The sequence below is a fragment of the Glycine soja genome, chromosome 7 (assembly GCF_004193775.1).
Source record: "Glycine soja cultivar W05 chromosome 7, ASM419377v2, whole genome shotgun sequence".
NCBI classification, from domain to species: Eukaryota; Viridiplantae; Streptophyta; class Magnoliopsida; order Fabales; family Fabaceae; genus Glycine; species Glycine soja.
In genome coordinates, this window is record NC_041008.1 from 39,098,569 (window position 1) to 39,170,657 (window position 72,089).

A 72,089-nucleotide genomic window follows, 5' to 3' on the forward strand; every position below is an offset into this window, starting at 1 on the left:
TTCGGGTTTGATTGGATTGAATCATGAGTTTGACTAAATTCAACTCAAAGTGACCCACATACATCCTTAATTTTGCATGAAGAAGTCTAAATCAGCAATATTCACTTTATTTAAATAATAAATCGTGATGTTTTTTTAATGATCTTGTAACTTCATAGTAAATACATTAGTTTTAAATTTTATCATTGCTTTAGTTCTCTCAATTACTAATTGTTTGTGGTGATTGGAGATAGTTTAACCAGCAGATTACTAAATAGAATAGTCATTTCTTAAATAAGTACAGGTCAAGGGTAATTTTAAATTTAGCATTTTAAAAATAAATGTCCAAAACCTAAACATTTTTGGAAAAAAGCACCTCATCTACACCCCGCTCACCATCCCTATCGCCTACTCTAAGAACCAGCAACCTCTGAGGGATCTTCCTCCTCTTCTGACTAGAGCATACAAATGATTCCTATAATAAAACAGGTGTAAGAGTAATGGTTCCCAAGTGTTGATGCCTCTCGATCTACTCCCATCGTGATGATTGTAGTCCTCAAATAAAACAGGTGTAAGAGTAAGTTCACAAATGAAAAGAAAAAGTCCAAGCCTTCCGTAAAAGTTCATAGATTTTAAGAATAAAACAACTCATCATTATATGTACTTAAATTGCCTTACATACAACCATTGTCAATGTTACAAATTTACTAGTCATAAAAAGAAATGATCTAGCGTAAATAATATACACATTTTGTTGATTTGAAAAGTATCTACATAGGTTCTTACAAGCAACCCCTATAGAAATGAATACGCGAGGTTCCACTAAGTAATCTTAAAAGAATAAAGACGAAGGTCCTAGTAAGCAACTCTAAATAATGTTTAAGACAGAGGTCCTACCAAGTACCAAGAAACCTTTATGGATATACAGGACTTAAATTCTCTATCCCATCTCCTTGATAGATGCATTTCACAACTACTTTTGTGATTAGTTAATGCATTTCTTTGTGCACCCAGCTTATTTCTTGTACACCCAGCTATTTTTCAATCATGGGTTTTGGGTTTACCTTTGTGCTGCTCCTCTTTTCTAGGGAATATATTCTTTCATGTTGAATGTTTACATGATTATATCATGAAAATAGACCTATCTCTTAAACTATATATAGGTAGGGTCCTATTAAAATTTATGTACATTTAAGAAAAGAGAGTTAAACACAATTTTAACATGAGAGGATCCACTTTCTACAAGTAGCTAAAATTCTGTATCTATGTGGCTTGACTTGAAGGTTGTATTTAGGTTTATGTTGAATCTAAGTTGGCTTGACTTGAAGGTTGTATTTAAGTTCTATTTCTACATTTGAGTGTTTTTCATACTTTTGTTTTTTGTTCTAATTAGACCTGCAGTACTTAGACCTTACATTAGACTTTGACTAAGCCGAGACCAATCAAATGAATCCATTTGAAGGAATAAATTAAGTTCTCCAACATTGTTTTTAATGCTTTTGTAATTTGGCAACTCATTATTTTATTGTGCATGTATTGGATTGAAAATTTGGTATATGTTCTATCTCCTTGTGACGAACACCGTAGTCTCAGCAAAATTTAAGAACGTATGTTGTGTTGAAGTTAATCCAAATATAGATACTTAGTTAGATTGTTTGTAAATGATAGTTAATATTCTGTTATTTCTATTGTAATTGTTTTGTGATACAAAAACACTATATAAGAGGTGCATATGTGTAAGTGTTTTGCTAAGCAATATGCATGTTTTCATTAACATATATCTTTCTCTTATAAACTCATGTGAGTATGTGTAAGGAGTTTTATCTACAACAAGGTGGTATCCAAAGCATGATTCAGAGACTTGTGCAAACTGCAACCATGGCTTCTGTTAATGGCAGTGGAAATTCCATACACTCTTTGCCAATTCTAAATGGTATGACTAGCGGGTTGTAAGAATGGAAGCCATTCTTGGCTTCCAAGAGATGCTCAAGGTTGTGAAGGAAGGAGTCTCTGCGAGAGAAAGATGAAGCTGCAGTTAAGAAGAAGGACTACAAAGCGAAGTTTCTTTTCCATCAATGTGTGGACCTTGTGGTTTTTGAAAAGATCTCAAAAGCCAAAATGGCTAAGGCGACTTAGGACATCTTGCAGAAAGCATACAGGAATGCTGAGAAGACCAAGAAAGTGAAGTTGCAGTCTCTCAAAAGATAGTATGAGCTAATGTCCATGCTTGATCAAGATTCCATTGAATATTATTTCAATAGAATGTAGTTGATAATGAATTCAATGAAAACTTGTGGTGAACTTATTTCTGAGCAGAAAATTATGGAGAAGATCTTGCTAAGACTAACCCCTCAATTTGATCACATAGTTGTTGCAATTGATGAGTCCAAAGATCTTGAGGAATTGAAAGTAGAAGAGCCACAAAATTCTCTCGAGGCGCATGAGCAAAGGCTCAATGAGAAGTCTAGTGTAAGAGAGTTGGATCAAGCTATGCAAGCTCAAACTTTCAAGAAAGGGGATGCTGATAACAGAGATTGGAAGAAAGGAAAAGGAAAAGGCAAAGGAAACTGGTCTTCCAATAAAGAAACAATCAAGGTTGAAGACAAGTCTGAATCATCAAATAAAAGAAGAGGAAGAACTTTCAACAATCAAAGAAGAAGGAAAGGGCAAGACAAAAAGAAAATTCAGTGCTTCAACTGTGAAAAATGAGGTCGCTATGCCTCTGAATGTTGGCATGGCAAAGGGAAGCAGACCAAGAACAGTGAAGAGAAGGCTAATGTGGCTCAAGATGAAGTTTCTGATGAGGATCTTGTTCTGTTGGTTGCAACCAGTGATGGAACTCCCCATTCAGAAGCTTGATATTTAGACATTGGATGTTCCAATCATATGACTGACCATAAAGAATGACTAAGTGATTTTGATGCAAGTAGAAGGTTAAAGATTAGGCTTGCAAATAGTAGAACCTTAGCAGGCGAAGGCATGGGAAACATAGTGATTCAGAGAAAATATGGCAAGGCAACACTAATTGAAAATGTGTTGTTTGTGCCTGGGATGAAGTGTAACTTGGGGAGTGTCAGACAACTTGTTGAGAAAGGATTCTCTATAATAATTAAGCATGATTTCTGGGAGTTGTTTGATACAAATCAGAAACCGGTGTTGAAATCTCCTCTTTCAAAGAATAGAACCTTTCAAGCCAACATAAGAGCAACTGAAGTGCATTGTTTGAAAGCTACTGAGATAAACTAAGAAAGCTGGCTATGGAATCTACGATTTGGTCAATTAAACTTCAAAAGATTGAATCAATTAGTAGCTAGTGATATGGTCATAGGACTCCCAAAATTACCCATTCCAGATAAAATTTGTGAAGTATGTCTTTTTGGTAAACAACCTAGAAATGCATATAGTTCTTATTTACCAATGACAACATCAAATGTGCTAAATGTGATACATTCTAATGTGTGTGCCCCTTTTGAAGTACCTTCTCTAGGTGGAAAAAAGTATTTTACCTCTTTTGTTGATGAGTACAGTAGAATGATGTGATTGTACTTGATTAAATCTAAGGATGAAGTACTTTCAAGTTTTAAAAAATTCAGAGTCATGATAGAGAAACAATGTCGGATAGCTATAAAGATTTTGTGAACAGATGGAGGAAAAGAGTATACTTCAAAGGCATTTAAGTTCTATTGTGAAAAACATGGTATTTTACATGAAGTAACAACACCATATACTCCCCAACACAATGAATTGGTTGAAAGAATAAATAGAACAATTCTTGAGATGGCAAGAAGCATGATGGAACATAAAGACCTTCCTCATTCATTTCAAGGTGAAGTTATAAGCACAACAACTTATCTACTTAATAGGTGTCTTACTAAAAGGCTGAAGAAAAAGGTCCTTAGTCTGGAAGGAAACCTATGGTAAGTCATTTGAGAATTTTTGGTTCCCTATGTTTCAAACATATACATGATGCAAAAAAGGAATAAATTGGAAGACAAAAGTGAGTCTATGATCCTAGTTGGTTATGATGTCATTAGAGCTTATAGGCTTTACAATCCAGTAAAGCAGAAAATTCAAGTTATTAGAGATGTGTTAATAAATTAAGTTGAATGATGAGATTGTAAAAATCAGAAGAACAACTTTAGACTAGTTATTCTAGCATTGGCTGAAGGTCAGAACGAGGATGGTGTAGAAGGCATAGTAACTGTAACTTCTCAGAATCAAAGGCCACAGAGGCAGAGGCAAATGGCAAGCAAATTTGTAAATTTTGAAGTAACCTCGGAAGGAGAACTAGTATAATTTGCTTTGTTAGTGATAAACCACTTTTTGAGTGGTATTTTGTGTGAGTTTTTGTGTCATTTTGCATGTATTTTCTTGACAGAACTCACGTTTGGACACTAGTTTTGTATTACAAAAGTAATGTCGTTCAATTGAGTGAAAAAATTGAAAATTACACAAATTTCTGAAGATTTAAAGATTCTGCACTTGATCATGGTTGTGGTACATTTACCACGACCATGGTAATCAACATAACCATATTCAGATGATAACGTCAAGGATCCAATAACGATCTTCATAAACTCACCACGGTTGTGGTCAACTGATGAGGTTCGGGGTCAACTCAGAAGACCATAGTCGATCCATAATGACCCAAGGCTTCAATGTCACTTCTAACCATGGCTGTGGTGAAATCAGAACGGCTATAGTGTGCCTTTTTGTGCAAATATCTTGAAGAAGCTATATATAGGTTTTTAGACTTTGTAAAAACAATTTTTAGTTTTATTCTTATCTTTTTACAAATTTAAAAGAACTTCGAGGATTTTTAAGAGCTGAAGAACGTGAACAACACCACTAGAATAGATTGTGATTATCATTCCTGCTTATTGATATGTGTTATGTTTATTTTATATAGGATTGTTAGTGTTGCTCTAATCATGAGCAGCTAGTCCCCCTAGTCCATAGGTTATGATGTAACTATCCAAAATATACTCATTTCCTTTGTTCTTAATGAAACTCCTCATTGTTTTATGTTAATTAATTCTCTTCTTTATTTTAATATTTATTTGAAACCAGTCATTCTAATACTCAATCGATTACATAGTAGCGATCATTTGCATGTAATTGGTTGATCTAGGTAGAGAATATTTTGCACTAAATTTTATGATAAAACTATTTGGGTAATCTCCGATAGATTAGTTAATCTTTAATTAATCATCCTTAGAATTGATTTTATCCTTTGACTTAAATTGATAGATTCATGATCATTGGGGTATTAATTTAAGGGAAAAAAACATCTTTTGACCTTGATCATAGGCTTTAGTTGATTTTGAGAATTAGTAATTAATTGGGGAAGAAATTTTATTAGGACTAGAATTGGAGGAAAATTGGTACTAGTAAGTCATAACCTCTGGTCACTCTTATTATTACTCAAACCTCTTTTTATATACATTTTTTTTCTTATAAAAACAAAAACCATAAAAATGTTTAAATCCTCTTTTTATTTATCTTTATTGTTAGTTTAATAAACTTAACTAATTGAAAATACAACTAGTCTTTTGGGTTTGATATTCGAACTTTTGAGTTCACTGTTACTATTGCGTAGGATATATTTGTCCTTGTGCGAGCCTTACATACTTTATGCATCATATAGCAAATGCAGAACCAATTGACAATATAGAAGCTTTGGAAGAACATGTCTGGAAGGCAACAATGTTGGAAGAACTAAAAGCCATTGAGAAGAATCATACATGGAAGTTGGTGAAATTGCCAGCAAAGAAGAAACCAATAGATGTTAAATGGGTGTTCAAGCTAAAATTGAACCCCAATGGCACTATTGCAAAACATAGGCCAAACTAGTGACTAGAGGGTTCCTACAGAAGCCTAGCATAGATTACTCATAAGTCTATGCACCAGTGGCCAGACTTGAAATAATAAGACTGGTTATGGCACTAGCAACTAGTAGTGAATAGCCATTATTTGATATGGATGTAAAATATGCATTTTTTAATTTCTTGAGGAAGTAGTGTGTGACACCTTCTGCCCCGATATACATATTTATATAATAACAGACATGAAAATATGGAATTAAATAAAATAAGATTTTATTTAATGAACATAAAAAAGTTCACGTGGGTAAAAAGTTCATATTCACTTTACTATTACAAATAAAACTTGTTAGAAATATTTTCGGCTTAAAACATCATGCATTTAAAACAAAAGTCCATGCTTCAATGTTAAATCCTATCAAAGTATTATGTTCCATCGTCTTGTAGCATGAGGTTCTCCATAGCTATGCACCTAACCATATGCTCCCAAGGACACAAGATTCAAGATTATCATAGGATCCAAACACAAACAACATATAGGGAGTAAGTTATCACATTCCTAACCAATAGAGAGAAACAAAACAACATAGATATACATATCATATAAATGAAATATAACTTACTTAAACACAACTCACATCATTCCACCACTTATCGCGTGATATCACATCTCAACACTACACGTCTCACACATTTTCACATCATTCACGTACTCAAGAATCAAACACAATATCACTCAACCAATCAATATCAATCAATACACAGGCGTTATGCAACAAATGTATTAAGACTTAATCATATATGTAATGTGGTACCATGTCAATGAAAAATCTCAACAGGAACCTAAGAGTACATGACAAGATAGTCCACACACTAGTAAGTTAGGTTACTCTCACTAGGTAAAATCATAGGGAGACCAGTCAGGGTCTGCTCCAACCATATGGGATCAACACAGGCTTCAAGGAACATTTAAACCGAGTGTATTTACTCCCAAGGCCTACACTCCGAAAAGTCTGTCAAGGGCTCTCCTTCCTGATTCAGGTCCAACCCAAAAAACATTTTACCACGTAAACTCTATCTATGAACTTTTTTTTTTGAATAAAAAAGAAAGTATATTAATTCAAAAAGCAGTTTGATACAAGGTGATCGAAACGATCCAACCAAACAAACAGAACCAAAGCAAAAACCTAACAGCCTACATCATTAGCTTTACACCATGACTTCTAAGAGTTGGATATTGCCAACTTCTTTACACTATGTTGTCAATGATATTCCTTTCTATAACCTATTTATCCACAACTGTGCCAAAGCACATGCTATTTCTATAGTGCCACACATTATAAATTGTCTCCGCTGTTGCCATTTTCAGCAGAGCACTTTTCCAACCTTTACCTTTGGTGTTCTCAATAATCCAAGCAAGCTCCATATCCCACTCCCTCGGATCATGTCTTCTACCCAGCCAATCCAAAATGTTCCCCCAAATTTCTCTAGTACCACTGCAGTTGAAGAAAAGATGATTTATAGACTCATCAGCACAGTTACAAATACTGCAATCACTACTTTGGATCATTCCAAATCTTCTTAATCTATCTTTAGTAGAGAGCTTTTTGTGACAAGCAAGCCACAAGCAAATGACAGCTCGCGGTCTAGCCTTGTTCCCACACATCACAGACCTCCACGACACTCTTTGGTGTTCCTCTGTCAGCCCATGATACATAGCACTCATAGGAAACTTCTGTCTACTGAGAGCTTGGTCCCAATGTTGTTGTATCTGACCCAGTTTATCTCTTTGATTCATAATGTTCTTAAGGATCCAAGAACTATTAGGCCTGACAAAAGCAGTAATAGCATCATTGCCCTTCAGATAATATGTATGAACCCACAGCACCCAAAGATTCTCAGAATTTCTGCAAATATTCCAAAGACATTTCATCAGACTAACAATGTTCCAAACCTGCAAATTAATAATGCCAACACCACCCTGGCTTTTATTCCTACACATTGTATCACAAGCTACTAGGCTTTTCTTGCTAATCTCTTGTTTACCTGTCCAAACAAAACTCCGACATATAGCATTAATCTATCTATGAACTTTACAAAACACACGACTCCTTAATTGTTCTCAAAATAATTTTATCTCGTCGCGCTTGTGATTAAAGTCGTCAGGTTCCCACAGTGGTTCCTATCACAATACTCGTCGCGTATTAACTTGTCGTCCTTAAAGGATCTTATAGTCATGTTATTGTATAGTTCATAACTCATAACTCAATGCACACAACATGTCAATACACATGTATATTACAATTCAATACATACTCAATTTATCACATACACTCAATCTTAATCACAATGGTATAATTCCAAAGCAACATGTTATCACACGTCATGAATCATATACACATCACACAGTATTAATATATACATGGCACACACATAGACTTTACCTATGAACTATGCAATACACACAACTACTCAATTATTTTCAAAATCATTTTAATTCGTCGCACCTCAAAGTGATTCAACTTGTCAGGTTTCCATAATGGATCTCATCACAATACTCGTCAGGCTTATAATTGTGTGATTGCACAGTTCATAGCTCATAACTCAATACATACAATATCTCAATACACGTGTATCTCACAATTTATTGCATATTCAATTTATCACTTACTCACATTTTCAATCACAATTTCATGATCCCAATATAATAATTTATCATGCTAATACAGTAAAATCTTGTCCAAAATACAAACAAATTATACAAAATATTTCTCAAAACATGGGAAGTAAAATCCATCAAACAATTTCACATAATCATATCAAAATCAAAGGAAGAATTACAATACAATAAATATCCCAAAATAGGTTCCAATTTAATCTTCTAAGGATCCTTACACATGTTCATTCTAATTTCAATTACGATAAACTCATCCCTTACTTCTAAGCGGGCTCACGTGTGTAGTTCGACGCTAATAACGGTGTCTCTAATGGCTCCCAAAGATTCCTCAAGTTTTTTCTTTGTTTGCTCTGTTAAGTTTTCGAAGGGTTAGAGAGAAGGAGAAGGGATTGGAGCCTCCAGTTCACTGTCTGTATGTGATGCAAATGTATCCCTCCATAGACATTAAGTTGCAAATCCCAACAGTGATGATGTGCGGAAATGTATTTCACACTTGGTATTCAAATTTCATGACAATCCAACGGTTAATGAGTCTGGGAAATTAGTTTTATTGGGACAGATTTGGATGCATGCAAGAAGAAAAAGAGCTCGGTGCAAGGGACATTTCTAGCACCACAAACATTATTTTTACAAATTGCAACGGTGAAGACATGAGAAATTGAGTTTCAAACCTGGTTTTCAAATTTAACAACGATCCAATGGTTAACGAGTCTGGGATCATTGTTTTATTGAGATATGTTTGAGTGTATGCGATAAAAATAGAGGATTTTGAGAAAGGGAGAAAAGAAAACAAATTTCAAAGAAATAGAGAGTGTAGAGACATATTGTAAATGTAACAAGAAACTCATTTACTCTATTTTTTAAATTTGAGGACATAGTATGTCTATTTATAACTATTATTTACTCTATTTTTATATTTTTTATTTTATAAAAAGAAACTTTATTTATTCTATATCAAATGAATAAATAAAATATTTTTTTTATTTTCCTTCAAACTATTATTTTAATTAATAAAATTATTTCTCCTTATTTATTTAATTAGAAAAACCTCATTATTTTTCTAAAATTCTATTTATTTTTAAATAAAACACCTTTTAATTTATTTTACGAAAATGGGGTGTTACATAGTGTATGTGACTCTATCTCCAGGCTTTGAAAAAAAGGAAGAGAAAATATGGTGTATAAATTGAATAAGGCCTTGTATTGTCTTAAACAAACTCCTAGGGCTTGGAATAGAAGGATAAACTCCTTTTTGGTACAACTTGGTTTCTGCAAATGCTCAGTAGATATGGAATCTATGTCAAGAAAGAAAAGGAATCAAGTGTGATATGGATTTCCATGTGTGTAAATGATTTATTGGTGGCTGAGAATGATCATAACGACATTGAATGTTTCAAGGCACTAATGGTGACTGAATTTTAAATGACAAATCTAAGTAGCTTGGCATATTTCCTTGGGTTAGAACTTGTGACTACTTCAAAGGGAATTATACTTCATCAACAAAGGTATGTTATCAAAGTGCTTAAAAGGTTTCACATGGCAGATTGCAATCTTGCTAATACTCCAGCAAAGGTGAATGTAAAATTGGGAATTGAAGAAGAAGAAGTGGATCCAACAATGTACATACAACTAGTTGGATCTTTGAGGTAGTTAGGTAACAATAGACCTAATCTTTCCTTTGTTGTTGGTCTAATCAGTAAGTTCATGAGTAGCCCAAAATAATTTTCAGGTATGCGAAGGGAACATTGGATTATGGTATATTGTTCCTAGAAAGATAGATCAGAAAACAATAAGTTTGTTGGGATATTTTGACTCTGATTGGTGTGGAGATAGAACAGATAGGAGGAGCACTACAAGATACTTGTTCAAGTTTCTAGGTGCACCAATTTCCTAATGCTCTAAGAAACAGCCTGCGGTGTCTTTGTCTTCCTGTGAGGCTGAGTATATAGCATGTTTATTTGCTAGTTGCCAAACTATATAATATGTTCAAGTTTCTAGGTGCACCAATTCATTGCTAAATGAAGTTAATTTTAAAGTGGAGAGAGCTATTAAATTGCTAGTTGATAAACAGTCAGCTATCAATTTGTCTAAAAATCTAGTCTCTCATGGAAGAAGTAAACATATTGAAACCAGATTCCATTTCCTAAGGGAGCAGGTAAATAATGGAAAGCTTGAAGTGACATTGTTAACCGTTTGGCAAGTGTACCAAATGTCCAAACACATTGTTATTTGCCTAAGATGTATTAATTGAGATTTTTCTCTATCAATTAGGTAAATTTTTCTTACCCACATATATTAGAATAATTTCCCCTGATGTCTCACGATGATAAATCTATCTTACCTATCTATCTCCCAAATTTCTTTGCAAAGATTCAATAGATAAAATGCATGAAGTTCTAATTCTATATGCTTGCTTTGATGCATGAACATAGTGCAATCACTCTATGTCTAGCAATGATTTTATTAAGACATCGCTTCCTTTTAGTTCTATTAGAAATTACCCTCTGTCGAGCGACTAATTCCTAAAATTGATGCATGCAAAACCTTTCTTGTATTTCTAGTAAGGATTACTCTCTGACGAGCACCTAACCCTCAAAGATGATGCAAGGATGAATGATACATGAAATTAAAGTAAGAAAGGATAATAGGAAAGAAAATTCATGTTTGCATTGATAGATATAAAGTATATAATACATCTTTTGACTTTTTAGGCCTTCGAGATCCTAACTAAGGATTTAGCCTCTCATAATTATAAGGGGTCTTATACTTGAAAAGGGGTTTAGAAACTGATGGAAGAGAAGGGATGAAAAAAGGGAATAGAAAATAATGGAGGAGAAGGAAGAATTCCCTAAGGGAGAGTTCTCAGGCTTTGGGTGTGTATTAGAGTGCTCTAAGACTCGGTGTGTCTTTTCTCCTTGGCTTGACTCTCTTTTTATAGTTGTTGGAGTAGACTTGGGTCTACGTACTCGCGCTAAGTCTGCACTGCTCTCTAAGCGCGGGTGCCTGTATTCACGCTTAGCGCGCATCCTCTCGCTTAGCACTAGTGTGTGTTTTTGCGCTTAGCGCACCTCTTTGCGCTTAGCGATGGTGCCTGTATTCGAGCGCTCAGCACGTGCTGCACACTAAGCGCATCTTGGGCTGGGCCTTTTTTTTTTCAAATTTTTACTATTTTCTTCATCTTTTAGACTGTTAATCCCTCCTTTTCATATCTGCAAGCCATGAATAGAAAAAACATCAATTCTTAATAATTTAAGGATGGATAACTGCTAAATAATCATTTTAAGGATATTTCCATTATATTTTTAATATAAAAATAGCTCATATTTAATAGTTATTAGACATATTGTTCAACAAAAACATAATTGGTTGATATACTAACTAAGGCAATTAGGTCTGATAGATTTGTAAAACTTAGAAGTGAGTTGGGAATTGCATCATGTGAATATTTGGATTAAAGGAAAGTGTTGAAGTTAATCCAAATATAGATAGTTAGTTAGATTGATTGTAAAGGATAGTTAATATTCTGTTATTTCTATTGTAACTGTTTTGTGATGCAAAGGCACTATATAAAAGATACATATGTATAAATGTTTTGGTAAGCAATATACAAGTTTTCATTAGTATATCCTTTTCTTCTAAACTCATGAGTGTGTGTAAGGAGTTTTATCTCCAACGTTCTTAAACATAATCTATGATTTTATGGTTTGTTTGGAATATCATTTCTCTATTTAAAAGTTGTTTAATTGCATTTGTATTAAACTAGGAGAGCAGTTGATTCTAAATAGTGAAACAATAATGAATTGAGCTTCTTTTGGAAGAAACTCAGCCACCAATATTTGAATTAGAGCTTATTTTAAGTTGAAGTTTAAAAGTTTGTCAATGTTGTTCCATTATTAGTGTTTGCTTTTTCCTAACTTCGATTTGGACCCCTTTTGACGAAAATTGTTTAGCACTTCCTTAATCCTAAAATTTCAATATCCAAATAGTATTGACTGTAGTGAATTTAGAAAAATTACTCTTTTGCACTCATTTAGAGTAGTATATCCACATAAAACAAGCATAAAAAGTTGAGTAAAAAAAAGACAGTGGGGAAAATTAAGAGAGAGGTAGAGAGACATAGATGAAAATGTGAAGAGTGTAGTGAAAGAGACTTAATCCTATAATAACTGCATTATCCCCTAGGAGAGAAAAAGACTTAAAGATAAGTGAGTGTCACCCGATAGATATGGCCAACTTATTAAGACTGTAACTATAAGAAAGTCTTGAGGGATGGTGAGAGGGGTGTGAAAAAATTGAGACTTGTGAACTAATACTTCACGAGAAGCCCTAAAGGCCAAAAGGAACCATATTATTTTTTTTGCCGCTATTATATTACTTTATTGTCTGCTTCACTTGCCAATTAATCAACATCTATGTAAGTATGCACACGATAGCCACGTTTGGAGCACAAACTTTTACAACTAACTCGAAGTTAAAGTTGGCAAGGTCACAAGTAGTACGAAGTAGTAGTTCATTGGGTATGCAATGTACTCTATAGAATGGTGCTCAAAGATCAGAATAATAAAGTACACTCAACTTCCTTTTTTATATATCATATTTTCATAGTCTCAAATAAAACAAAGTTACAACAAACAAACTTGTGAAAGTTAAAATGGATCATTTAAGAAAATCAGGCTGAATGAAAGAAAAATCATTTGTTAATTTTGACTAGAGGCAAGTGACAAATTTGCACCAAATGTTTATGTGTCACACCATCATATATGCTAGTTACTTGAACTTTTCTTACATTTGCTAATCTTAAGCAGGGCTTCAAGAAGTATAGGTATGCAAATGCCACGAGACATATCGACTTCTTTTACTTCAGAGGCATCATGAGAACAGGAACCATTTGCTAATGTTTTCTTCTTCTCCCTTTCTTCTAATCTTAATGTGTTTGGAAAGTACAAGCTTCCCTTCTCACCTGGTCTTAGTCCAATAAGATGGCCAAGGGATACACTGTTGTCTTGAAAGAAAGATGCTGTGGACTGGTTGTTCCAACACATAGAAAACAGTTAAAAAGACCATTTATTTCACATAGCCTCTGATTAGTAGTGCATTCAGGACCTTGAGTTAGTAGGGTCAATTTGCCTTTGTTTTTTTTAATGAATAATTTTTATTATTAACCAGAAAAATATAATTATGAGGTAGTTGATGGCTTGTGACATGCTCTGTATGTAGGGTCACCTATGTCTCTGAGGATCTATATGAAATAAATTAATTTGGGAAATTGATTGTTCTCACAATTTGAAGTCAACATTAAATTAATGCTAAAGAGTTTAGACCAATATTGTGGCAAGTTGATGGCTTGTGACACGCTCTCATCTTTAGTAAAACATGGAAAGAAATGTCAGCCACACATGGTTTGCACAGAATTCCTTTCCATAATAACAAGGATTCTATCAGTTATTGCTTAGAAATAAGTCGTTAGTATGTTCATTTGTGCAAACTTTGACCAGAAGTACTGTAACCTTAGATAGTTGGACTTGAACTAAGAACTTCTGTTCTTACTACTTACTAGATAACTTTCTCTTTGTTCCATAGTTATTTTCATTTAATGAAAAACTAAAATCTTTATATTTAATCAATAGTGAGAAAGTAGTGTGTTTGGATGAGAAAATTTAAAATTTTGAGAAATTTTTAATTCTAAGAATTTCAAATACTTCAATTGAAATTCTTTTATTTTCAAAATTGTGTGTTTGGATAAAAAAAAATTAAATTTGTGAGGGTAAAAGAAAATGAATACAAAGAGAAGAAAAGATATGGTTAGTGTGTTATGCTTCCCAAGAGAAGAATACTGGTGTGGTATGGGAAGTCGCAGGAAACCGGGACACGACGGCGACGGCGTACACCACCGCACTCGACCACAGTATTCAGTCAATGATGCAAGGCATGACTCAGATCCTTCGTGCCGGCGAGCACCTCCACTGCGTGATTGTTAGCGACGTCTGCTCCCCTGACTGGCGGGTGTAGTTCTATGTGTCCCTCTACACCCACACTTGATCGATCTTTCACAAGCTTAGACTATATTTCTTGAAGAAGAGAATCATCGGCGTGATGGAAGAGTCGCGCGCGAGTTCGAGAACGAGATTTCGGGAACTTTCAGGTGAAAGAGAGGATGGAGGTTATAAAGGAAATACACAAATGTTTTGAAAGATTCTTCTATCAAGAAGAAAATTTTAATTTCTCACATTTTAGAAGGAAATTGAAATTCTACATTTTTAGTTGTTTAAAATTCTATTTTAAAATTCCAAAAATTTAAATTTCATAAAAAAACATCCAAACAATGAATTTTAGATTATAGAAATTTAAATTATCTGATAAATTATTTTTTTCAGTTAAAATTCTCTATCAAAATGCGCTCTAAAAAATGTGAGTCAGGGAATTCAGATTACCTCAGTATCAAGGTTTGAGGATGAGAACGAGGAAAAACTGGTGGATGGAACGTGCATTGAGTGTGGCTCTACTGGGGCAGCTGGGAGTGATTCTGCATCTCTAAGTCTCATATTCAAGAAGCCAAGACCGAATGGCCATCCAATAGGCATCTCATCATTCTAAAAAATTATGGCAGGAAAAAAAAATAGCAACATTACAGATACAAATCAAGTTTAAAAGCAGTGCATGATTAAAGGTTACAAAGTAAGTACAATTTTAGCAACAGCCACTAGAGTTTCCAAAAGAGCAAGGTGGCAGAGAAAATTGTGATCAATAAATTGGCATTTCCTCCGGTAAAGTACTTGAAATCATACAATCAAAAGTTATGACGGCTGATTGAGCTTCTTCTTTATCAAATCTCTAGTTAATGAGCAGTATTCTCATTATGATGAAGAAAGAGTAAAGTTCAACTTAGAAAACAAGATAAAGGTTGTACTGAATTGGAGAAGTTGTGATATGTATGCTAGAACAACAGAAAGGAAGAGCAATATGGAAGTTGTATCATTGTCCAAGCTCAGCAGGTGTAAGCATCATGAAAATTTTTCACGAATTCTAAAATTTCATCCTCGTGGTGTTCATTCTTTGCTCCTTCAGTCTTGCTGATATCACAGATGTAAAAAAAGGGAAAAATTGATCCACAAACCAGGTAAAAGGGAAGATCATAAAATCTATTTTCAAATAACCAAGAAGCATGAATATCTGTCAAAAGAATCATCTACAAAGGTGAGGTTGGTAAGATATTGTGTCATTAGATTCTAGAACCCACATAATTTTTTCTGCCCCCCTTTTGGCTTCTAAGTCAGACAGTGAACTCTGTCACTGACCATCTATGAATCTTCAAGTCATATTTTACAAGGCTAATTATTTCTACAATAAGGTGCTATTTTTTACTATTTGGTAATTGTAAAAACTCTTCTACCAGTGTTGTGGCTAATTTCAAAAGCAAAATATATTGAATTATCAAGGTCAAGGGAAACAGAACTGACTGAGATAAACCAATGGTGATTAAAATGTCTTTAATTCACATTTAAGTACCAGTGGTGTCCACTAGAGCTTAAAAATCATGCTCATGCTCATGATTCAGTGTGTTTTGTATGGGCTCATTTCTCCAGAAATTTCCCAGATCTATTTCCCACCCTTGCCGTACATTTTTTAAAAAATATTTTGGTCCTTTCGATTTTGGATTTGGCCCACATCATGTGCCTTTGCTAGATTTCCATATCTTGTTACATACTATATCAAATGAAAAGAATAGTGTGTCAAAACCATCTAACTTAACATTCTAAGCTAAAGATTTAAAATTGAACCTACCCTTTTCCTGGCTTTAACTCTTGAAGTTGCCAGATTTATGAAATATTAATATTCCAGACAAGGGATCAGCATTTGTTACCCCATCTTCTGCAGTGTACCATTTTTCTACTTCTAGTAGATGACATGTTGGCTTTACAGTTCAAACCACATCCTTACAATTAAGTTCGGACAACAAACATTTGATGGGTTTTAATGAAATGTTAATTCGTATGCTCACAACTACTTACATTATGGTCCTAACTTGAGACACTATTGGGGTCTTTTCTTCATGTCAGTCCATCTGGAAAGTACAAATTTTACAGTGCACACATTGATCATAGACATTGTTTTCTTTTCATTATTCCAGTCCATCTGGAAAGGAAAATTTTACTCACACACACACACAAACTGCATTATGGTGTAGATTAATTTCAGCCACTAATTCCAGGAAAATAACTAGAGGCTCACATAAGAGCAGAAATTTAGTTCCTAGTTCCATCAAACATGACTTGCAAGATTAATTATTATAAGCTAAAAAAAGAACACAGACAATATATGTGCCTCACAAACTGATTCCTCTCTAATTCATGGAATCAAAAGACTGCTTACAATTCAGAATATAATTAAACAACCACACACACAAAGAAGAACCAGAGACAATAGAAATTCAGTATCAATTCCAATTTAAACATTTCACAGTCTAAAAGCATATTAAAATATAAACATTTCACAGTCCAATAAGCAAGAAACACACCCAGAAAGAAGTATTGTTCTTTTGCAGTGATATCAAATGGAAAAAATAAACAACTGAAAGAAAAGAATAGGAATGGGAAGAGAGATGCTGAATGGAAGAAGAAAATGAAGAAAAGAAGGTATATTTTGAATGGCTTAGTTCTAATTAGTGCAGAAGAAAAGCAAAAGGGTACTGAATTATTATTACCTCTGAAACCATGGTGTGTCTGTGGCCTCTACCGAGAAGTTGATGACAAAATGATGATCACGGAGAAAAAAAAAACCCTGAAATTTTGTATTGGAGAGATACTGAAGGAGAATTTACGTGTCTCCTAACTAGTGTAATAGTATCCTTCCTTAAACGTTAGACATTCAAGAATCCGGGTCCCACATCGCCTGTTGAACATTGTTTGCTTGAGTTGAAAATTAATTTTCCACACCAAAATTGTCATACCAATTAATTAATGATGTTTCAGGAATTGATCAGCAGCGGTATATACTTTGGTCAATGGATGAACTTCTTAAGGATTTACACAATTTTTTTTTTTCATCTGTGAAGTATTTATTATAGTGAAATCTTTCTCTCAAGTTCAATCACATTTTTTTCTTTCAGGAAGCTTGAATTTGAAATTTTATTTAAAAAAATTAAATTTAAAATTACTTGTATCAATAATTTATTGATACTTATATATTTTTGTTTTTTTTTTGTTAACGTATTATAAATAGGTATAAGATAGTATGAAAGTTTGAGTGAAAATTCTGAATTAAAGATATATATACGTTTTTTTTCCTTTCCGGATTTTGAGTATATAATGCCCAAAATAACTAATAATAGAGAAGGGGGAATCTAAACAAGGCATACATAATAAGAAAATAGTAAAATATTTTCATCTTGCAATCTGACAAATATAATCATATAATGATTGAAATTGGGGTTATTAACTAATTTGGTCCCTAGCATTTTAATCTAATTTTGGGATTGAGACCAAATTCATTATATGCATGAAAGCGACGAATTATATCTAATTTTGAGATAGAGACCAAATTGACTATGTGCATAGAAGTGAGAATTAGTTCATTATTAGTTGCAAAAGTCAAGAACCAAATTGTTCTCTTCCCCGTAATATCAAGAATTATATCGATTGATTTACAATGGTCATGAACGTTAATTTGTTTCTTTATAATTTATAATTTATAATTTTTTTATCGGAAAATATTAACAACTAATTTATTAGTTTTTGTTAATAAGAGAAATTGAATTCACAATTTTTTCTCTCTTCTTTCTTTCTTAACTACTTAGCAAATTTTTTATCTCTTTTTACAAGAAAGAGAATAATAATTTTATAAAATTAACCTTATATAATCATTAATTCATTTTTAGATTTTAGAGTTGACCATTAACATATAAGAGATGTAAATGAAAAAAGTCATTAATGTTACATTTAAAAGCTAAAATGATAATTATTTTGAGATAATTTTTTTTCTTACACAAGGATTATAATGAGACACAAGGAACATTTCTTTTTTATGGAAGTAACAACCAAATTCAAATATTCAATGCAACATTAATCATTGTTCATTAGTTAGGATTATTTATTTACTAGTATTTTTGTTTATGTATTACACATGATAAATCGTGTTGAAAGAATAATATTTACTTTGTGTGTTCTCATAATCTCCAACAAATATTAGTTATTGTGTTCAATAAGAACTACTTCTTACTAATATTATGATCAACAAAAAAAAGAAAAATGTTAGAAATGCATCCTTCCAAATATACTCTATCATATTAGTCAAAAGAAAAAATGCTAACAAGTGTCCTAAGAACACTCGTTAAGAAGTAAAAAGAGAATATTTGATTGTAATGCAAAAAAAAATACAATCTCCAATGATTTTAATATGTATTATTACGTGATTTTGAATAAAATATTTTTTTCTTTTAATTTCTTAACCAATTCTATTTAGCATTCTCTAGTTGAAATTTATTGAAAAATACAAAATCAATAAAAATTCATTAAATATGATGTGAGATTTAAAATGATTGTAATTTTTAATAAATTTTAATTAATAAAGTAGAGGGTCATAAACAAGTTTACCTTTCTATGAATAAAATTTATAATATATAAATATTTTGAATTGCAATATAAGGCTATTTTTAACTATTACCCTGTTTAAAAAATATTCAATTTCAATTTATAAATAGAAATAAATTGAAAGAGATGAGTGATTAAAAAAATAAAATAAAATAAAAGTAATTTAAGATGATTGTATGAGAAATTTTTAGGTAACATGTGAAATGAAACATGCTAAGAACACATTCTTTAAAGAAAAGAATTAAGGAAGAGAGTTAGAGGATATTGGAATTTGATGATGTCCAGTTTTTTTTTATGATGTCTAATTAAAAGAGGAAGAAAAGTTATCTTCTAAAATATATATTTTTGGTGTAATTTGGGGTATCATTTGATCAGAAATCAATAACTAATCTCTCAAGATATAGAGATTTATTTAAGGAGTTAACATTTTTTAACATATGTTTTTCATATCCATAAGTTGGAATCGAAACCATAATCATGTGCTTGGGAGATAAAGTTATTTACCAATTATATAACAACATGTTGACTTATAATATAGGAATAAATAAGTTAAATTGACATGTTTTATCTCATGTATTATTAGTTCTAGATTGGCTTAAATTGAAATTTAAATAATTAATGTTAACAAAGATTTATTGTAAGAACAAAAAAAACTCATCCCTACTCTTTTCATAAATACCATTTGTAATTATAATAATATGTGGTAGTTTTACTATAAAAAAAAATGGTATTATTTGTTCCATACAAATCATAATTTATAAGGAGAAACTAAGAATCAAAAGTAAATATGGTATTAGTTATTGTAAATATTACTCATTAATTATTTTTTTATAAAAAAAGCACACTTTTATTAATATGGGTGGATATCAAATCTCTAAGGGAGCGTTTGGTACAATAGACATTTTTTTGTACCTAGTAATAATCATTTCCTAGAATCATAAAGTCTGGGAATTATAATTCCTAAAATTGTTTAAATAAGTTTGGTTAATCATTAATGTTATCATATAAGTTTTCTGGAAATATGAAAGTAAAATAATATATTTATCATAATTTTTAATTATTTATTTCATTAAATAATTTAATAAGATTAACGTGATATTTTTATTGTAATTAAACTTATTTTTTAACTTGAGAAACTTAAATTTTCACTTCTTTTATAAGAATATTTTTGTGAGAAACTTGATGAAAAAAGTTATTTCCTGAAATGTTTTTTTTTAAATCAAACCAAACATGAAAACATTCTCAACTTAAAATTTCCAGAAAATTAAAAATTTGTGTTGTATGAAACTAAAAATTCCCTATGAGTAACACTTGGTAGAGTTACTTAATTCCATAACTCTTGATATGTATTATATTTCAACGATCAAACCATTGAGTATTTTTATATTCTTACAAATGATCATGCATATCAAATTCTAGATAAATTGAACATTTATAAATAGTTAATCTTATAATTTAGAAAAGTATATTATATGTAAAAAAAATTAATGAAGAATCAAATAGCTTTCAAACTTTATAAAATTTGTATACTCAATCTACTCAATAAAATATTTTAATTTGATGGTTAGATTATTGAAATTCAAATATACATGAAGTACTGACAAATTATTGTTTCGAGTAGTTTTGAATTCAATCTCCTTAAATAAAAGATTGGATCTTGTAAATGAAAAAAAAAACTTAATAAAAAAGAAAGACCGCATTAAAGTCATCTCATAATAATAAAAAATACATAGACCAAGAGTTAATAAAAACTCTATTAAGAATTACTCTAATAACTTGATCCTCACTCATATATAATTAAGTATTAAATTATTAAATTAAAATGACTTAAAATATAACCTAAATCTATCCTCAAAATACATTAAATGTAATTTCTAAAATTTAAACTCATAATATTAACTTCAAGTAGAATTAAATTAGTAGAACGGAGTAGATGATGACGATGAATTCTAATAGTTATCTAGAGATTGCCGAATCAAGCACATGGCTACAGAAAGTTTATCTGCATTCGGTGTCTCTTATTTATGGGACGAATCATGAATATATGAAAATGAATTACCCAATTGATTATTATTTATTATAGCCGACAGATAAAAAACTATTTTATGATGAAAGGGATAACAGATATGGACACAAATCCATTGTCAGTTTATGTATGACTATATTAAGAGCTTCCTTTTCCTTCTCTAATAATAAGGTATTTATTACTATTATGAGAGTAAGGTGTTCTTTTAATGTTATTAAAACATTTATAAAGATAAAATCATTCTTTAGTTTCTTAACGTCAAATTCAACAAGGTTAAAATATGTTTTTTTTTATGTTAAAGTAAAAATACATGCAACTCAGTTTTTCAATTATTTTTACAAACAACTAGTGTGACAAGTGGAGAAACATGTCACACAAAATAATGTAAGCAAGGTTAATACTCCCGTTATAATGAAGCTTATGAATAAGTAAAAGATATGGACATAAATTCATTGTTGGCTTTTATATGTGCATGTTTGACAAAAAAATAATAATTCAAAAGATTATATTAAGAAAATAATTGATAAGCTATTTGAAGTTTAATAAATAAATCAAACTGAAAAGTTAATTATGAACTAAAACAGTTATTTTTTAATTGAAAATGATTAAACTAGTGAATTAAATTAAAAGCAAAATAATTGATAACTTAATTAGAGTTTAATAAATAAATTAAAAAATTTTAAGTTAATTATGAACAAAAAACAGTTGTTTTTTTAACTGAAATTGATTAAACTAGTTTATTAAATTAAAATTATTTAGTAAATTTATTTATTTAACTATAGTTAATAAACATAAAATAATTTAAAAGGATATGTTTATATAATTTTTTTTTCGACAAAAACATGTTCAGTTGCCAAACATTTTAATCTTTTTAGTTAATTCTGAATTATTATTTTTATTTATTAAAAGATAAAATAATTAAAAGTAAAAGTAAAAAGCATAAAAAGTATAGTAATTAAAACAAATTATTGAATAAAAGGAGAAACATAGATGAAGAGATAAATTAATAGAATATTGAAAAGGATAAAAAGGAGAAGAGAGAAATTGAATAAATTAATGTCTTTATAACTAATTTTAATTTTAAAATTTTCATTAGATTTAATATTATCAAATTATTTTGACAAACTTTTTTAAATTAATCAAAATATAAAGAACAATAAATATTTTCTCCTCGGTTTTCTTTTATTTTCCTAATTATTATAGTAAATTTCTGGCTTTAGTTTTTATTAAAATTCACTTTTCATCAGTTAGTTTTTATTAGTTGAAAAACTATTTATCATCAATCAATTTCTAACCGTTAGTTTTTCAATTAATAATTTTAATTTTATATAAAATTTGATTTCTGCAATAGATTTCTTTTTTGGGCAAGGACGTGGGTTACCCCTACTCCGTACCATAAATGCAAAAGCCAAACGTTGTTCCTATACTTTGCCCCTGAAATGGTTCCACGTGGACTTGTGATTCTCTTCATTAATTCCATGGGATCCAACAACATTTATTATGGGTTATGGTTGGTATATGGTGCCTGCTGGAGTACTAATCTTAATTATTATGATAACGAGGTCTTATATCGCGTTTTGCGCACTCTTTTTGGGCTCTTAATTATATCACATTGATACTAATTTTACTCCATACAGATGAGATGAGATGGTTGAGTAGAAGCAATGACAACGAATGATAAACTACATTTATGGACTATGTATATCTTTGTTCAATTCAGCAAATAGTATAAAATTATGTACAATTGATTGTGTATTTGTTGTTATTATGATAATTATTAACATTATCATTATTTAATATAAAATTTAGAGTTTATTAAAAGTTAGGCATTTAAATAAATATAAAAAAAGAAAAAAAATCAACCATGGATTTATAAGATTTCTTGAATTCATCCTAGTCAAAAAAACCTTCAATCAACCTCTATCGGCCAGATAATTAGATTTGTCTTTTTTATTATCTTCTACTTGTGTTGTCCTTGTACTGTCATTTTAAAATTATATAATAAAATTAAATGTTATTATTAAATATTAATATAACGGTTATTTTAAAATTATATAGTAAAATTAAATGTTATTATTTTTATAAAACAGTACAAAGACAAAATGAAAAAGAATATCAGAGAAGCTAAATGCTAGATAATCATAGAGAGTCACAAGGTCACTGGCGGAATTATTCTCCTTGTAAGGTCCGTGGGGCATGCTGTGTAGCCACGGGGTTTAGTTCTTACTGCTTTCTTTTTTAACAAGCAACCTGGTCCTTGATGTATGCTGCCTTCTATTTGGCTGATCTCTTCACATCTTGTGAGAGAGGTTTTGTTGCTATTAATATTACTTATTTTTGGCCTTTCAAAAAAAAAAATCGTCGTGAAAGAAAAAGTTCCAAAATAATTATCTTTTATTAACTTTTTAATTTAACATTGATTATTTTTTATTTATATTTCTTATAATATTAATGATATGAGCAAAAAAAAATTAAAAATCAATTAATGATGAGCTCTTAAAAAAATAATGTGGATAAAATTAATATTTTCTTTCATTTATTTATTTATTTTTCTTAATATATGTAAAATAATTTAATACAAATTTGTCATTTGATACATTAATCAACTATCATACAATTATTTCAGCTTAAAACAATGTTTTGTTGGGACTTGAAGTCTCAAGGTCTCACATTGGTGGGTTTTGGCTTTGGAGCTTCACACAATAATACCCTAAGAAGGTCTTGGTGGAGCATTCTAAGCATCAAATATTGTTACATTCTGAGCTTTTGTGCTACTCTTATATAATCTAAAATAATACACTATTTTTAATTTAATAAATTAGTTAATTTTGGGGTTAACATATACTATTACATTAAATATTGTTACATTAATACCAATCACACGGATCAATTGTGATATTACCTGTTTTAAATTTTATTTATGTGCGTTGACCCTGTGTTGTTACGTGTTAGTGTAGTAACTAGGATTTTCATTTTTGGTCCATAACAATGGGCTTAATGAACAATGATATCACATATCATAAGGAGGGATATTGTTCCTGAATCATTTTTCTTCTACATCTAGCAAATTATATGAAATACTAAATTTGGCCTTCACTTAAAATTTGATATAAACCATCTGCTACCCGTCCTCTCTGCTACCAAATTTTCATATTTGCACCTTTTTTTCTCGTGTTTCTTCTCCTTCTCTGTGCTTCCTCCTTGAGTCTTTTCCTATCCTCGTGTTGTATTCAATCCATGTTTTCTCCGCGAGTCTCTTCTCCTCCTTCGTGAGTGTCTTCTCCTCCACCGCTATGTTGTCGACAATGAGTCTGATTTTTGTTGTTGACTGTGTTTAATTCATACGGATTGTCAATCCGTATGAAACATGTAAAATGGTAATCCGTATGACCATACGTTCATACGAATTGTCAATCCGTATAACATACATAGATCATTCGCAAATGTTAAAAATTAACCACAACAGAAGGAGGAGCTCACCCAACATCCAAGAAAGTGAATGGAGTAGGAAGAAAAGGAAAAAGGAAGGAACAAAAAAGAAGAAGTAAAAAAAAGGTAAAGTTAGAATTATTAAAAATATGCTGGGTGTATAAGAAATTGGGCTGGTGCAAGAAGAATAACCCTCACAAGCATAGCATAACAAGTAGCTTTACCAAATTAATGTGTGGCCCTGTTATTTAAACCCCCCATCAAAGTTGAAAGACAAAAATACCTTTTTGGTATTTTGTTAAAAATACCTGGATGGAAATATGCTTTCTGTTGATTAATATTAACACCACAGAAACGAGTTTTTATTGTTTTATTTTAAAAAAATCAAAATAATTTAACACAGCTACCAAAAAAAATAACACAATAGAAACTTATTTTTTTCTATTATTAAAAAAATAACATAACGAAATCTGTTGTGTTGTGTTATTTTTTTTAAAAAAAATTAATAGAGTTGGAACTTATTTTTGTTGTGTATTTTGATTTCACTCCCCCGCAAATATAACAGAAACAATGGGAGTATTTTTGTTGAGAAAAAAAGTGCAAAAAGTTGAAGAGTTTAAATAGTCAAATGGAGGGTGATTTATAGCAGGGCCCTAATATGTGCTACTAGTATTAAATAGCCAGCCCAACCGTTGAAGTTGGTCTTAATAAACACATGTCGAATCGGAGCCGAACAGGGACCGAGGTTGCACGCATGAAAAGTTAATAGCTTTTACATTTCTTCAATTTACTAAATACATTATATTTAATAAAGTAACGTTTAATAGTCCATTTAAGTTAGTTCTTTTGATTGCTTTTTCACATTTCTAAAACCAACAATTGATATTTCATAACTCCAAAATGAAACACATCCATGCATCGTATGAACAATTAAATAATGTCTTGTGCCTTATAGCACTACAACACACACTATTAACAAATACTTGCGTGTGGGATCAGGAATCCCATTCGAGCTTTGTGGCGAGCAAATAGCGGCATTTTACTGGCTTCAAGGGGGCTCTTTCATGCCGTCGTTGGGCATAGTGTTGTCACCAAACAACCTCTGTTATTGCAGTCGTCGGTCTCCTAGTTCTCTTCCATCTACGTTCTCGGTAATCAGCCATAAGGAATTAGGGTTGCACTTGCTCTTGGACTTTCACTACAGTGGCTGGCGGCACTTAGCATTTATTAGGAGAGAAACCCATGGATCTCAGGTTTCAAGAGAATTAAGCCCAAATGTTTTTTCTTTGGGACATGATTGCTGGGGCACTCAGCAATTAGGTGAATGGACAAAATTGTCCTTGCGTTAAAAAAAATAATTTTTTCTTCCGGAAGAACAATTTGTGTTCTATCGGAAGAACCTTTTTTCTTCTTCCGGAGAAATTAACGGAAGAAGTTCTTCCGGTAACTTCTCCAGAAGAAGGTTCTTATGATAGAATAAATTGTTCTATCGGAAGAACCTTCTTTCAAAAGAAGGAATTATTTTTTTAATACAAGGGCAATTTTGCCCATTCACCTAATTGCTGGGTGCACTAGCAATGTTATTGGGTGCACCTAGCATGTCCCTTTTTCTTTTTCTCATTTGATTTGTTGGACCTTAATTTGAGTCCAATTTTTTTTTTTAATGTAAATCATAACATATAATATAATAAACTAAATAATAATAGTAATAATAATTATAAAGTATTACAAATGTATTTAAAATTTAAAAAATAACATAATATAATAATATGATAAACTAAAAAAACACAATATATGATATAACAAATAAAAGAATAATAAAAATAAAAAAATAAAATATGTTCAGGTCTCTATAAAATTTGAAGATTATTAATTTTGTTCTCATAAAATTTTTCGAATCTGATTCCTATAAAAAATAAAACATATTTTTACTGTAACTCCATTAGGTGGTAACTTAACACAGCTAATAAACTTATACATATAATTTGATTATAAAAGAATTAAATAATTTGTGAGTGCTAAAATACCCAAAATAAATTAAATAATCTCTTTGCGGCTAAACACTTCCAAAAATTATAATTTTTTGTTAGTTCTTGACAATTTTCTTACACTTTCTAATGAGATTAAGAGAAAAGATAAAACAACAATAAGTTCTAGTGTCTTTTGAGTGCGCTTGATAATGTAGGGAGAGAAATTAACTAAATTTGTTCGTTGGAAAAAAAATGTTTTATTTTTACAAAAATCAAATTAATACAAAATTTTCTTATCAATACAAAATTAATACTTTTCAAATTTTATTGGAATCTCAAACATATTTTACTTAAATAAAAATTATATATTATATAAATGTATTTTAGATAAGGAAATATAACATTTTATCATTGGAGTTAGTATCCTCGAGTTTTGATTTTTTATTCCCTTCCAATCTTAGTAAGATATCGATTTCAACAACCATACTTCCTAACACCATCTGCTTGGTGGACATACTCTTGAGTGAGGATAGAGAAATGTATTTCCTCATTTTATGAAAGTTATATATATTTATCTTAACATTTTATATTTTACCTTCTTAATTTTATATGTTTGAACCTTCTCACTTATTCTTTCCTTACTTATTCTCATGTGAAGGTAAATACACTCTTTTGTTTTAATAAAATCATAAATACTTACCTTAAAATTTATATTTTATACCTTTTAATTTTATGTATTTGAATTCAGTATCTCATTATGCTAGATTTTTTAAAAATAGACTATCCCCTGACCTCCAATTCTACATCCGTCACCGATATATGTATGATTATCCCCCTGCCATTCGGTGCCCCCTCACGATGAGTTGAGAAAATGATATATATATATATATATATATATATATATGACAGATGTACAATTCACTTTTCAGTGTAGGAGGTAAAAGGAAGATAGAAATAAAAAGAGAAAAAATGAAAAAAAAGGTGATAGAATAAAAAGAAATAAATAAAACAAAAAATATTATAAAAAAATGCTATCCTTATTATTCCACGGTCCATTGAGATGCCATATTCTAAGTAAAGGCATACACTTGTTAACACGAAATCGTATTGACTTGTACAGTTCTAAACTGTATAGGCAAAATAGCTCAGACTTTTTTACTTGCTTCCTAGTGTGCTCTAAGTGGTGTGCAAAATTTGTTCCAATTATTTAACGAGTCTAGCAAGAGCCAAATGCAGTAGTTTTTCTCCGGCCAAGTTTTAAATATTAAATTCGTAACGACCTTTACTTTAAAAATAAAGTGCAAACTAACACAAACACTTTTTTTTTTTTATTGCTAGACCGTCAATCATGGAGGAAAGAAAGCGTAATTGACAAGGTTGAACAAGCAATTACTCCATTTATTATGCCTCTGCAGACCAAACCAAATAATAATTAATATGGTAGCTCTTTCTCTTGATTTGGGCACAACCGGGAAAGCCAAATTCACAACAACTCGACAGAAATGGGTCTAGATTTATGTCTAAAGAGTGTGGCATAGGGTTCCTTCACTGTTTTCTATCTCTGAGAAGCTACCATTGAACACATGAGTGAATCAATCAATTTAGGTTGTGTTTGAATAACCTATCTATAACTACTAGAACGCATGTAGGAAGATCTTATTTTAACATATTTTTCTAATTAATTTTTTTATTGATTAGAATTTATTGAAAATTATAAAATTAGAAAAAAGAATTCATTAAATATCATGTGGGATTCACAAACTTTTATGATTTTCAATAAATTTGAATCAATAACAGATATTGTCCAAAAAAGTATATCTAGAGTATGTTGATAGCATTTCTCAACTACCTATAGGATTTTAAACAAAAACAAAAGGACAAAATGCATTGAGCTTCTTCATAAACTAGAATCAATTTTATGCACCTTAATTTTTAGAGAAATTAGATTAAAAAAAAGTTTCTATAATAATTGAGCACATAAGTTAATTTTAACTTATGCAAGAAGTTTAATTCATTTTAATTTTTTATTTTCTCTTCTTATATATACTTGTAGAGAAATTTATCTAAATATAATTATATTAATTTTTTATTTATTCATTTTTATTATGATAACAAATCATAGTCCGTTATCATTGTCCATTGCTTCAAGTGACAATAGATTGATTCACCTTAAATAAGATTTTCTCATCGATGATGGGTTCTGATAACATTGGATGAGTCTCATGAAAAGAAAAATACTTGTTGAAGAATTTTTTGTCCCATTAAATGATTTTGGTAAAAAAGGGTGTATCAAAGGTCTTGGAGGAAGCAGATATAGATGCCATTGACTAAAACTACAGTGCATTACTTATCCACTAAGAAACTGTGAACGGCATATAATTTCATGAGGAAGCTCTAATCTTGCTCAGCATCATTGGCATGGAACCTACAAGTGTCGATTCTAGGCAGCTTGTATAGGCTATTGCTGAATACCAAAATAGATATTACTCCAATTAACCTTGAGTTTTTTTAATTAAAATGGAAAAGAACCTTGATAAGAAGATTGGTACTCTAAACTTTGTCATATACGAAAACTTTTTGATGAATTAGTATTGTTATTTAGCCGATGGTGTTATCAGATTATCATATCAGTATCTAATGGAGAGTGATTTAGCTGTTTGAATTACAATATGTTACTCATTGCTAATCATTGACTTCATTTTGTCCATTTTGGTGCAAAAGGGAAGGTATAACAAAAAAGATGTTTATCACTCAACTTCAATAATGTGGTGCTCCCTCACACTGTTTTGAAAATGGTATCTATGATCATCTATGTTGGTAGGTAAGGCCAGATGGACCACCAATGGGGATTTAAAACTAGAAAATTGTGTTTTTTTTCTTTTGTCTATGCTTCCCTTTTTCTTCTCCTTAATCCTCAGATTGCGCTGGTTTAAAGAGAAAAACAACCAGAATATTGTTCTTTTTTAGTGAAAAAGCGTGAAACTACAACATGTCGATGCTAGATAGCAAAAGCCACATATGCTTTGATACTTCATGCCATATTTTCACATCATTACATAGACTGTGCAATTCCAAAAGCAAGATTTAATAAGATTACCACTAAGTAAAACCCCTCAATAAATTATCCTACTACCTTTTAACATTTTTTGTAACTTATAATGTAAAGCACAATAAAACATCGATCACCCACTGTGAACACTCCAAAGCAAAAGCAAAATGAACTCTTCACTGTTATAATGATGATTCAAGCTCAAGGCTCGAAGTCCTCTTGGTCATCTTCAAACTCCTCCTGATTCTGGTAACCTTCCATGGAGTTCACATTGTTGTTGCCAAAGTAACCCCTGTTGTTGGACCAGTTCTCTGAGTTCATTCCTCTGGTTGAGCCTCCATATTGTGTTGGATGGTTGTACTTCTCAGAGTTAACGTCATAGAAGTATTTTCCACCCTCCATAAACCTCGTGTCACTCAAACCCTGCCTCTCATCATTGTAATTGTTGTTGACAGCTTTGGTTTTGTAGTACCTGTTGTTGGCAGCATCATTGTTGTTGTAGAAGTACTTCCCATTGGCAGCATTGTCGTTGTTGTAGTAATATTTGTTGTTGTTCTGATTCTCCATGGAGTTGTATCCTCCTTCAGTGTACTTTGTGTCACTCAATTCATTTTGCTTACCGAAAGCATCCTTGCTGTTGTAGAAGTAGTTGTTGTTGTTGTTGTTCTGATTTTCCATGTTGTTGTATCCCCCTTCAGTGTGCTTTGTGTCACTCAATTCATTCTGCTTACCAAAAGCATCCTTGCCGTTGTAGAAGTAGTTGTTGTTGCTGTTCTGATTTTCCATGTTGTTGTATCCTACTTCAGTGTACTTTGTGTCACTCAATTCATTCTGCTTACCAAAAGCATCCTTGCCGTTGTAGAAGTAATTGTTGTTGTTGCCATCGTTGTTGTTATTGGTGTAAGAAGTGCCAGTGAGTCTTGTTGTTTCACTCAATTCATTTTGGTTGGTGTTGTAGGCATCCTTCTTGAAGTTGTAGAAGTTGTTGTTGTTGGAGTACTTGGCAGTGTCCTCTTCAGCTGTGGTAGTTTTGTATGGCTTGTAGGTGGTGGCGGTGGTGTAGGGAGCAGCATTAGTTATTGTAGTGGTGGGAGGGTGCAGACCAGTCTCATGACCATATAGACCATAGCTGTTTTCTGTTTCTGGGGTGAAAACTGGTTGTTGTTCTGGCTTGTTTACTTGGCCTTCATTTTTGGGAACCTCAGTCTCTTTAATGTTGTTGTTGAGAGGGGTGACTTTGCTGAAGAATTGGCTGTCTCTGGCATTAACTTGGAGAGACACTAAAAGGGTTGTTAAGAATAGGAAAGGAATGAGTTTTGAGATGGGAGCCATAGGTGAGTGTGAAAGAGAGGAAGATGGAGAGGACAATGTATACCGATGAGTGGCTTTGATTGTCTAAGTTTCTTTATATAGAGGGGCTTGAACTTTTTTTTCTTTTCTCCACTCTCAATTTTTCCACTCATCTAGTGAGACTGTGAGAGGAGGGTTTTGTGATGATTGTGGTCCCCGCACAGGGAACTTTAGGTGATTGAAATGGGCCTTTTTTTTTTCCATGGTTAGTCATATTATATTACTCTTGGCCGGACTGAGGAGTGTGAGGACTCTGCTTATTTTCTTTATGCAAAGCATCATCATTATGAATTGCAAATCTTGTTCTGCAAAAAAATCCTAGCTTTCTTGTTAACCTTATCCAAGTTGAGCTCAACATTTAATTAACTGTATCCTATTTCGTTACTTCTAAGCAAACCCATGATTGATTATAGAAGCACCATAGAATGTACAAATGCAGCTAAAAAGTGAAATAAATAATAAATGTAGAACAGAAAAAAATTGTTGTCATTGAATCAGAAACTGTTATAATAATACCCCGAGTTCATATATTAGCTAGCATAAAATAAAATTCTGGTTACACAATCCTAACAGACTAACACGCTAACAGGATTATTTCTAATGAAAATAATTATCTTAAGAATTATTGATCAAATGATCTATTTCATTCCTTATCTTAATTTTTTTTATTCAACTTGATATTTTATCTTTTAAAAAATTCATTTTAAACTTTACTTTAATTAAAAGGTTAAAAGTAGTTCTTTTAAGATAAAATCGTCACAAAACACAATTTTTTTTTCTCTAAACATCTTCATTCAGCAAAGGCAAGGAGACCCACGAACCAGATGAAAAAAATAATCCAGAACCCAGAATAATAGCATAACTCAAAATAAGTCAAGAACCACAAATCAATAATCTTAAATCATAATCCACCCCCAATCAAGAACCCTAAATCACAAATCATAACCTCAAATCACAAATCAAGAACCCTAAATTACAAATCCCAATTCAAATCACAAATCACAACCCCAAATCACAAATTGAGTCGAAGTTGGTCATTGATTCACGATTGCAAACGCGACAAGGAGGCGTTGTGCTTTCAGTTCAACATCAAGTTGAACAACGTGGTGGACACGCAAATTGCTAATTCGCTCATAGAGGGCAAGGTCGAAAGGTAAACAAGCACATCTCGTTCGTCGACCTCCTCGCAGATCCGCGTTACTGAGGTGTAGTGTATCCGGAGAAGGAAGAAGTTCGAGAAATCCTTGTCGGCGTTGGTGACGAAGAGAACGAGGTTGGGGAATCATAGGGGTGGGAGTGGACAGAGGGAACGAAGAAGAGAATGAATGTTTACGGCGTTAATGTTAAATTTAACCAAATGATTATTTTGAATCTTTTAATTAAGATAAAAGATTAAAATAGATTTTTTAAAAGATAAAATATCAAATTGAATAAAAGAACAAGATAAAAAAAGTAAATAATTCTAATTAAATGACAACGTAAAAACATTTTTATTGACTATGTATATCTATTAAATCCATGATAAGTATCATAGGTAACAAAAATTAGACGCAAGAAATTGCTGCAACAAGACCTATTTTATTTATATTAAATGCCAATTTTATTCAATTATCTTTCTTGAATGATCACATTGTCTTCTAGTGTTTGTCTGTGTGATTTTAATTCGTACACTTTTTGTGCTATTCTGTTTTGTACCAAATAACATTGATGTACAAAAAATTGCTCATTGGACTAACCCAAAATCCGTCACACTGATTGTTACCCTAGTTCAAATAGCACCATAAACTTAACCTATTGATGGAAACATGTCCCAATAATCCTGCCAAAGAAAATCCCAATGTAGATTACTACTGATAGTTGGAACTTAAGTATGACTTATTTAAATGGTGGGGCAGATGATGGTGTTATGAAAAAGTTGAAGCTTGGACGATGATTAGGGCACAAGGGTAGTATGGAAAACCAAACCAATTAAGAGGAGGAAGGCCTGGCCGAGTAATTATGCGTGAATTGTGGAGTGGGTGGGTCATCAAAAACTGAAAATAATGGCATATGGTGCACACACCATGTGCCCCTCTATGCCTTGTCTAGATTATGGACTGCACCTAACCCTTTTACTACACACATGAGTGATGAGTGATGACTCATGATCCTTACGAACGCGTTTACTAAGTGCCCTTTTGTGAAAGTGCATCCCTCCGTTAGTCACTCTCAATTCCTTGGAACATGAAGTTAGTTCAGGGTAGGAACTAAGTTTGACTTGCATTTCTTTTTGTCTATGTTTTTAATAAAACAATATTACTGCTCCTTAAACCTTTTCAATTAGTGAAAATAAGACTTTGATAAGCATAAAAAAAGGACAAAGAAACTGAAGACTGTGGTTTAGGCTAAAGAATTTCGAGCATATGCCCTCAAAGAGGAGGACTTCAGCACTGAAATATATGTTGATCAATCGAATATTGACATAATTTCTGTCAATGAAAAATTTCCATTAAAATGCATTGTCTCCCCTTAATTCTTTAGGAAGCAATTGTTTGTGTCCTGCATGCCTACCTAAGAAGCACGGACACAATATGACACAAATATGGAGTGATAAATTTTAAAAAAATAAAAAATAAAACATGGTTGCGATGTTGCATACAATTAATAGAAAACACAAGGTATAAAATACAAGAAAAATTAATATTTTAAAATGAGTATAAAATATGTTATAATTTATTTAATTATTAAAATATTCTCAATTGAGGTCACCATCATATCATATCATTATATAATATAATTAATTTTACTTATGATTAATTTTTGTCAGTTTGAATTTCTTCAAAAAGTTCAATCTCAAGAGTTTGTTTAAGGAGATTGAATCAGTTTCACTTAATTCAACAAGCTTGAGATATTTTCGATTACATTGTATAGATGTTTTAAAAATAAAAATTATTAATTAAAATTAAGAGTATTCAAAGTATTCATGGATATTATGTGTGCACCAAATGCAATTATTTTCAGTTTTTCATGACACAGTCACCGTTTGGAAGAGTCCATGCTTCCTTGATGAGTTGATGTCAACAGGTCGGCCACGTGAAAAAAATTAGGGAGGGTGAATATGATGATGCTACTAAATTTTCGATTCATGTCATAAAAAGGGTATGTAAGTTTGGGATCAGCTTCTAACTGATTTGGTTGCAGTAGTCAAAATGGGAAAAGAAAAATCTGAGTAGGTTGCCTAGAGGATCTTGCATGTTCTGGTTGGAAATTTCAAGTTTGAATTGAAGAAAATGAAATCTAAACCTGAATTTATTTGTTTTTTAATGGGAGAAATCATATCTTTTTTCTAGCCACTTTTTCCTCATGTAACCTCTATGGTGGTGGGTTTAACAGGAAGAGTTTGGAGTAGTATGCATGAAGTCATAGGTTTAAACCTTATAATAATTTTTTTTTATTTTAAGAATCATGCTGTAATTTATGATTGAGTAATAATGTAAAATTATAAAATTATTTTATAGATGTGTTCCCATTAAACTCATAGTTACTACTCAGTACTTAGATAAAAAGGTAATAAAAGAAATTACCAAAAAATAGAGGTAATAAAAGAAACAAGGATAAACTATCTTAAGCCAGAGAGGCGCACAAAGTGGAAATCAGAGGGAAGAACAATCTAAAAGGAGAAACTTCCATGTCATATTCGTGTGTTGAACCGTGCCTGCCTACCCCAAAGATCTATTTTTCTCTTGGTCATGACCCCCCAAGAGAGGGAGAGGGTGTACCTATAATCATCCTTGTCGATGATTTTATAAAGTAAAAGTGTAAAGTTCAATTCATCCAAAAAAAAAAAGGAAGAGGAAAAATAAAAGGAAAAGAGATTAAAGTTCAACTACTTGACTAGTCTAAAGCCCACCACAAAAAAAGAAAAGGGTAAATTGGTTACAAAGTTAAATCCTGTGCCAGATGAGGAAAGAAAACAGCATCGGCTTAGCAAAGTTTGATACATCTCTTTCAATACAGGGTAATGCAATTGACAAGATAATTGCAATCAGGTTTCAAATTTTTCTCCTTCATTATTGTGACTCATAAATTTTATGAGTTATGAATTGATATGGATTTAATTCATAAAAAATAGATTCATATTTTACAAGAATGTATATTCAATTCTTCTTAATTGATAAAAAGTAGATTCATATTTTACAATATTAACTATTAGTTTTTAACATAAGTGATCACTTTTAGCCGTCACTTTTTTATAATTTAAGTTGTTGTAATGAATCCTTTATTTGATAAATTATACGAAAACAAACAATTTCATGAAAAAAAAGTGATTAACTTTTATGTAGTAAATTTTGAGTGGATAATCTCAATATGAAGTTAATTTGTACTCCAACTAATAAAATCTATTTAGATGAACCCAACTAAAGAGATACAGCCACTACTATTATTACGTATACTACTTTTAGCAATATTTTTTTTTAATACTTAATAAAAAATATTCTTAAATGCCTTTGGTAACATTAAAAAAAATATTATCAAAGAATAAATGTTATTAATATATTTTTGTGACATTTTATTAAATGTTGTATGTATTTACATGCTACTAAAATCTTTTTGTGATATTTTTAGGCTTTAGTAACATGAGTTATACACAATATCCAATAAATATTACAAAAATATATTAATAATATTTATTCATTTGACGATATTTTTTGAATATTAGATATATATATATATATATATATGAGTGAACTTTCTCATGAACTAATTTCGACACAATACCATATAAAGGAAGTTTCTTGCCATTTTCTTAATAGTGTGTTTGGATAGAGAATTTTAACTGAGGAAAGTAATTTATTAGAGAATTTAAATTTTTGTAATCTCATTAATAATGACACCATTAATGACAACAATATTTTTTTAATGGTTGCACATGTCATTGCGTCAACTCATTTTGGTTGTCGCAATTACACTAGCATTGACTTCATGAGTGACAATCTTGTACATAATTATGGCATCATCAATGCTTAGTAGATGTTGTTGGGTAATCGATGCTTCCATAAACAAAATTACTTACACCCATAAAGAATTGTAAGAACACACATAAAGAGTGTGTTGGATAGAGAATTTTAAATGAGGAAAGTAATTTATTAGAAAATTTAAATTTTTGTAATCTAAATTCATTGTTTGGATGTTTTTTTATGAAGAATTTAAATTTTTAGAATTTTAAAACAGAATTTTGAACAACTTAAAAATGTGGAATTTCAATTTCCTTCTAAAAGGTGAGAAATTGAAATTTTCTTCTTGATAGAAGAATCTTCCAAAACGTTCGTGTATTTTCTTTATAATCTTCATCTCTCTTTCACCTGAATGTTTTCAAAAAACTTTTCTCGAACTCACAATTCTTCCCTCATACCGATGATCTTCTTCTTTAAAAAACACCGTCTGAGCTCGCAGAGCATGGATCGGGTGTGAGCATAGGGGACACGTAGAACTGCACTCATCAGTTAGGGGAGCAGTCGTCGCTAGTCATGACATGGCAAAGGTGCTCACCGACGCAGAGGACTTGAGTCATGCCTTATGTCATTGACTGAATGTTGTGGTCGGATATAGTGATGTACGTCATCGTGTTCCAATTCCCCTACGACTCTCCATGCCACATCAATATTTTTCTCTTTGGAAGCACACCAACCATATATTTTTTTCTCTTTACATTCATTTTCTTTCACCCTCAGAATTTTAATTTTTTTTATCCAAACATAAAATTTTAAAAATAAAAAAAATTTAATTAAAGTATTTGAAATTCTTAGAATTTAAAATTTCTCACCTCATCCAAACACACTCTAAATATATGAATAAGGGTAGGAATGGAGGCACATGATACTCCAATGTTACTTGATAGGGTGCCAATAATATATTGGGGCTACTAGTATATATGAGAGAATCATTACATAGGCCTAAACAACATACAATTTTACCCCGTCTTATTAAATGAAATCAACATTTTTCTCTTAATTATTCCATAAAAGATTCAATAAAAATTAAGTGTAACAAGGCATTTGTAAATTACTATAGTTGTTTCCTGTAAATTAAATTAATTTCAAAAATTTCAAAACTAAAATTTTTTAGAATTTTAATTAATATTTCTTTATTATCAATAAAAACAATATTCAATTAATTAAACTAACTTTATTTTCGCGTAATCATGTAGGAAATTCCAGTCTCTTGTAATGAACATATATGACAAATTATTCTTTCTAAAAGAGTGACAAAAGAAAATTCACCTGGCATTTTTTTTTCATATCATATAAGAGTGATTTGAAGTACGTTATTTTTTCATTAAACTTTTTTTTTTTATCTTGTCCATAGGTTATTTTTTGAGGAGGTAAACCTGAGGAGACTTGTATTCACTCCCTTTTTAAGAATTATTATTTATTTATTTTTTGCAAAGATTCAAGACAGAGACCTTTCATTGGAGTACCCTTGTACACACTACCACACTCTGCACCTTACGGATCAACTTGGCGGCCACTGTCCAACGCCCTTGGTTTCTTTTAAAAATATATGAAATCATAAAATGACACATCGAAATGTTGCAAGCAATAAATCAGGTAACAAGGATTGAATGTGCGCCCCATGCAGTACAGATGTGTGTTTTTATTTTTATTTTTATTTTTATTTTGAGTGTTATTATCTTTCGTAGTGGAAAATTAATGTAGTAGTTTGATGTGGAGGAATTCACTTCAGAGTGCAACATAAGCTTATCTCTTTTCCTTAATTTTGTTTTTTTAGTATTATTAACTATTATTTTTAGGTATTAGTTTAAGAATTAAAATGAAAAATATTTATTATATAAATTATATAAGAGAAAAAAAATCATAAATAACATAATTTTTCGTCTCTTAATAAAAAATAATTTTATTTTAAATTTCTTAATCAGTATTTTTATTCTTAAGAGACTTGTTAGCATTTTTCTTTTAATTTACCCTTTATTCTTCTAGGATGAAGAGAAGTAGAATGCGCAATTGGCGGAACTTTGATTACTTTCTGCGATCTTTCCAAATGGAATGAATTATAAAAAGAAAAAAAAAACATATGAAGGCCGGTGGAAGAGAAGGTGAAGTCAAAGAGGAAGTACTCCTCCGCTCCCTCTCATTTCACAAGACTTTGACAAGGAGGCATGCAGAGATACAATATTTTATTTTAAGGTATGAAAGTTTGCATTTAATTTAATAGGATAATATTATTTAATTGAAATTCTTTTTGTCAAAACTTTTGTTGGAGCACTCACCCAAAAACTTTTGTTAGAATGAATTCACATTGTTTGTCTCTCAAGTAATCAACACCCATTTCGCCTATTCAACAATCGTCCTTAAATCTTAACAAATTTAGAATGAATTATGTGAAAATATTTTTAGCAAAATCTTTTTTATAACATATTAGGAAATGTCTAACATATTTAAAAAACACAACAATCTATCAAATATGTTAAATCTTATTGATTCTATAACGTATGATTACTTAAATAAATTGTTTATCTTAAATTTTTTATCCCACAACATTATACAGATTTAAGAATTTTACACAAAAATTCATTCTAATGTAAGGTTACTAAAGTGATTTTTTTTTTAACTAAAGTGTAAACTTATTTGTTATAGATCGTGAAAACATCTGACCATTTATTTCTTAGATGCAATTTTGTTTCCCAAAGTTGGATTCTAAACTCCAATGTTGCCTGGACAGATCTTCTATTTTGATGATCTTAGATTTTATGCAGGTTAAATGCTCCCAGCAACTTAATGATGTGAAGATGACAACAATTACCAACCATTGAGGAATTCAACAAGCTGAAAGCGTTTAATGTCAACTGTCATCCTAGGAAAACCCCCATCATCAAACAAGTCTCTTGGAAGCCTCCAATTTTTTGGTGGGTGAAATGCAACACGGATGGGTATACTAAAGGGTCCCCGGACATGGCCGGATGTGAAGGTATTTATATGCAGAGCTTTTGGCTGCTGCCAAAGCTATTGAAATAGCCTATAAGGGTTGGAAGAATCTATGGTTGGAATGCGATTCTCAATTAGTGGTCCTAGCCTTTAAGGATGTCAAGATAGTCACATGGTAGATTGAGGAAAAATGCAGTTTGGCTCACCAAATCAATGAACTTCGTTGTGGGTTATATTTATTGTGAAGATAACTCATTTGCAAAAAGACTTGTCTCACATGCGAGTATCATATAGGTGTTGGAATTTTTAATTAACCTTATAAAATATCAAATGAGCACTAAAACACGGTACATTAGATTATCAAGAGGTTTTAAGGGATATTTGGATTCATAGAGCTTGATCAACACACAACGGAATCCTACAACGGTCACAAACAATTGGTTTAATGACCTTCCTCAACCAAATTACATTTTTCCTTATGGGACCTTCCTTTTCTCTTCAGATGAGGAAATGAGAAATTATTTCTTGATTTGGTGTATTGGGGACCATAATCATGTCTTAGGTTTTAACTTATTAGGATTCTCATTATCCCCTAATGGGCCAAACTGGTTTCCACTCATTAAGCTCATATCAATTTTCTGTTGACAGTCTAATGAGCTCATTGAATTAGATCACTTTATATTGAACCCATCTAAATGTAAATAATTAATATAAATGTTATAATATAATATGTAATCCATATTAATTAATTAGGAATTATAAAATTCCTAACAATCTCCCACTTAGACTTCATATTAACCTTAGACATTTATATCACAAAATTCTTTAGGTGCGCAACCGTATGTTATTTACTTTTAGATTTCTTTTATACAATTTGATCTATCTCATATAGCAACAGGAAATCACTCAGTTTTTATCACAATTTAGTGTGACTAAGCCACAACGATCACCACTGTTACTCATACTTGATGACAGAGATCAAATATGGATAAGCGGCATGGAAATTACATATAATATGATCTTAATCGTGTTTATTTTCAACTAGTCCAAACTTTATTCTTTATAGAGATCAATCCAAAGTACAATACAAATATTGCATACAAAACAAGTTCAAAATAGAATGAGAAATATCAACTTTATTTCTGCAGAAAATCCAAACAATACAAATATCTGGAAAACATAAGATATAAAACATAAATGAGACTCTCACTAAACTAAGGTACTATTAAAAACTATACCCATATGAGCAGTGTGCTCATGAAAAACTCTAGGTACCAAACCTTTAGTAAGTGGGTCAGCTAGCATGGAATCAGTCCCTATATGTTCTCGGGAAATCTGCCTATTCTAAACTCTTTCCTTCACAACCAGAAACTAGTGAATTTTGACTTGGTTGTACTCTTATTGTTGTTGGAGTAAAGAACTGCAAAGTTATTGTCACAATAAATTTTCAATGGTCTTTCAATGCCATCGACCACACACAAACTAGTGACAAAATTTCGCAGCCATATCCCGTGATTAGATGCCTTAAAACAAGCAATGAATTCCACAGCCATGGTTGAAGAAGCTACAAGAGTCTATTTAGCAGACTTCCAAGAGATAGCTCCTCCAGCCAACATATATATGTATATAGAAGTGAAGCGTTTACTGTCTTGACATCCAGCAAAATCAGAGTTTGAATATTCGATAATCTCCAAATTGTCATACTTCTGATAAGTGAGCATGTAGCCTTTTGTTCTCTTCAAGTAACACATTACGCATTTCACTGCCTTCCAATGCTGCAATCCTAGATTACTCAAGTATCTGCCTAGAACTCCTACGGCAAATGCTATGTTGGGACGAGTACAAACTTGAGCATACATCAGACTTCATACTGCTGACGCATAGGGAATCTTCTGCATCTCAGTTCTTTCAAGGTCATTATTGGGGCATTGTTTGAGATTGAATTTGTCTCCTTTAGCTATTGGGGTATCTCATGGTTTACTGTCTTTCATGCCGAATCTATCAAGTACTTTATCGATATAACTCTCTTGTGACAACCTTAAGATACCTTGAGAGAAATCTCATAGTATCATAATACCTAAAATAAGAGAAGCTTTCCCAAGATCTTTCATTTCAAATTTTTTTGTTAGAAATCTCTTGGTCTCTTGTAAGAAGTCTATATCTCTGCTAGCAAGCAATATATCATCGACATATAATACCAAGAATATGTATTTACTCCCACTGAACTTATGATATACACAATCATCAACTACATTTGCCTCGAAACCATATGAGGTAATGACTTGATGGAATTTGTAATACCATTGACGGGAAGCTTGTTTGAGACCATAGATGGATTTCTTTAGTTTGCATACCATGGACTTTGAGTCACCTAACACAAAGTTTTCTGGTTGCACCATATAAATCGTTTCTTCAATGTCACCATTTAGAAACGCAGTCTTGACATCCATTTGATGTAGCTCTAAGTCAAAATGAGCTACTAGTGTCATTATAGTTCTAAAAGAATCCTTTGAAGATACTAGAGAAAAGGTTTCTTTATAGTCAATGCCTTCCTTCTGAGTAAAGCCTTTAGCAATTAGACGAGCCTTATATCTCTCGATATTACCCTTTGAATCCTTCTTGATTTTAAATATCCATTTATAACTAATAGGTTTCACACCTTCGGGCAATTTGACTAGATCCCAAACTTCATTGTCTTTCATAGACTTCATCTCATCCTTCATGGCGTCAATTCATTTTTGAGAATTAGAACTGGGCATAGCTTGACAGAAGTTGATTGGATCATCCTCTGTTAAACCAACGTCATCCTCATGTTCTTGGAGAAATATAATATAATCATTTGAGATTGCACTTCTCCTCTCTCTAATGGATCTCCTTAATGGAACTTCTTGAGGTTGCTCTAAAGGTATTTGAGGGAGAATCTCATTGTTGTTTTGTTTTGGAACAATGTCAATAGTTTGAACATTGTCTTCTATTACTGGAGTTGTCTCTTGAACAGTAATAGGTACGAGGACTTGATCACTGTAAATAACAGGTTTTTCCTCAAAGACAACATTCCTTATGTTCTCTTCCTTCCCAAACTCAACTTCTTCAAGAAATCTCGCATTTCCCGTCTCGAAAAAGGATCTTAAGGTGGGATTGTAAAATTTATAGCCCCGAGAGCATTCAGCATAGCCAACAAAATAACAGCTAATTATTCTTGAGTCCAGCTTTATTTCATGTGGCCTATAAGGCCATGCCTCAGCCGGACAACCCCAAATGTGCAAATGTTTAATGTTTGGCCTTTTACCAATCCAAAGTTCATAAGGGGTTTTGTTAACGGCTTTACTTGACACCCTATTAAGGATGTAAACTGTGGTCTTTAAGGCTTCTCCCCAAAGTGACTCTGGCAAAGAGGAATGACTAATCATACTTCTCACCAAATCCTTAAGAGTTCAGTTTCTTCGTTCTGCTACACCATTCATGCTAGGTTTGCCCGGCATAGTGTATTGTGGAACAATTCCACACTCTTTGAGGAAAAGCGCAAAAGGTCCTAGACGTTGTTTTCCTGATCCATCATATCTGTCAAAGTACACACCACCACGGTCAGATTTGACAGCCTTAATTTTCTTTCCAAGTTGAAGTTCAACCTCAGCCTTAAATGTCTTAAAAACGTCTAGGGATTGGAATTTCTCATGTATCAAATATAGGTAATCGTATATAGAATAGTCATCTATGAACATAATGAAATATTGTTGTCCATTCCAAGAAGTTGTAGGAAAAGAACCACAAATGTCTGTATGCACTAGTTCTAAGACGTCTTTAGCTCTTTCGGCACCTAATTTTCATATGTTTGTTCGTTTTCCCTTTATGCATTCAACACAGACCTCAAAGTCCGATAAATTCAAAAGGTCAAAAATTTCATCCAACACAAGTCTCTGAATTCTCTGTTTAGAGATATAGCCTAAACGCTTATGTCATAAGGTGGTTGAATTCTCATTCAACTTTCATTTTGTACCACGTGAACTTATTTGCAGTATTTCATTATAGGAACTAACAACATCAAGCATGTAAAGATTATCAATTAAAAAACCATAACCAACCATATTTGAATTTTGGTAGAGACTAATTTTATTATTTCCAAATGAACAAGAAAATCCAAATTTGTCCAAACTAGAAATAGAAATCAAATTCCGTCTAAAAGACGGTACAACAAAAGTCTCAAACAAATCCAAATAAATTCCAATTTTTAACTGTAATCTAAAAGTTTCAATAGCTTCCACTGCAACCTTCTTGCCATCACCCACAAAGATGAACCTTTTATCATCACTTGACGGTCGGCTCCACAGGCAACCCTGCATAGTCATACTTATGTGAGTAGTAGCACCAGAATCTACCCACCAAGTATCTTTAGGTACAAAAGCCAAATTAACTTCAGAACAAACTAGAGTAAGAAATTTACCTTTCTTCACACACCATGCAACATACTTAGGACACTATTTCTTCATGTGTCCCGACTTCTTGTAGAAGTAACAGGTAAATTCTTCATCCTTCTTTTGTTTCTTTTGCTGAGAAGTCCCTTCCGTAACACCCTTAGTCTTCTTTCTTTTTTTATTCTGAGAGGTCGAAGTTAAGTGAGCACTTTCAGTCCTATCTCTCTGCAGCCTCTCCTCCTCTTGCATACAATGAGATATAAGCTCATTGAGGGACCATTTGTCCTTTTGAGTGTTATAGCTCACTTTGAATTGCCCAAAGTGTGCAGGAAGTGAGATCAAAACCAAGTGCACGAGTAGGTCTTCACCAAGCTGTAACTTAAGTGACTTGAGTTTCAATGCAAGATTGCACATCTCCATAATGTAATCCCTTATGTTCCCTTTGCCTTTATACTTCATGGAGATGAGTTTAGCCAAAAGGTTACTCGTCTCTGCTTTTTCATTTTTGGCAAAGTATTGCTCAATTTCCTCAAGAAATTTCTTTGCACTTTGACCCTCAAAAATAGAGCCCTGAACCGCCTCTAGAATAGAGTGCTTCGTGATTATAAGGCACATTCGGTTAGACCGATCTCACTTCTCAATTTTTACCTCATTAGAGGTTTCTAGAGTGGAAATGGGTCATTCCGTCCTCAATGCCAAGTCCAAATTCATACAGCCAAGAACAATTTCTACGACTTCCTTCCAGACCTTAAAATTTGTCTCATTCAGCATTGGTATAAAATTCACTTGGACAGTAACATTTGCAACACTGACAATATTAACTAAACAGAGAATAAAGATTAATAACATGTTCACAAATAATCAAGCAAGTCATATAAAGTATATATAACAAGACATGCAAATATTTCCCATAACAGATCCATCACAAGATACCCAGCACAACATTAATTCTAGTCTTTGGATAGAGAAATTAATTTGTAATTGATACTCTCAATGCAATGATCAAATATTGACAATTAGTTCTGTCAAATAATAGTCTTTTTGTTAACCGACTATTATTCTCATGAAAAAAAACTTTATAATTGTCCCATATTTATCATCGCATGTATGTTATTATTTGGCCAAATTGTGTCTTCCTTTGGGCCGAGCACAATTCGCATAAATAATTTCATACTAACATCAATGCAATTTAGTTAAATCAATTTACATAATATAGGTTACTTTGGCAACATAATGGTTCAATCAATTTAATTAAAATTACCAGACACACAAATAAATGAAAATGATCCGTAATGGTTAAATTTGCACTCACTTATGATAGCAGTAAATATTTGAAAACAACATCATGGTAAACTAATTACGCATCCAAAATCAACATACCACGGTACTATCACAAATTTATATTAACCACAAGAATATCATAAACTATCATCCTATCACTAATTCATGAAGGAAAAACAGTTGGAAAAAAATAATAAATTATTTATATAAGACAAAAGACCATTGCCTTATTACTGATTCATATAAATAATATATATATATATATATATGAAATTGTGTCACGTACAAAACATCATGATAATGACATACATATAGATTCACAAATCGCACACAATGATCTTATATAAAAATATAAGTCCATGAGGCTTTATATTCGACGTAAAGAGTTTTTGAAAATCCTATATGTATAAAACAAAAAAAAACTTTCTTGCTCACAAAATATATATTGTTCAAGAAAATCAACGCTGGATACATAGAACCTTTATCCCAAATAGAATAATATGTAAGTACACGCAACACAAACAAAAACTGTGTACAAACTCGTAAAATTCAGAGGCCTTTTATTCATTTGAAAAAAAAGAAAAACTTTACGACCATAACACAGAAATTTATGGGTTTTACAATTTTATTGATCAAAATAGTGTCTCCCCAAAATAAAATTACGATTCTTATAACTAAAATGATCCATATATAATACATATAAAACAACTTTAAATTTTAATAATCTAACAGTAATGGTGGCATACCACTTGTTGGAATTTTTAATAAACCTTATAAAATATCAAATGAGCATTAAAACACATTACGTCAGATTATCAAGAGGTTTTAAAGAATACCTGGATCCATAGAGCTTGATCAACACGTAGCGAAATCTTACAGCGGTCACGAACAATTGGTTTAATGACCTTCCTCAACCAAATCATCTTCTTCTTTATGGGACCTTCCTTTTCTCTTCACATGGAGAGAGGAAAAATTGTTTTTTGATTTGGTGTATTGGGGACCATAATCATGCCTTACGTTTTAACTTATTAGGGTTCTCATTATCCTTTAATAGGTCAAACTGGTTTCTGCTCATTAAGTCCATATAAATTTTTTATTGACAGTCTAATGGACTCATTGAATTATATCACTTTATATTGAACTCATCTAGATGTAAATAACTAATATAAATGATATAATATAATATGTAACTCATATTAATTAATTATGAATTATGAAATTCCTAACAATAGGATTTTTGTTGGTGAGATTTTAGCCACTCTATTCTCACTTCCTTTTCTGTACTGGATAGAAATTTTCTTCCCTGTTACATATTCAGGTAGAGTTTCGCTTTATCCTCTCGTGGGTTTGGTGCATCCCCCACCCCCCATGATCGTCCTATTTCTTTTGCTTTGGTTATTAATATATTTGGCCTTTGTTGTTCTTGCCTTTTGCTTGTTGTGGTGTCTATTTAGTTGAGATTACAACAAGTACTTGACCTCAACTTAGTACTTGATTTGCTTTTAAAAAAACTTAATTCTTCTTGTTTTCTACTGATTATTGGTCTGAAAGGTATTCTTTATTGATAAAAATAGTTAAAAGTTATTTATATTATTACTCATGCATTCGTTAATATTATTATTTAAATCAAACATTTTTTTTTATTTTAAACTAATGTGATTGAGAAATCATACTTTCGTGTATTTATGTAAAATTTCCTTAATTTTACATACTAATTACGGTATGCACCTTCAGAAACTAAAATGTTAGATTATTTTTGTACAGAAAACAGTTAACCGTAAAAACTCAGTTACATCTGTCCCCAACCACCAATAAAAAATAATATGTTCTCCGAGCAAAAGTCAGAAAAAAAAAAATTGTCACTATAAAGATCAGTGTGGTGGACATTCCCGTTTGTAATAAAAAAAAAATTGTCTGCTCAGCTATCAATATGATGATGTGAGTAACATCCAGGCACTAATTACTGGAAAGATAATTAGAGTAGAAGCCTGAAAACTTGTACGTTTGATCAAAGGATGATAGAAAAAAGTTATAAGATTTGCTAACATCTTCAAATTAATCACCCATGACTTTGAATTGCACAAATAAATTGAAATGAAATTTTGCCCGGAATGAAACTAAGACAATTCATTTCTCTTCCAAAAAAGTCCATTCAGAGCCCAACAATTTTTATTTTTTTATGAAGAAACGCCTTTTCCCAATTGGCTTTGATGTCACTTTTTCCTTTGGTTATCTTATACTGTTAAGCTTAAAGGTAATAACTCCCCTCACTGGAAATGATTCAAAACAAAAAAATATTGGAATGAATAGTGTATTTCAACAAACTTGGTTTCCTCATGAAAAATATTTTCAGTTGCCTTCTCCAAACTTCTAAACTCTTCCAAAGTTTCCTCCTCGCTGTACCTTGGCTTTCTTGATGCCCTAGGAAAATCTCAGGACTATGTATAGATGATCTTCAATTTATGCTTCAGTAAATCTTACAGTCGCAGATAACAAATCAATTTGTATATTAAAGAAGCTAGATAATAATAAAAATAATAAACAATGGCCTAGATATAATCCTGTTCAACTTGTGAAGTAACCTTTTTCCATCCTTTATTCAGCATATTCTGGATTAGATTCTAAAATATGGAGATCGAAGTTGTTCCTTCTCAAGATATAGCCCAAACATACTAGGCACAAGCCTATTTCTAAAATCATTTGAACTTCAATTAATTTCAGAAAATAAAATGCTATAAATACTTGCATTTGAATGACAAACTAGAAAAACCTCTTCCTCTGGAGCCTAAGTTGTTTCTCAGCATGCTGTGAATCAGCCAGCAAGAAAGATTAATACGTGATTATCAAATCATCTATGAGAAAGGAATTTTATCTTTCCAATTATGTACAACGATACTGCATAAGAAGAAAACACTAACTGCAAATTGATTTTTTTCCTCATAATAGTAGTTCAATAAGACCAAATAAGTGTAATAGGAACCACAGCCTAATCAATAACATTTTTTCTTATAATCAAAGTATTCCTCGGTCGAAAAAGTCAAAAATTAATTGTTCAAGATCAATAACAAATCTACAAATACTCTTTTTTCCCTTCTCTTACCACCCACCTTTTGGATCACCATTTTTTAGTGAAAATGTTTTTACCTTCGAGATGAATAATAGTTTTATTTTGAGTCTTACTGTTCAATACCTCAAGGGCATTGATTAAAGAATTAAAATATATATATATATATATATTTATTGTGTAAATCCTAAAAGAATGTAAAAAAGATAATGACCAACACAATTTTCTGTTTCCCAATACGAATATTTTTATTTTAAGTTTCTTAACCAATTTTCTTAGGACACTATTAGCATTTGTTTTTTTTTTTAATTTTTATAATCAGACTATTTTCCAATCGAAAGTAAAAAATTAATCCTTCGAGATCAATAATAAATCGACAAGTACTATTTTTTCTCTTCTCTTACCACCACCACCTTTTGGATCACCATTTGTTTAGTGAAACTGTATGTAATCCACAATCTACACTGAATAATAACCACACCACCACTTGGTCTCCTTCATGTTTATTCCTTTGCTTTAACCTCTGAACTTTGCTCCTCTTTTCTCACTTGTGCCGACCCACTATTTTCTTTTCCAACGTGCAGACGAATAACATTGTTTAAAAGATTCGAAAGACTTGGAAATGGCATTTTTCTTAGGTGAGGAAAAAGCCATCAATTGTTAAGGTCAACTACAAATACAAAATTCAAAGAAAAATATGCTGCTATAAAAAAGACCAACCACTGAAGCTCAACAGCATTTTGACTCAAATGGTTGTTTGAAAATTGTTTCTTTTGGTCAATCTGAGTCGAACTATTTAAATTGAGATTCAGATTCAATTAACGATAGTCTTAGTTGTTTTTTGGGAATGCTTGTTGGTAGAAAACAAAGTTATTCTTTGTAGCCTTACTCCATGGCCGATGGCCAATTTTACAGAAGATACAATTATCAGATTCATTGCTTGCTAAATAGTAGTAAAAATACCGTGTAGGGGCTTTAGATTAAGATTATACGAACAATTATTGTTCCAAGTATATCATCTAACGATCATTACTAATTTACTATATCTATCGGTAGGAAGCAACAGGCAAAATTCTGACTTGTTTTCTTGAATTATTGATTGTATAATAATATTAACTTTTTTTATAAATTTTCTTAAGAATCCACGCAATGGGCGGGTTTATATATCTATTATACACTATTAGTCTATTCAACCATAAAACTATTATGAACTATGAAGCCTTGCCGTGACTTTGGAGCTCAGGTACCTTGTAAAGCTGGCTGCAATATAGGGGGAAAAATGTAACGCAGCCTTAAAAAACAAGAAAAGATCCTGTTTGTTTCCTTTTCTATCCATTTCTTCAATTATTAAGTTTTTGAGAAAATAATGATACTCTTCATAAAGTGTGTATCATCTGCGTTTTTTTATTTATTTTTCCAAAAACTTGTGAAATGGAAGAAATAGAGAAAAAAGAAAATGTAGAGGATCCTTTCCCTTTAAAAACAATGTTCTAATCAGAAGAATCTTCAGAGACATCCGACTCTGAGCTTTCTTCATTTACAATTCTGTTTGCTGTACCATCTGAACCCTCCTCACTCATAGCATCTGCCTCTGAATCCTCCTCTCCATTGTTTTCAATGCCAATGACATTGTCATTGTCATCATCGTCTTCAGAAGCTTCCACATCATCATCACTCATTCCAACCAAATCCCTACTCCATCTGCTAGGGGCACCATTAAAACCTATTTCCCAGTTTCCTTGATCATATTCCACAGCTTGACCATTGTCATCAGATTCTGCAGCTTGTTCGTTGTCATCAGATTCCATTGCTTGGACATTGTCATCAGACTCCATTGCTTGAACATTGTCATCAGATTCAGCCTCTTCAATGCTGTTACTATTGTTAGCAGCCCCCATGTGGATGGGTGTCACGGGACTTGCCTTTTCATCATCCCAGTCCTCATCCATGCTTCTCAACGATTCTCTACCAATGCTCGAGCTATGAGTGGCACCCCTATGGCCCAGCAACAAATCTTCAACAGCCTTCTTCCCCACTCTTCTTTTCCTAACTGTTCGGCGACCACGTCCACCAGCTTGTCCTTGTGATCCCACTTCCTGTTGTTTTATCCTTTGACTTGCATTCCCAGCAACCTTAGCACCACGATGGCCAGTATTTTGTTTGGTTTTAGATAGCTTTTTACCCCGTCCTTTATCACGACTCCCTCGTCCTCGTTTATTGTTGCTTTGCACAATCTTCACAGAAGCAGATTTAACTTTCATGAATTCGTCATGGTCCAAGTCTGCTGCTTCAGCCGCTTTACTAGATTTAGAAGGATTATATCTTGAAGGAAGCTTCTGCGAGAAAACAAAGTAAGAAAGCAAACTGGTGAACACAAGAAATTTCCAGCAAAACAAGCACACCTTGTCCCCCATAATATTAACAAAAGGGACTTGTACAACTGAAAACTTGACATCCAATCGGCTTGTTGAATGTCTTGACAAAATAGTTCATCTTCATTGTTTTTGAGATAAAAATATAAAATGGCAGCAGAACTCATCATAGCAAACCTTTAATGGTAATACCAAATTAGAAGTTTACGAGCAAAAGCAGTCTAATTGAAGACAAGGAAAAATAAAACATACTCACCATGTATACCCTATCTTCTTTCTCCTCACAAGGTTCAGGTTTCTCATGCGGTACGTAGACAATGGATGCATCAAACTCAAGAAGTCTGAGAGACGCAGCTGAAGTGGTCAGTGGAACCCATGGAAGTACAGCAACTGATTCAGGATCAGTGGAGGTCTGTGCAGCACTCTTTGACATACTGTTCAAACCCAACTGTTCCCCTGTTGTAGAGAAGGTTGATGATAAAAAGTCTCGCTTCAATGCTCTCTCAAGTAAGGTCAATATCTGAAAAATGGATTGTTAAATTTAGAAATGACTGAGTAGATAATGATTCATAATTTTTAAAATATTGGAAAGATATGGAAGATAAAATTTTAATAAAAATGGAAAACCTGTAGCAGTTCCTCAACAGAAGATGATTTGCTCAACTTCACACTCCAATGCCTCCTAATATCTTCTGTCCAATTTGATTGAAATGCTTCAGGCGGAACAGATACCTGTAAATCAGAAAGTGAATATAATATATCCCTTATAAAGTAACATTCTAAAATTAAATGAAGAAAGCAATAGGCTTGACGTTAAGAATGTAAAGCACACCATCAACTCACCTCAATAAAAGCTAGCATGGCTTTCAGCAATCTTGTCCGTAAGGGAAGAGAAGAATCCAAAATACAAATATTTTTCGATAATTTATCTCCACATTGAAATGCATGTTTAGAAAAACTAAATCCACTATTTGAGGAAAATGTCTGGTGGCAACCACTGCAATGGGAGTCTTCAAAGAAATAAGGGTTGAGACAGATATCACAGATGACAACCTGAGGTTTGCATCTCTTCTTCCCATATTTCATTGCACACAATATTGGTGAGTTATAGCATTCTTTCCACATCCATTTTTGAAAATCTTGATACCTTCTCAAGGCAGATTTCTTGTCACTCTCACTTTTCCCAAGCTCAATTTTGAAGGATGATGAAGTTTCTGAAGTGTCAGAATTCAAGCCACAAAGGGTACTGCTAGGACTGTCAGATCCAGTATGCCGATCAGGACTGGAATCTGTTTCATCAGCTTCATTTTTAACACATGTTTCACCTATGCTTCCAATTTTGGAACATTGAGTATTCAGACGAACATTCTCCTTAAAGGAAATCTCAACCTTTTGCAACATTAGACGCAAATGAGATTCCCTGATCCCACGTGAATCAAGTGAATTAAGAAGCACATCAAATGCCTGTAGAGAATTGATTTAAAAAATAATAACAATTAAGACAAAGCATAAAGCTACATTTAAATTCACAAACTATTGGCACCTAAAGATAAAATAAAGCACCAGACAACTCAGTAACATTTCCATCTTTGACTAGCCATAAGTTATGCAGTTTACCTCTTCAGTATCAATAAGCCTCCAATTGCCATCAAGATATTCAACAAAGATTCTGCCAGAACCAGGATCATTGGAAGAAGCAGATGCAACAAATTGCCAATAACGGTTACGTCTGCGATCTTGCCCGAGGGGTAAGGATCTGTAGACATACATCTCTTCTGCCATGTGGGAAATATAAGATTTCCACTGAGAACGTGACCTTTTTGAATATTGTACAAATGACTGAGCCTGAGGGTTATCTGGACCAGTGCAAAGATCTTGAACTGAAGAGTGTTTTTCAACAGACAGGCTCTGTGAACCAGAAGCTGCTTTATGATTTTCCGCAATGCTAGGAGAGGGCACACTATTATTAATATTATTGCCAATATTAATGCCAAGCAATGGGCTTTGCTTGCCCTCCGTGACAGGACAAGAATATTGTATTTCAACTTTATTCCCATTGATAGACGGAAAGTCAGATTTACTGAAAGTATCATCTTTTAGACGAACTTTATCTACTTGTGCTTCTGCCCACATTTGTTTCTTCAGAGCATTTGCTGCTTCCAAACGATCCTGAACAACTCCTCACGTCAATTTGATAAACGAAATACCACAAATAACTTAAGGACATAATACATTATACGAAATAAAGTTTACCTCAAGAACAACACGGATTGAATTTCCTTCATTTGCCACACCAACCAACACAGCAAGAGCATTTAGACGCTCCTCTACACTGAGATCAGAATATTCTTCTTCTGCAAGCCCTTGAACCCATGACTCTCCAGGCTTTCTTTCATCAATTTCCATATTATCTTCACCAAGATTTCCAACATCCAGATCTTCACAAGCACCAGATTGTCCAGTTACAGCAATTGGAGCATCAGCATTCTTGGAACCACTCTCAGGAAAACAAGGAAGATTCTTATCAAACTCACCTTGCAGTTCAACATTATGACCCAAATTTTCTTTTCCATTTGATGAGAAATCATCACACTGTTCAGATGTTTTGTTAGCACTTGTTGGATTTACCAAATCATCAACTTCAGGATCCTCATCAATTTCATCACTTTCTGACTCTCCTCTTTCAACATCATCAGCATCCTCACCAGCTAGAAACCCATTTTCAAATATCTGAATTTTCTTTCTTGCTTCTGAAAGAATGGACTCAGCATCAGCAGGATCCTTTCTAAATGCCTCACGTACACAATATGTTGATGGAGCTATTCTTTCAAAAAGCTTGGCATCTCTGGTTAAAGCAACAGAAATCGATGCCTCAGGAGTCTTGCTGGTCGTCAGGTCTCGAAGACCGGATTTCTGACAGATAAGAGACATAACAAGTTAAGAATAAACCTGACAATACAAAAGATCACATAATATGGATATGCAACTCACCTGAATTTTTTCTGCAAGTTCTAGTACATTCAATCCCTTCTCACCCTCAAGCGAGAGAACATGAAATGCTGCAAACTTAACTGTACCAGGAGTTAATCGATGTCTAGATCTTCGAGGGGCTAACAGACCTCTCTCATGCATTTTTGCAACTGCATTTTCAGCCGCTGAACCATTACGAAGTGTAGAAATGATATCTTCACAACTTCTGCCCTGCATTTAAATACATATTTTAATCCACTTATTTGATTTTTTTTTATCGGCAAAAAATATATGTATTATAAATATAGGAAAGTACCAGGGGTACTAAGGGTACAAATAATCCACTTATTTGATACAATAGACATTAAGACCCCCAATCCCATATGAAAGCATTTAATTGCTTAATAAACTGAATGCATGCAAAATAAGATTAAGGTAACAAAGGTCTCCAAATGTTCAGGGTGAAGAAAATAGCTAAATATGAAATCAGCAAACTGAAATTATATCTTAATTGTATTTTACTGTCTTAAAATCATTAAACTATGGAGGTATTCACGTATTGCAGGAATCTTTAAAGCTACATCTGAAAATAATAAAGCAAAATAAAGAAAACTATACCTCATCTTTATTATTTGCATATGACCAAGAAATACTTCTTTTCTTCAACTGTGGTCCATATCCAGCAGATAATGCTAGCTGTCGGAAAATTTCTGGCCATGTCAACAGATTTAAGTGCTTGTGCCAATTTCGTATGTCAAAACCCCATGCATACGCCTGACATAAAAAAATAATAATTACAAGACTGGACTCCACTAAATAAAACTACTATTTCTACATCCTAGAACACATTGAACTTACGCCTGCCACAATCTCTGGATGGCCACCTCCAGTGTTAGCAGCACCATTTTGATTCGCTCCTAATCCTGTAGAAGGTGTCCTTGCAACATCTTCAATGTCCTTTATTATCACCTTAAGAAGAGAAACATGTATCTCACCCAACAATCTTGAGTCCTGGGATAAAATGATTTGAACACCCAGAATGAGCAAGAGTGCACAAAAAAGTTAAACTGATAGCATGAAATCACCAGCAAAGTCTAGACTGACTCACATAGTCATGAAATGCTTGAACAAACTCATCTAGAGTAAAAGACCATAACTCTAGAACATCAGCAAAGTTGATCAAAAATCTCCAAACCTGAAATAGAACAGTACAGATTTCAAACCTTAAATTCAGAAGCCTTAATTCAAGCAATTATCTAAAGTACAAAAGGAAATCAGTACATCCACAAAACTGCTGATTCAGCAAACAAGCTCCACACACTAACGAGATAACAGGAAAAGAACTTTTCAATTATAGAATGCAGAAAATTAAATGCCTGATGCACCATTTCAAATGCAATATCAAAACTAGATAACAGATCAAACTAGGAAAAGACCAAAAGAAAATATCCAGGTTTACCTGATCTTAGTCTAACATACACACAACATTTAACCTCAACAACCTTCAGTCCTTAACTATCTTATACAAGCAGACACAAAAGCATTAATCTACTATTTCAAATCATGAGGAACGGTAAAGATAAATCACTGTCAGGAGTCAGGACCAGAGCAGAATAGAGAACATGATGAATGGTAAATTAAGGAATTTGTACACTGTGCATGTTATAAAGAAGCAAAAGAGATGATGACAACATACCATGAGAAGATTGCCAACATTGTTTTCTGAGTTGATCCAGGGTTTGATTGCAAATGGTTTTCTTAGCTTTACACTCTTTGGTGGGAAAACACACAATGAATCTACAATATAAGAATATGGTTTCAGTACTTAAAGCAGAAACTCATTTCCCTTTTTTAGTTTCCAAATAAATACTGAACACCCAAAGAAACCAATTGTATACAATTAAAAACAGCAAAATAAAAATAAATTGCTCACCCCTAAATGACTCAATGTGTTGCAGAGTATCAAAATCAAGATGGACAATAGAGGAAAACCCCTTGCTTGAGGCAGCCAACTCCATCATTTCCAGCTGTTCATCCTCAATAAGTTCCATAGATTCCTTGGCCATTCTACGAGCAGTTGCCTTCTCAAGAGCAGCTTTCCTTCTCTCTGCTTCTCTCTCTTTGCGAAGCTCTTCTCTTTGCCTGGTTTTCTCTGCCTTTTAAGATAAAATATGTGAAAATTGATTAAATATTCTCAGATGTCTAAATATTAGTCAAAAAAAGGTTATCATCATAAGGCTTAAACACTTACTTTTAAATTTTCTTTCAGCAAAAACTTTTCCCTTCGCTCCATTTCACGTTTTTGCTCACGTCTTGCTCTTTCCTCCTCTCGCTGTCTCTCACGCATCAACCTTTCTTCTTCCTTCTTTCTTTCACGATCCTGTCTCTCCATTTCTTTTCTTGTCCGCTCTTCACTCTACAAAAGAAGGGGGAAAAGAGAATAGTTAAAAGAATGTGAACGTGATTCATTTTTAACCCCTATAAAAAAATTTGTGATAAGCTAAACTGAATTCAATAAAACCTTTCGTCTGAGGTTGTCTTGTTTCTCAAGCTCTTTCCGGATTTTCATCTCGTGGGCTTCAACATCGTGGGCATCATCACTCTACATAAATATAGTTAAAATTATAAAATCATCCTTTGCAAAGAATATAAAAAAATAAATAAAAGAGTTGAACACTGAGCAAAATTGCAACATTAATTACTAAAGATACCTTTCGTTTCTTCTCAATCCATGTAGCATTGTTATGCAAAACTTGTACACTAGGTAGAGCATGGAGATTTTCTGGCCCAACAATTTGGTGACCAGTAGAGTGAGAGTTCTTTCCAGCATTAGCTATGTTTGGGTACAATTCCCTTTGAGGGGCAGCATCATCATCCCGAGAAGGAGATTGATAGGGAATCAATTGCTTGTCTTGTTGAGACAAGAGACGAACACGAGAAGAATGACCTTTAGTAGCATGAATTCTAGGTAGATGTTCATTTCCATGTGCAAAAGGAGGATTTCTGACAAAACCTTCAATTGGATCGTGTAAATGAGATTGGCTGAACTGTCCAGAAGCATCAGACCTAATGCCAGACTTGTTTGGTAGAAATTGATTGTCACGGAATGTCCTTGCCAAAGCCTAGAATGAAGGAGCTCAATTTCAATTCAAAGCTCAAATAAAGGAACTAAGCAGTAAAAATAAGCATCGCCATCTGTACAAATAATTTAAACAAAGAATAGCAGCAGGTTTTCCAGTTCCTCGTACTGTAAAGGAAAACACAGACAGAGGATCATTTGTATCAAAACTTGAAAGAGCATTTAAAATGATAATCTGCATGTCAAGACAAGACAAAAAGCACTCAAACTAAACATCATAAAGTTATACTAAACAAGCAAACACTAAAATCTGCTGATAAAGAAACACCAAAATATAGACATGCTATTAACAACTCAAGCAATGAAAACTCGGGCTACCTCCAACCTTACCACCAGTGTCCTTTTCCATTTCCATTGTACAAAATTAGCATCTAAATAAAAATACAAATTCACCATTTCATCAAAAACAAAGTTTCCAAGTATCCTATTTCAAGCTGGTACTACCAGTCTGTAATTCAGGAAGAAGTAAAAGACCAAACAGCATCAGAACTAAATGAATGCACGCCTATACACCAACAAGATGGACGAGCATTTAAAACAGGTGCTCAATCAAGATAGCTGTCTCCAAAATTCCAAATTTGTTATCAATGCGCTATACAAGACAAGTTTCATTTTATTGACCAAGATTACACTATTATAGAAGAAAGAAAACCAACCTTATTTGTTCTAGCATCATGTCTTTCATATATTTTACTGTCATAGGCAAAACTAGGTAGCTTCTGCTGTTCTGTAACTGCTGCTACAAAAAAGAAATATATAAGGAGTGTCAGTAGCCAAACAAAGTGCATGCACCTATCACAAACAATTTCTGAACTTCTACCTATTGTTTCTAGGAATTGTTTAAATTAGAAAGTAGCGCCCCTAGAGATGGAAAGCAAAGCCATATATGAAAGTTACCCAAATGAAATATAAAGCACATTTATGTCAGAATTTTTCACAATGCCTAGGTAGAGAAAAGGGAAGATAAACCAATTCAAGCATGCCAAGTTAAATTAGGACCTAAGAAATGTAAAACACTACATATAATATAAAAGAAACAGCAACATTCAGTTAACAAGTTAAGATAGGATCACAGGTTTCTATGATTGTATGTATACCTATAGGTGCCCCAAAGGCATCTGGTGGCAATGGATCAAACTCTAGCCCTAGAATCGGTCCATCATCCCTCAATGGCTCCCCTAACTGCGCCTCGACACAAGCAATTGCTCTAAGCTCCAACTTAGCCTGTGGGGACTCATAATAACCAGGCACACACCGAGGAACCACATTCAGGGGCTCCACTCGGGCATACGGGCTGGAACCTGAACCGGACCCGGATCCATATTCATTAGCAAGCTCAAGGCTCAACCTGGGGTCGTCCCTTGGCGAATCCGGCAATGGCTCTGCCAGCACCTTCCGTGGTGGCTTCTTAGACGGCAAGTCCTTCTTGTCCTTCAACCTCCTGTGGCAGAACCACATCTGAAGCTGTCGATCTGACAACCCCAATTTCTCAGACAGCTCCACCCTCATCGTCTCCGAAGGGTAATTATCCACTAATCAATAAAAAAAAAATATAACAAAATCAACATCATCCCCCCAAAAAACAGAGGAGGAAAAAAACCCAATTCAAAAATTACTCAAAAAATATCAAAACAAAAACACAAAAAGAAAAATTGAAAATTGCAAAAATTCAAGAAACAAGGGGTGAGTGCAAGGAACAAACCAGCATAAGCCTTCTCGAGGGTTTCAAGCTGAAAAGGGGTTTTCATCTGGCGCTTGGGCTTGCTCTGCCCCTCATTAGAATTCACAATCTTGCCACTGCTTCCGTTATTGTTGTTGTTGTTATTCTCATTGCTATCATCATCAGAGCCACCCCTTTTCCGATTATTCTCTCCCTCTGAACAACCCTCGCCCTCCATCGACGAAAACCGATCAAAGATCGAGACTTTCCAATCACCGCTTCACAAAACCCCACAAATCGCAGAACCCCAAAAGAACAAGAAAAAGAAAATTAGGGTTCCTATGGAAAATCAATCTCTGTTCTTCCTTAAATTTTATGCCTTTCTCTCTCTCTGGATCAAACCCCAATTTCGTAATCGCAAAGGAAAGGAAAGTCACAAGGGATGAAAACAATAACAGCAATAGATAAAGGGTAAAATATAAAAGCTGTGTGTATTTTGTGAGGATTGAAAAGATAGAACAACCAAGAAGAATAAAAGAACCAAGAAAGAAAAAAAAAAACAATAGTAAGATAAGAATATTAATAATCGAAAAACAAAACTAATAAACCAACAGTTGTTGTTGCTCTTGACTGCTACTCCTACTAGAATTCCACCACCACGTTTCATACTAATAATTTCCCTTTTAAATTTTTGATTTTTTTTGCTTCTTCGAATTATAATCCGTTTTCTTTTTAATTTTTTTGGATTCTCTTTTTTACGAACGAACGGTGTCAGAGTGTGTGTTTTGTTGTTCCTGTCAAACAGGACTTTAACGAACGCTATAAAATCAATAACACGCCAAAGATAAGAAAAATATGCCTTTCTTATTTGTTATCTTAAATCTTTATCTTCTCTTAGTTTAGATTTCTATCTTAAATTTTAAGGGCTATTTATTTTCATTTTTGCTAAAACTAAAACTATTTAGTTATTTAAGATGAAAATGAAAAACATGAAATGTTTGCTTTTGCTGTGAGTCTGCATGTGTGTGTCTCTTTCTTTCTCCGTGGTGTATTAATTTTGATGAACATTTTTGGGAGGTTCTTGTCTGGGATTTTTTTTTTTTTCCTTTGTTTGTTCTTGTTTTGTTCCTAAATAAAATGTAAATTGTGGTGTGTGTGGTTTTTGGTTTACGAAGCAAAAGGAAGAGAGAGAGAGAGAAATGAGTTGCTTGCTGACTCTGCTTCGGATTGGTTCTTTAAACTTGTTTTTTCGTTTTCGCCTGAGGCTCGGTTTCGTTGATTTTCAGTGACTTGGGATCTCTTCATATTTCACGTTTATGTTTTGTGGGGTCCCCTATGTTGCCTGGGACCACATCCTAAGAATTGGGCTTCCCTTTGGACCTTTCATTAATTGCCCGATTTGCCTCCTACATGTCATGAGAGGATCAAATGAATAAAAAGTTTTATATATTATATTTGGTGAGTATTATATAAAAAAGTTGAAAACAATGTAAGTGATTCTATTTTATAAGTATTTTAAATAGAAAATGAGAATTCAAAAGTTTTAATTAGTAAAAAAGTAAATAAGAGACCAAAGTGCTTACTTTTAAAAATAAAAAAGATTTGAGTCAACAAAATTGCATATAACCAAACTTGTGTCAGAAAGGACTTTACCTTTTAGGCTTTTTAGATAGCAGCCATATGTAATCTCTAAGGAAAACTAAAAGTGTTGGAGGGAAGGTTTTAATGGACCACCAAGTTCCTAATATTAGTGTTGACAAATTAAACCATGCATGCTTATAATCAACCAAACCACTCCATTAGCATGCAGAGGAACATGTTACTTTCTGTGTATATTTGATTCGTTGAAAATTATTACATTGAATATGATAAATAAATATTTTTTGTCTAAGTTTGATTTGAAATAGGATTAAGGAAAATCAAAAAGACAAAGATATGATAAAATCTCTAATTTTTGTTATTCAAAAAATCATAAAATAACTTTTTGTTTCATCTACAAATATTAAAAAGACATATATATTCTTATTTCTATATCTTTAATAACCGAAAGAATAATAATTAACTAATGTAATCATTAAAAAAAACATCAGAATTTTTATTTTAATTTCTCTCTTCCTCTTTTTATTTCAATAAACACATAAAAAATGATATAAATCATATTAAGATAATTAATATTAAATATTTTATTAAATTTTATATTATTTTACTTATACTATCTATTATTCGTCAAACCATAAAAAAAATTCTCCAGTCACTTATGTTTCTGTCATGTTATTCTTGTTGTTCTGTATATCAAATGTAACCTATATTTATGGTCTCTAGGAATTTAAAATTGATATATATCATTGAATTGTGACTCCTAACAAGCTATTACCTTAGTGAATATTGGAGTTTAGTTAGAAGACTCTTTCATGCAGGTATTATCCACAACATTAGTTAAGAGACTTCTTTCACATCTCTTGTTTGGTTGATAGAATTGGTACCGTTTGAATGCGGGATTAGTTTGTTCTATCCTTTTTATTTTTGTCTCTTGTTACTTTTAGCTGCATCAAAATAAATTAAAAAAGTTTTTTGTTTTGATGTTGAATGTTGGATTGATGTTTACACATCTAATAAAACTATAAACAACTTATTTATTTACGATAGTTAGTATATTTTTATGTTCTTCTTTCTCTCTTTCCGTCAAAACTTCCTCTTTCTTTTTCTGTCATTTCTCATCGTAATTTTTGACTCCTAATCTCCTATCTTTGAATCATCTTCTCTGCAGGTGGTGGTTAGATGATGATGCTGCTTAGGATCATGGATGAGACAATATCTATACTATAGAATACCGAGGAATAATAAACTCTAAATTATCTACTAAATCATCATTTATAAATTGAATTTAAATATATCTATAACTATAGTTTAAATTATAACCATTTATAATTAATTGCTCTATCATATCAATAATCCAATAAGTTGGGTATATGAGACTTTGATATATACTAATATTTGGGACAAGATCTTTCAATTAAACCAAAAAAATATTTTCCTTGATTGTGTTTTATTGAATGGGTACGTTCAAAATTGAAAGTTTCGAATGTATTGTGTTGGGTGCTAGGAACTTATTCAGAGGATCATTGTGTTAGGTGTCAAGATTTTTTTTCATCTTCTCATATTTGTTTTAAATTTCTAATAATCTCTTTTTTAATCATTGATACAATTAACTTCCATCACAGTCCTCTTCTATTTTAGATTTGCAGATGAAGATTGAGCAACAACGTGCAAATTAAAAGAAGGAAAAAAAACGCTTGGGGAAGCTGTTATTCTCCTTTGTGCTAAATCTTTATTACTTTTTCTTTTTATTTGTTCCTTACAGGATTCTCATAAGCCCTCTTGATTAATAAGGTAACTCCATAAAGCACAATGAGATATTGAAATAATGAAAGGTACAAAAAGAACATATGGACTGCAGAATCTACAAAAGCAATCTAAGCTTTCAAATGCAAAGAAAAGGTTCGGTTCACATATTTTGAGTAGATTAAGGTTAAATTGAGCTTAATTGAGATGCAATTATTATCATAACATTTTTTTGCAAATAAAGTGCAAGTTACATAGGAAAGGAAAAAAAAAATATATTCTTTGTCTTGGATGTCATGTCAATCATATCAATTCTTTTGATAGGGAAGTTGGGATTATGTAGTGGTTGGGTAGATGGTTGGTTATAGTGAGTTGAGGATCGTTTGACAGTATATATTTTACTTCTATTCTAAAATATTATTTTCTCATTATTATTTTATCATTTCATTGTGAAACGTTGATAACCCAAAAAAAAACAAAAGAATGAATAAAGATAGAAATTGTAATTTGACTAATTGGTGTCAATCTTTTTTGTTCTTTCATACTGACCACTCTTCATTTATTTCTTATGTCATTTATTGTTAGGGTTAAAGATCCAGTCTTGGTGCTTTGTATTAAGCATTTATTAATTTTTGTTAAGTATTTATTAATTTTTGGGCCTAAGGCAAAAGCCTAGATGCCTTGCTAGATCCATGACTCTGTTTCTACTCTAAAACGGAAATGGAACAAATTTGTGCAATACACGGAGGAGAAAGTATCAATGACAAAAAAGGCAAAGGAAGGCTTTTGTACAATTTTGCTAAATAGTTCAAACAAAAGGTTTTTCTTTTTCTTTTTCTTTTTTTTCACTGAATGAGTTGGGGGCAAAGCTCCCAAACCCGAAACTCAATCAAGTTTTACTACAGCAACATACAGTTTTGGTCTTAGAAAAAAAAAACAAAAACTGAAGACCAAAACTAAATTCTAACATTTGGCATTCCTTTATGGAGATATTCTTGTATAAGCACATATCTAATATCTCTCTTACACACTAGCAATAAAAGATTAACAAGGTGTAAAATATAAATATTTATTCTTGTAAAGATATTTTAAATAATAATAAAAATTTATTTTCTCTCTTGTTATCTCTTATTAAAAATAACAAAATACGTAACAAACTAACTAAACTAGAAGTTTTATTAATATATTTTATTTGTATTTTTAATAGACTATTTAAATATATATTTTAATATATTTTTAAAATATTCTTTGTAAATTATATTATATACAAAATACATAACATATTAATAAAATTTTATTCATTATTAATTTCTATGATATCGAAATCTGGATTAAACTACGGTTCACCCATGGCTCATCAACTGGGCAGATCACTCATCTTCGGTTTTTATTCTTTTTTACTTTTCTTGAAGTAAGTCATCAAAGATCTCGTCCCAAGCTAGGCTTAGCCCATATCTTTTGCCTTAATTATATATTATATATTTTTTTGTTGAACTATTTTAATAATTATTAACAACTAAAAAATTTAATCAATGTATTTTATATAATACAATTTATATATATATTATATGTATTTTGAAATGAATATATAAATAGATTTTAAAATATATAACTACTAATCTATTTAAAACATATTTTATATAATGTAATGTACAAAATACATTAAAAATATATTAAAAATACATAGAAAATATATTTATAATTTTTTTGGTTTAGTTTTGTTGGTTACCTATTTTTATTTTATTTACATAAATAAAAGATAATAATAAAAATTACATTTTTATTCAACATATTTTTATAAGATTAAATCTTTATGTAAGGAAATTAATTATATCATTTTCTTTATTAGAACTAATCAAATTAAAGCTAATAAATGAAGAATATTTTTTCTTTATATTTTATCACTTGTTAATTTTTTATTGGTTGGGTCTAAAAATGAGATGTTAAGTGTGTGCCTGCACCAGAAATTATCTCTTCCTTTATATTTTGTCTTATGTGGCATGATCTATTAGTGTTTTCTGGGTATGTATGAAAAGATATTAAAAAAATTGCTTCATTTCATGTGTTCAAGTTAATTTATAGTTGAAATGCTGAATTACCCATATTATGAAATTTTTATCATGTGTAAGTGTAATTAGTCATTATCTTAAAAGAAAAATTAGAAAATAAATATATTTAGATTCTTTTAGAAGTTTCTTTCATATTTTTTCCTGTCGTATACCTTGTTAATTTACATATTGATTTTTGATTTTTTGTACAATCTAAGGTTAATTTCTTTTATGATAGTGCTGATATTAAAATATAAATATAATTTAAAAAGGATGACTCTTTCAACATTAAATTATTTTAGTAGTAATAGAAATACATAAAAGTATTACAATATATAAATTTAAAATTTTAAAAATATTTTAATTAATTAAAATTAATTTTAAAGATGATTTACAAATAATTTATTTTACATAGTATTAATTAAATTAATTAGATAATTAATTTTAAATTATAAAATATTTAAAAAGTTCTATAATGTTGTTCAATAATATTTTTATAAGATAAAAAACTATTTAATTAAACATAATTCAATAACGTTAAATTTTATTAAAATATATGAGTTAGAAATGTTTTTCATAGATAGCAGTCAAATACCTATCCTTCACATTATTACATAAATGATTTTATTTCTTACTTATTTTTTTTGTTTTCATCATAGCTACAGTCAATGTATATTCATTAATTTATTCTCAGATAACTAGGCATTAGGCTTTGTCAATTAGGGTTAGGATGCAGGGGTGAGAGGAAGGTAGGTAGCAGAGAGTTGTTGGTTCGTGGAGAAGACACTATGGACTTTATCTAGGTCGGGGAGAGTGTTGCTAGTGAAACTGAAAAGATAGACAGTGGGGTAGTGTGACTTCAAAAATAAAGAAAAAAAAAAAAAAACAACTAGGTGCAGACCAACTTGTCAAACGATGGGGTGCAAAAATGGTGGAAACGGATAGAGTCACATCGCAGACCGCAAAAGATGAGTCTAGCAAGATGTCAAAAGCATCCTCCCTAAGGGAGGATGAGTTGAGGTTGGTGAACGAACAAGGAGAAGAAACTGGAGAAGCTCACTGAACAAAAAAAAGTGCAGCAACATGTGAACTACTTTTGCAAGGAATTATTTTTACATGTGTCATAACACATCTAATCTAACAAACCAATTGTCCATATCACACTATACAATGATTAAGGATAAAGGGTGATGTAAAACCATCTATACAATGATATAAGTTTGATTTTTGTGCTAATAGATTCAATTTGGAATCTATATGTATATGTGTTATTGCTACTTTGTAATCATGTCATGTCATACAAGTACATTATTTTGTATTTTTTTGTTAGGTACTAAATTTGATATGCTTGCTTTTGAGTCAAAAGATCAGCTAATTGATATGCCATTGATGATTGAACCTACTTAAAATACACTTGTAATCAATGATTAGCAACAAAGGGTATTGCAAAATCATTCACACAAGGACGTATACTTCTTTGTCTTAGATGCTAACAATAAACTGAACATAAATTAGTGTCCACTTAAAAACACTAGCTATAGATGTGAAAACATACCAACAAAGTAAAGAAAATAAATAAATTAGGTAGTAATTTAGAAAAGAAATATTTAAAAAAATATGAAAAACATATTTAAGTTAAATATATTTATTAAATAATTTAAAAAGATTTAATAAAAACTTTTTGCAGTGCAAAAATGTAACTATAGTACTTTGACATACTCAATTTTACTATTTAATTTTTATAATTATAATTAATTATCATTAAAAAATATTTAAAAATGTCCACGTTAAAAAATTAAAATTAAAATTAAAATGAATAGCAATTAGTATATAAATAATAAGGATAAGTATTTAAATAATAAAGAAATACAAATTGTACATTAAATTATATACATAGCCTATATATTTAAATTACATCATAGATATTTAAATTAAAAGAAGAAAACTTAACATAAGACTATCAATATATGAAATATATAATTTGTCTCTAAAATGATAGATATTTATAATATATAAAATATAAAAGTGAAATTTTAATTTAATCTTTAAAATTAATATCAATTAATTTAATTTTTGACAATTAACATCTAACTGTAAAAATGAGTGTAGAGAGTGAAAAAGAATGAAGTAAACATGTAAGGAAGCATAAAAAATTATAGTTTATTGAAAAATTTATTAAATATTTGCTTATAAACTATATATCTTATATTTATTAGTTTTATAGTATATAATCTTAACAATGTTGTGAGTGATTCACGTTCACATGATCAATGCGAAGCAACAAAGAAAAAGCATGATCAAACTTTTTTTTCTATTTTTTATTCATGAATGTTTTAATACAATAAATAAAAAGTAAAACATATACATAATCAATAAATAATAATTTAAAAAATATATAAATTAGAAATGTCGATCTAGTTTAAAACTAAAGTTATGTTACTTTGATCATACAACATAGTTAAATTCAATTATTTGTAGAAGAAACAATAGTGAACAATTTTGTTTTTACCAATTTTTTTATCATTAAACTTATAGGTTATTAAAAGTAGAGAAAATGCATCAAAGAATATCTCTCACGAACAAAATACTTAGTTCCAATAAATAGTTTAGTTCCAATAAATAGTTTTAATTTTTATTAGCAAATATTAATTATTAGTTTGTTAGTTTTTTATAAAAAGATTTGAACCTGTAACCTTTTCTTTCTTACTTAATTTCTTAATTATTCAATCAACTTTATATCTTAGTTCCAATAAATAGTTGTGCATATTCAACAATTCAATGCCAAAGATCTTCATCATGAAGAGACTTTATTAGTCTTTATTTCTAATTACAACAAAAGATTGAATGAAACAAATAATTTAAATTTAATTTTATATGGTCATGATAAATAAATATTAAAAAAATATTATATTACTAACATAAAATACATTATACATTATATATTTTAAAAGAGTTTATTTTCATGCATCGTTATTGTTAAAAAAATTACATTATCAACCAATCATAAATCATGACAAATATGACTTTTAAGATAATCATAGTAAAACTTAATATATTTATCTTATATGACAAGTTATGATTAAACCAAAATGTAAACTATTAAAATGTATAAGGATTTGGACTATTATATAAGAAGACATATCATATGAGCGAAAAATATTATATATGAGAATAAAAAAATTAAATGTATACCATATAATCAAACATGAATGATTAAGACTTAATATCATGTTATTACTTAAAAAGTCATCGAGTATTTTTAAAAGTTATGTGGTTTTTTTAATATTAAATCTTAACCTTTTATAATATAGTTTAAATGCAATCCTCTCACTTTCATATAATATGTTTCTTCTCATAAGATGTGTCTTCAGTATATAACACAAAAGTTATAAATTTCTTTAGTCAATATAAACTTTAATATTTTGTATTGTGTATTCAGTTTTGAAATTATTTTAGATTAATCTTTTATCTTTTATTTATTTTAAATTCTATAATTAATTTTTAACTAATATAAATTATTATGAAATATTTCAAATTTGATTATACATTTATAAAACCCTTAATTTTAATTATTATTGTTCATGAAATATATTTTAAAGCAACTATCCTAAGAAACAAATAAATTTGAACATAACTATTAATATAACATTTAATTTTATTATTATAGTATTTATATATTTAAACTTTTCTATTATTTTTTATTTTAAAATATATATTATTAACTTCCAATGATATAAATTATATAACAAAAAAGATTAATGTGAACAATTTAGTCATATTTTAATTGACTTATTAAAATATGATACCATTGATTATTATATATTTGATATAATATAAATTTTAATTTTCAATAGAAACTATCCTGTAGTTATTTCATTTAACACTGTTAAAGATATGCATTTATAGTAATAAAATTATAATATTTTATTTGAGTGTTATGAATATGAAATAACTATATTTATGTTTAGTAATATTATTGTTTTTGTTATTATTATTGGTAAAATAATTGTAATAACCTTTTGTTAGCTTTTAAATTTGTTTGTCAAGAAGTATTATATACATTTAATATTTTCTTATACTAAATATCGCTGGTGCAATGCAATTACATCTTTTATTATGAATTTTTTTAATTAATTTATTCAATCAAAATATTATTTTTAAACTAATTAGGTTTGTTCATTCTTAAATCTACTTCATGTTTATAATTTTGATAAGTAGGTTCGTTCATATTTTCAATAAAATATAGATAAAAATTGGTTTAATATTTGACTATTACAAATATAATAAAATTATATTATTGTCCTTAGGGAATGGAGTATATGCATAACTTACGTTTGATCCTCGTTATTATCATAATAAAAAACAATTAAAATAACACATTAAATTAAATTATGCACAATAATTTTTGTAATATTATTTTTTATTTTAAATTTATTATATTAAATAACATTCAAAATGAGATAGATAATAAGATATTCATACCTATATTCATTAAATAACAATATTAAAATTTTGAGTAAATATCCAACCCAAAGTTAGAGTCTTCAATGAGTAATTTTTTCTTTATAAAGATGTTTATTAGATTAGATCCAATTCTCATTTTTATGATTCATGGACAAAAATAATGTCTTCATTAATATTTTAATAAAACTAATAAATTAATATTTATTTCATAGAAATATAAAATTGATATAATGATTGAGAAGTAAAATTTAAGGATGAAGGGAGAAAAGAAAGAAGAGAGACACGATTCAAATCTTTTTATTAAAATTTTCAATAAAACTATCGAATTAGTCCATTAAAAAAAACATCTCTCATCATATGCATCCAAATGAAAAACTCTTATGTTTCAATACATGATCTGCAACTTCTTGATGAATATCTTCTTCCATTAAAGTCTGCTACGCTAGTGAAGAGGTAATAGGCTTTTTGTATTAGTAAGAAGTTGAAGTACACTACGATACAACTACTGAAACGAAATGACTAGAACGTCACGCTGGAACTAAGAAGAGAATTAGAATCAGAAAGATAGAGACGCAGCAAGAAAAAATTAGAGGAAGAGCAGAGATATAGAGAGAAGATTTCCATTCTATATGCCCCCCTCACTTCTTAACAAAATCCTTATATAACACATTCTTTCTTTTAATTCGCATGCTTTGCCACCTCTCTTAATTTCCGCATCAGCTGACACGTGTCCATTCTCCTTAACAAACTTTGACACCAATCTCTCTCTCTCTTCCTCGCATGTTACAAAGTCTCTCACCAATCCTTTTCTCCCTTCCATTTTCACATCTATCCCTCTCAATTATTCTCTCCATCCCTAATTATTCTACATTCCACCCCAAGGTTCTCTCAACGTTCACTAATATGGACGCAACTAATATAGATGCTAGTCATCTACTAATACTCCAAGAAATGACTCATTTTTCCCTCATCCACTAACACAGATGCTAGTCATTTACTAATACCATTATAGCACTAAGTTATCTACTCATTTTTCCTCTTCTTATCAAGAGGACCAGCTATCATATCATCCACAAATGTTCATCCCGTGACCAATAGGGCGAAGGTAGATCTGAATGGCTTCAAGCTATGCAAAAACAATAGGCTGCTTTAACTCACAGCAACACATGGACGGATGGACCTTGATTGAGTTACCACCTAACAAGACAGCTATTGGTTGTAAGTATTTAGAACCACGCATAATGTCGGTGGTGCCTTTCACTTATTGTTCCATTAGTTGCTTATTTGTCATTGTAACATTTGTCTGCATAAAGCCGGGTAATTCAATTAATGCTATCAGAATAATATTTCCCTCAAATTCGAATTCTAAATCAATTGTTTTCTTCTTTCTGCCATGACCTTTTCAAGCCTAGATTTTTTTTCTTTAACATGACCATTGAACTTGAACCTACTAGTTTATTCAACTGCAGTAGATTGCTGACCAATTTTCAGCTAATATAATAGTTTCAATAGCTCTTTATGGGAATCAAGGGTACATCATTTTCCAGTCAACACAAGAAGACTGCAAATCAGCAGCGAGACATTGTTTTCTGAATGAAGAGAGAAAAAGGAAAAAAAGAAAATATTTGACAAAAATAGAAGGAAAAATAAAAGCGCGCTATCACAAGGATAGTACAACACTGAACCAGTCACTCAATTATTTTGAAGGAAATTTGTGGTGATTTACAGTGCAAGACATCCTCCAGGTTGACAACTTCTTATGCTGCTTTCGCTTGCTGACAACAAGACCAGAAGACAATTGTGTCAGTTATTTGTATTTTCACATCACTGTATATGTTGTCCATAGATATTTTTGAAGACCACAGTAGAGGTAAAATCCATTCAGTCCAATTCAAACTTACCAAAAAAATAAAAAAAGTGTACTCATTAAAAAAATTTGTGATCATCAATTTTTGCTTTAACGAACCAGCCACCCAGAAAAGAATAAAAAAGAAAACTGAAAAATAATATTCATTGGTTGAAAAGTAAAACTAGATACTAAATGCTAATACATTCTTTTAAACACACTTGTAGTTGAAATTTATTGAACACAAATTGTGCAAGCCTTACTCCTACTAATTTAATGAGCTTCACTCATTATTTTATAGTTTTTAATAAATTTTAACCAATAAATAAGTATATCATGAAATGTGTTAGAAAATATTGTGACACTCCAAAGTATATATAGTGGTGACTTATAAAGCATCTAGCCAGAGTGGTTTATACTCGAGAATGAACAATAACTTCTCAAGTTTCAACCAATTTAATAAGAAGTTATGGTACAAATAAATTAAGACAATACTCACTCGCTTCTCTTCCTCCATCCTGGCTTTGATGAACGAGTAGAGTGCCACTCCAGCAATTGCAATGGCTGTTCCTATACCAGTTTGGGTGCTAATCTTGTTACCTATGTGAAGCAATTACCCAGTCAGAATGTTTAAAAGTACTAATAAATAAACACCTGTGAAAGTTTAAGTTTAATAGCAAGGAAGATAACGATATTTACCAAAGACTATAATTGAAAATCCAATCACAAATACACGTTTCAGTACGTTCCCAACTGCATGAGTGAGAGGAGCCACTCTCTCCAGTGTGTTGGTAGCCACCTATGGTGACAAAAAATGTAGATATATATCATTGCCAATTCAGAAAAACATGTGAATTCAATTAAAATACACTGACTCCTAAAACAGTAAAACACAACATTAAAATTAAACTAACAGTATTAAAATTAAACTCAAAAGATATTGTGTTTTGCCAAAAGGAATTTATTAGATGAAAATAAGAAACTCACACCCAGGTGGGAATAGGCCAAAATAAAATGAGCTGAAACAAAATATTTAGTATAGAAAAATGCTGATAAATTCTCTTAGGAATTTAAACATCAAAATTCTTAAATGAAAAGTCATTTCTTAAAATCCTAACATATTACATGCAATTTTTTCATTAAATACGTTTTTTTAATTAGAAGGTAATTTTCAAACTCATCCAAAATTTAAACTATTGCATCAAAAAGATGGATTTACCTGGTTGTAGAGATGGTAAAACATACCAACCCAGAAGAGATCTGAGACGAACTTGACCAAACCTACTTTAGCAATGGCATCATTGAAGCCGTGCTTCAACAGTGTAGGCCCTTCCAACTGTGGTATCAAATAATGATTAATCAGGGACGCAATGCCAAAAACAATAGCTAAGCAACTTATTATATAAAATCCACAATAAAAATTAAATTTTCAAGGGGAACTTAGACAGGTTTCACTCACAATTACGGCAGGTGGTATACAGACAATTAGAGCAATGATGGAAATGTAGGCATAGATATTGGTACTGTCCATATCAGTCTGCACAAAGAGTTATTTAATAATAATATGAAAGAGCAACAGTCAGTATAGTAGAAAGACATAAAAGTAATTTGTAAATCAGAAATTCACACAAATTTAGAAGTGTATATCTAGCACAGGAGATAACCATGGCTTTCTTTGAATAGATGCTTCGGTATGTGAAGGAGATGTTTGAAATCATAGCACTTATGAAGCCGACCCAGTTGAACGAGAGCTCAGTCAAAGATGCCATGGACACACCTGTATATTAGATGATATGCAAGATTATGTTAAGTTCCACTGACTAAATACTCTGAAAATGTACAAATATTACCTGCATTTTTCACATAATCTATTTACAATAAACTGAAACAAATATTTACCTTGACAGTTTACCTATAAAAAGTCCATGCATTAATGAAAGAACAATACTCTCTTTTCAATATACTACCATCTATCAGTTGAAATCCAATTTAGATGCCACTATCATTAGTTTGAGAATGTGACCTACTAAATGGAGAATGAGATCCACATATTTACTAGGACCCATATGAGTTATATCCTATTGGAAAGAGTGTGTCCAAAAGAAAGTGATAGAAACTGCGTTGCTAACATTTTTCTCAATGAAATAGCTTGCAAGTGGAAAGCAATTAATGGACCAAAAATCATATTTCAATTAAATGAACAAGAGGGATGTTACCAATAACAACAGGAGCCAGTGACAGCCACAAAGTGATGGGGATTGATTGACCAAGTATGAACTGTGAAGCAGCAGCATTGAAGAATGGTTCAAGAGCTGAAACACAAGTTTATCAATGTTAGAAAGTAGATACATGCATTTTCAAGTGTGTGTGTGTGTATATATATATCATAAACTTTTATCACCTTTAATGGTATGAGTGAAAGAAACAGCAACTGCAGCAAATGAGACATTGCTGGTCACATGGCCTAATGCATGACACACAGCCACTGGAATGAGCAACTTCAGTAGGTTGGAGTCTATAGGCTACAGAAAAATCCACCATATGCCACATACAAAACAGTATATTACAATTTATATATAGTAATCGTGAGAAATTTTTTATCTGCATTTTTCAATTCAAATATTTGACTTAACGTTTACTTTGAAACTTAAGATAATGTCCCAAAATGTAGATTCAGTGAA

The 72,089-nt window shown here is 31.5% G+C and overlaps 5 protein-coding genes across 7 annotated transcripts in view; all 5 read right to left on the minus strand.

Moving 5' to 3' along the window:
* Window positions 1-7,086: 7,086 nt before the first annotated feature.
* On the minus strand, window positions 7,087-7,870 carry LOC114420672. The gene is made up of 2 exons (XM_028386507.1): window positions 7,848-7,870; window positions 7,087-7,708 (listed from the first exon to the last, which is right to left on the minus strand). Exons 1-2 carry the CDS (start codon window positions 7,868-7,870, stop codon window positions 7,087-7,089), a joined length of 645 nt encoding a protein of 214 aa, XP_028242308.1.
* Window positions 7,871-13,030: 5,160 nt separating this feature from the next.
* Window positions 13,031-17,322, minus strand: LOC114419583. Its single transcript, XM_028385297.1, has 3 exons — window positions 17,180-17,322; window positions 14,910-15,068; window positions 13,031-13,502 (listed from the first exon to the last, which is right to left on the minus strand). Exons 1-3 carry the CDS (start codon window positions 17,189-17,191, stop codon window positions 13,242-13,244), a joined length of 432 nt encoding a protein of 143 aa, XP_028241098.1. The 5' UTR covers window positions 17,192-17,322; the 3' UTR covers window positions 13,031-13,241.
* Window positions 17,323-29,423: 12,101 nt separating this feature from the next.
* LOC114419584 (protein E6-like) lies at window positions 29,424-30,940 on the minus strand. The gene has a single exon (XM_028385298.1). It carries the CDS (start codon window positions 30,868-30,870, stop codon window positions 29,740-29,742), a length of 1,131 nt encoding a protein of 376 aa, XP_028241099.1. The 5' UTR covers window positions 30,871-30,940; the 3' UTR covers window positions 29,424-29,739.
* A 17,714-nt stretch (window positions 30,941-48,654) lies between these two features.
* LOC114419585 (homeobox-DDT domain protein RLT1-like) lies at window positions 48,655-58,904 on the minus strand. Of its 3 annotated transcripts, none has more exons than XM_028385301.1 (18): window positions 57,751-58,904; window positions 57,146-57,580; window positions 56,705-56,781; window positions 55,621-56,031; window positions 55,431-55,511; window positions 55,161-55,325; window positions 54,843-55,065; window positions 54,606-54,706; window positions 54,018-54,104; window positions 53,768-53,920; window positions 53,528-53,683; window positions 52,931-53,140; window positions 52,193-52,852; window positions 51,557-52,108; window positions 50,783-51,403; window positions 50,567-50,671; window positions 50,196-50,459; window positions 48,655-49,903 (listed from the first exon to the last, which is right to left on the minus strand). In XM_028385301.1, exons 1-18 carry the CDS (start codon window positions 57,944-57,946, stop codon window positions 49,058-49,060), a joined length of 5,343 nt encoding a protein of 1,780 aa, XP_028241102.1. In that variant the 5' UTR covers window positions 57,947-58,904; the 3' UTR covers window positions 48,655-49,057. The 3 variants fall into 3 exon arrangements, with proteins under 3 accessions (XP_028241102.1, XP_028241101.1, XP_028241100.1); XM_028385300.1 differs by having other exon boundaries at window positions 56,705-56,784; window positions 57,751-58,902; XM_028385299.1 differs by having other exon boundaries at window positions 56,705-56,787; window positions 57,751-58,902.
* Window positions 58,905-68,997: 10,093 nt separating this feature from the next.
* LOC114419586 (triose phosphate/phosphate translocator, chloroplastic) overlaps window positions 68,998-72,089 on the minus strand; it is a 5,524-nt gene continuing 2,432 nt past the window's right edge. Inside the window, exons 5-12 of the mRNA XM_028385302.1 lie at window positions 71,810-71,930; window positions 71,625-71,720; window positions 71,073-71,185; window positions 70,868-70,945; window positions 70,628-70,744; window positions 70,108-70,207; window positions 69,908-70,008; window positions 68,998-69,337 (exon numbers count right to left, since the gene is read on the minus strand). Of these exons, the coding sequence (XP_028241103.1) occupies window positions 69,320-69,337; window positions 69,908-70,008; window positions 70,108-70,207; window positions 70,628-70,744; window positions 70,868-70,945; window positions 71,073-71,185; window positions 71,625-71,720; window positions 71,810-71,930 (744 nt within the window). The 3' untranslated portion in view covers window positions 68,998-69,319. The remainder of the gene's footprint in view (window positions 69,338-69,907; window positions 70,009-70,107; window positions 70,208-70,627; window positions 70,745-70,867; window positions 70,946-71,072; window positions 71,186-71,624; window positions 71,721-71,809; window positions 71,931-72,089) is intronic.

Bases quoted from the DNA above. Each gene is read 5' to 3' on its own strand.
- LOC114420672 (XM_028386507.1), bottom strand. From the start codon at position 7,870: ATGTCGGAGTTTTGTTTGGACAG. The intron at 7,709-7,847 runs GTAAACAAGAGA...GAATATTTGCAG, and splicing joins TCGGAGTTTTGTTTGGACAG to AAATTCTGAGAATCTTTGGG.
- LOC114419583 (XM_028385297.1), bottom strand. The intron at 13,503-14,909 runs GTAATCTGAATT...TGGAACAACCAG, and splicing joins CCTCAAACCTTGATACTGAG to TCCACAGCATCTTTCTTTCA.
- LOC114419584 (XM_028385298.1), bottom strand. From the start codon at position 30,870: ATGGCTCCCATCTCAAAACTCATTCCTTTCCTATTCTTAACAACCCTT.
- LOC114419585 (XM_028385299.1), bottom strand. From the start codon at position 57,946: ATGGAGGGCGAGGGTTGTTCAGAGGGAGAGAATAATCGGAAAAGGGGT. The intron at 56,788-57,145 runs GTATACATACAA...TCTTTTTTGTAG, and splicing joins TGCCTTTGGGGCACCTATAG to CAGCAGTTACAGAACAGCAG. The intron at 55,512-55,620 runs GTATCTTTAGTA...ATATTTATGTAG, and splicing joins GGATTGAGAAGAAACGAAAG to AGTGATGATGCCCACGATGT.